General features: G+C 30.2%; 6 protein-coding genes across 6 annotated transcripts; 4 read left to right on the plus strand and 2 right to left on the minus strand.

The window, feature by feature from the left end:
• Positions 1–7,056: 7,056 nt before the first annotated feature.
• On the plus strand, positions 7,057–7,647 carry LOC124946308. The gene has a single exon (XM_047486871.1). It carries the CDS (start codon positions 7,057–7,059, stop codon positions 7,645–7,647), a length of 591 nt encoding a protein of 196 aa, XP_047342827.1.
• A 3,916-nt stretch (positions 7,648–11,563) lies between these two features.
• On the minus strand, positions 11,564–17,502 carry LOC124945287 (ubiquitin carboxyl-terminal hydrolase 15-like). Its single transcript, XM_047485688.1, has 13 exons — positions 17,229–17,502; positions 16,582–16,925; positions 16,115–16,499; positions 15,064–15,304; positions 14,859–14,989; positions 14,686–14,774; positions 14,420–14,505; positions 14,180–14,342; positions 13,466–13,747; positions 13,295–13,379; positions 12,999–13,211; positions 12,656–12,717; positions 11,564–12,340 (listed from the first exon to the last, which is right to left on the minus strand). The coding sequence occupies exons 2-13, from the start codon at positions 16,866–16,868 to the stop codon at positions 11,830–11,832; spliced, it is 2,535 nt and encodes an 844-aa protein (XP_047341644.1). The 5' UTR covers positions 16,869–16,925; positions 17,229–17,502; the 3' UTR covers positions 11,564–11,829.
• Positions 17,503–36,895: 19,393 nt separating this feature from the next.
• LOC124910574 (cationic amino acid transporter 8, vacuolar-like) lies at positions 36,896–38,876 on the minus strand. Its single transcript, XM_047451245.1, has one exon. The coding sequence runs from the start codon at positions 38,802–38,804 to the stop codon at positions 37,032–37,034; it is 1,773 nt and encodes a 590-aa protein (XP_047307201.1). The 5' UTR covers positions 38,805–38,876; the 3' UTR covers positions 36,896–37,031.
• Positions 38,877–40,025: 1,149 nt separating this feature from the next.
• Positions 40,026–40,816, plus strand: LOC124944520 (CRIB domain-containing protein RIC10-like). Its single transcript, XM_047484787.1, has 4 exons — positions 40,026–40,083; positions 40,176–40,273; positions 40,364–40,472; positions 40,580–40,816. Exons 1-4 carry the CDS (start codon positions 40,026–40,028, stop codon positions 40,807–40,809), a joined length of 495 nt encoding a protein of 164 aa, XP_047340743.1. The 3' UTR covers positions 40,810–40,816.
• Positions 40,817–45,888: 5,072 nt separating this feature from the next.
• Positions 45,889–47,756, plus strand: LOC124945700 (cationic amino acid transporter 8, vacuolar-like). Its single transcript, XM_047486179.1, has one exon. It carries the CDS (start codon positions 45,951–45,953, stop codon positions 47,718–47,720), a length of 1,770 nt encoding a protein of 589 aa, XP_047342135.1. The 5' UTR covers positions 45,889–45,950; the 3' UTR covers positions 47,721–47,756.
• A 19,356-nt stretch (positions 47,757–67,112) lies between these two features.
• On the plus strand, positions 67,113–68,551 carry LOC124910190 (gibberellin 2-beta-dioxygenase 1-like). The gene is made up of 3 exons (XM_047450802.1): positions 67,113–67,608; positions 67,688–68,027; positions 68,111–68,551. Exons 1-3 carry the CDS (start codon positions 67,199–67,201, stop codon positions 68,360–68,362), a joined length of 1,002 nt encoding a protein of 333 aa, XP_047306758.1. The 5' UTR covers positions 67,113–67,198; the 3' UTR covers positions 68,363–68,551.
• Positions 68,552–72,089: the final 3,538 nt, after the last annotated feature.

The raw sequence follows: 72,089 nt of genomic DNA on the forward strand, positions 1-72,089 counted from the left end.
TATATATTTTGTTAGATTTATTGGACTAATATATATAAATAATGTGTTTGGGCTATTGTCTCTTCAGAACCCAATTGATAAAGTGATCCACTAAAGTATTTTGGTTATTGGGCTAAGTCATGTTTGGTTATTAGTATGGTACGATTTATTATGTGTAGAAACCGTCAATTTATTTATTATTTATGATGGTTAAATAATAAATAAATAAATAAATATAAAAGGGTTGTGGTTCCCCGATTCACAAGTAGCCAGTTTTCATTTTCTCATTAACCTCCATCGTAAGAGAGAAGAAGGGAGAAAACCGCTTGTAGAATTGGAAGAGCAAACCCAAACTCAAAGATCTTCATCATGAATTCGGGTACGCTTCCGCTTGTTTAATCAACTTATGGACATAGAGAAATTTATGTATTATGATTGTGATTCATCCATGTTAGATATTATCGATCTATAAGATTATAGATTAAAACATGAAAGAAAAGAAATCTAATATGTATTTGTTTAGAATCATGAATTTAGGACTAAAGAAAATTCCTACAATTGGTATCAGAGCCAATCTCTATGTTAGTTTGTTGATATTAAGATTTTTTTTTTTTATGATATCATATTATGATTAAATCATGAATTAAGATATCTAGTAAAGATGATTTGAAGAAGAATGATTTTTAGGGTTATCGTAGTAAAGATGATTTGAAGAAGAATGATTTTTTGGGTTTGCGATTCTGGTTATTATTATTTTCTGTAAATCTTTAATTTATTATTTAAATAATAAATTAAAGATTCAAAAATTTAATTATTTATTTAATAAATAAAGATTTTATTATAAATAAATCATATATATAAATAAAGAATTATATATATATATTTTTAAAAGAATTATATTTAAAATATATATACGGGTTATATACCTTTTTCATAATAATATTAAGACAATAATTAAGAATTTAAGGAATTAAGAATTTAATTAATAAATTCAATTCGGCTTTTGAGATTTAAGGAGTTTATTATTCTAACTAATCAATTGAAACAACATATTACCAAAGTAATTTATCTTGTGAATGTTGATTCGGTATATAGATTTTAAATGATAAATACGTCTGTAATTCATGCGGATATTATATCGGTCCAAAGATAGATTAATATTGTCGGGCCGAATTACAGAAGTACTTGTGATGATGAATATGTGACGATTATTCGGTTCCATGTGAACAATAATTCAATCCAAAGATAGAATCATTGTTTGACAGGATTTATTGTCAGTATTTGATCATTGCACAAAATATCACTTACAAGTTAATATTTCTGTCCAAAGACTAAATATTAATGTTGTGCTAGATATTTTTTTTTTTGTTGATGGAAAAATCTCAATGTGAATTTATTAATCAAGATGAGAAAAAATGTGTTCATAGTATTTTTTGTTTAATTTCAGTTAATGCTTCTGCATCTACAATATCTGTCAATGTCAATTCTATTCCTATACTGAATGGAAATAACTTTAAGGATTGGAAGGATAATGTTTTGATTATCCTCGGGTGTTTGGATCTAGACCTTGCGCTTAGGATTGATCGACCCATTATTACGGATCAAGGTTCCCTTGTTGAAAAACAGGACCTTGAAAAATGGGAAAGATCAAATCGCATGTGTCTAATGATCATTAAGCGAGGAATTCCAGAAACGTTTAGGGGTGATATCTCTGAAGTCACTAATGCTAAGGAATTCATTGAGGAAATTGAGAAACGTTTTGCAAAAAACGATAAGGCTGAAACAAACACGCTTCTTGCGAGTTTGACCTCAATGAAGTATAAGGGAAAAGGAAACATAAGGGAGTACATAATGGAAATGTCTCACCTTACTTCAAAACTAAAAGCACTAAAGTTAGAGCTTTCTGATGAATTGCTCGTGCATTTGGTTTTGATCTCTCTTCATGCACAATTTAATCAGTTTAAGGTCAGTTATAACTGTCAGAAGGAGAAATGGACTCTTAATGAGTTAATTTCATATTGTGTGCAAGAAGAAGAGAGATTGAAGCAAGATCGGACTGAAAGTGCTCATTTGGCTTCAGGAAGTAATTTCAGAGATAAAAAGAATAAAAGGAAGAACCCTAAAGAAGTTGCAGCTGGTCCCGTGCAAAAGAAACAACAAACTAAAGAAAATGAGGAATTTAGTTGTTTCTTTTGTCGGCAATCCACACACTTGAAGAGGGACTGCACTAAATATCACGCATGGCGTGCAAAGAAAGGTGAATCTCTTACTTTAGTTTGCTCTGAGGTTAATTTAACTTCAGTACCGAGTCACACTTGGTGGGTAGATTCTGGTGCTACTACTCACATTAGTGTTTCTATGCAGGGTTGCCTGAGCTGCCGAAAGCCAAGTGATGATGAAAGATTCATTTTTGTGGGCAATGGCAAATCAGTTGAAGTTGAGGCTATTGGGAATTTTAGATTATTATTAAGAACTGGTTTTTATTTGGATTTGAAAGACACTTTTGTTGTACCGTCTTTTAGACGGAATTTGGTTTCTATTTCCGTTTTGGACAAATTTGGCTATTATTGTTCATTTGGAAATGGTCAGTTTAGTCTTTCTTTAAATTCAAATATTATTGCAAATGGTTCTTTGTCAGTTTATGATAATCTATATTTACTTGATACAATTGCCTCATATAATGAAACTTTTCATACAAGTAATCGCGGTACTAAAAGAAAATTAACAACTGAAAATTCTGCATCAATTTGGCACAAGCGTTTAGGTCATATATCTAAACACAGAATTGAAAGGCTTGTAAATGATGGAATTCTTGATTCTCTTGATTTTTCCAATTTTGAGGTTTGTATTGGATGTATTAAGGGAAAGCAAACAAACGTAAGGAAATTGGGTGCCAACAGAACTACAGACGTCTTAGAACTCATTCATACTGATATTTGTGGGCCATTCCCTACGGCTTCTTGGAATGGTCAACGATATTTTATTTTGTTCATAGATAATTATTCAAGATATGGCTACCTTTATCTCATTAGTGAGAAGTCCCAAGCACTGGACGTGTTTAAGGCATACAAAGCTGAAGTAGAAAATTAGCTTGGTAAAAGAATTAAAGCTATCAGATCTGACTGTGGTGGTGAATACTATGGTCGATATGATGGATCAGGAGAACAACGTCCAGGACCATTTGCTAAATTCCTAGAGGAATGTGGAATTGTACCTCAATACACTATGCCAGGTTCTCCTCGCATGAATGGTGTATCTAAGAGACGAAACAGAACTCTTAAAGATATGGTAAGAAGCATGATTTCTCATTCTACTTTACCGGAATCTCTCTGGGGAGAAGCAATAAAGAATGCAGCATATATTCTCAATAGAGTTCCAACTAAAGCAACAACTAAAACTCCTTATGAGCTTTGGACCGGTAAAAAGCCAGTCCTAAAGCATTTTTATATTTGGGGATGTCCAGCAGAAGTAAGGCCTTATAAGCCTCATGAAAAGAAATTGGACTCCAAAACAGTTAGTTGTTACTTTATTGGATATTCTGAGAAATCAAGGGGTTATAAGTTTTTTTGTTCCCACGAACAGAACTATTTTTGAGACGGGAAATACAGTGTTCTTTGAGGATATTGAGTTTGAGGGGAGAAATACTAAGGAATTTGTATTTGAAGAGGAATTTGTTCAAATTCCTATAATTGCTACTGATGATAATCATGAATTTATTTATGATATTAATCAAGAAGCAATTCCAGAACTTCAAGACAATAATACAAATCTTCCCATTGAAAATGAGGTAAACATTCCTGAAGAACAAACTCAACAACCTCAAGAACAAATGCCATTACGGAGATCCACGAGAGAAAGAAGAAATGCTATTTCGGATGACTATATTGTATTTCTCCAAGAACATGAGGATAGCGTTGAAATGATGGAATATGATCCTATCAACTTACATCAAGCAATGCATAGTTCTAATTCTCATAAATGGATTATTGCCATGAATGAAGAAATTAAGTCTATGGAAGACAATAACGTTTGGGATCTAGTCTCATTACTTGAAGGTGCGAAACCTATTGGTTGTAAATAGATATTTAAAACCAAAAAGGATTCAAAGGGTGATGTAGAAAGATATAAGGCACGTCTTGTTGCAAAGGGTTTCACTTAGAGGGAAGGTATTGATTTTACAGAAACATTTTCCCCTGTTTCGACAAAGGACTCTTTTAGGACGATCATGGCATTAGTGGCGCATTTTGATCTTGAGTTACACCAAATGGATGTTAAGACTGCGTTTCTAAATGGAAACATTGATGAAACAATTTTTATGAACCAACCAGAAAATTTTGTGGTGGGAGATCCAAACAAAATGGTTTGTAAACTAAAGAAATCCATATATGGTCTCAAGCAAGCTTCTCGTCAATGGTATCACAAATTTCATGAAATTATTATCTCGTTTGGTTTTGAGAGTAATTTAATTGATGATTGTGTATACCACAAATTTAGTGGGAGCAGACATATTTTTCTGATTTTATATGTTGATGATATATTGCTCGCTAGCAATGATACAGGCTTACTGCATGAAACTAAAAGATTTCTTTCAACTAAGTTTGAAATGAAAGATCTTGGTGATGCCTCTTTTGTATTAGGAATTCAGATACATCGAGATCGTTCTCGAGGTATACTTGGATTGTCACAAAAGAGTTACATTGAAAATGTACTAAAGAGATATGGCATGCAGGATTGTAAATCAGGAAACACCCCCGTTGTTAAAGGAGACAAATTTTGTCTTCAACAATGTCCTAAGAATGATCTTGAAGTTAAAGAAATGCAGAGAATTCCTTATGCATCTGCAGTAGGAAGTTTGATGTATGCACAAGTCTGTACTCGACCAGATTTGGCATACATTGTCGGAATGTTAGGCAGATATCTGAGTAACCCTGGTATGGATCACTGGGTAGCAGTCAAGCGGGTTATGCGTTATTTGAAAAGAACTAAAGACTACATGCTCACATATAAGAAATCGGACCAACTGGAGATCGTTGGATATTCAGATTCGGATTTTGCTGGATGCCAAAACAGTCGGAGATCCACTTCAGGTTATATCTTCATGCTTGCTGGAGGAGCAATCTCATGGAAAAGTGTTAAACAAACACTCATTGCTTCTTCCACTATGGCCGCTGAATTTATAGCATGTCATGAGACATCCAATCATGGAATGTGGCTGCGAAATTTTGTCACTGGGCTAAAGATTGTGAAAGGAATTGAAAGACCACTAAAGTTATTCTGTGACAATAAATCAGCAGTCATGTATTCGAACAACAATAGGAGTTCAACTAAGTCAAAGCACATTGACATCAAGTTCCTAGTTGTTAAAGAAAGAGTTCGGAGTGGTCATTTATATATAGAACATATTGGTACAAACTCTATGATTGCGGATCCGCTAACTAAGGGATTACCACCCAAGGTCTTTTTGGAGCATACTGCTCAAATGGGTGTTATGTTATTTGAAGATATTCAGATTTAGTGGGAGTTTGTTTCTATATATATGTATGTTATAAAGACTTATTGATTACTGCAGTTTATGGATAATAAAGAATTTTGTTACACTCTGTTTATAGAAAATTTTGATCTCATTAGGGACCAATTAGAAGTTGACATGATGGATCACACTGGATGTCATTTCTATGCTACACATCCGTACTATGATCTATGTCATTTAATTATATTGATATTCGTGATCATTGATGGGTTGAATTACGAACTAATGTAATTAAACCGCTTTGGTTCAATGTTGATATGATTAATGGACGAGATTGATTTGGAGTGACTTTAAATTATGATAGCCACATTATTTGCGCATAAAGATGAACACATGTAATTATATATATTGTCCTAGTGGGAGATTGTTAGATTTATTGGACTAATATATATAAATAATGTGTTTGGGCTATTGTCTATTCAGAACCCAATTGATAAAGTGATCCACTAAAGTATTTTGGTTATTGGGCTAAGTCATGTTTGGTTATTAGTATGGTACGATTTATTATGTGTAGAAACCGTCAATTTATTTATTATTTATGATGGTTAAATAATAAATAAATAAATAAATATAAAAGGGTTGTGGTTCCCCGATTCACAAGTAGCCAGTTTTCATTTTCTCATTAACCTCCATCGTAAGAGAGAAGAAGGGAGAAAACCGCTTGTAGAATTGGAAGAGCAAACCCAAACTCAAAGATCTTCATCATGAATTCAGGTACGATTCCGCTTGTTTAATCAACTTATGGACATAGAGAAATTTATGTATTAGGATTGTGATTCATCCATGTTAGATATTATCGATCTATAAGATTATAGATTAAAGCCTGAAAGAAAAGAAATCTAATATGTATTTGTTTAGAATCATGAATTTAGGACTAAAGAAAATTTCCTACATATATGCCAAAAGGAGTAACATTTTATATGAATCATAAATTTAATAAATTAAAATTATTTATTTCATAAACTTTTATTTTGTTCCATTTTCAGATAAAAAGTTTTATTTATTTCAATTATATTTTTTATATTAAATACAAATAAGTCACTCTTATTGTGAATTTGATATCTACTCAGTCAATCGATTAGAAAGTACGATATAGAAAAAACAAAGAACAGAGAGAAATCAGATTTTGGATTAATGATTATCGCATGTCTCCAAACCACTAGTTTTTATACAGGACTCATAATAAAAGTATACTTATATTATATAAGACTTTATAAACTAGATATGGTTGAAATTTCCTTGAAACTGCCTTAATTTTTTCTTATTTTTATCATTTTAGTTTTAGTTTGTGGTGTATTAGGTGATTTCTAAGAGAATTTATAGAAGATCATGTTCATGTATTTCCCTATTTTTTCGCTCCACTATCTAGTCATTTAGTTGTATTTAAATGATTTCAGCTTAATTAAAAATTATTATGTTTTCCTTTCATCTCTTCTTCTACTCTAAAATGTATTCTTAGTTCAAAATAACCAACAAATTGATATCATTGCTATCTTCTTGAGGGACCTGTGAGTAAGAGAAACCCACCACGACATCTATCTTTTTCCATGGATTCAGATATTCCATTTGCATCATTAGCACCACTTGTGTTCATTAGTAACAATTACCATGTCTCGGCTGCCCGAATGGAGGCTTATCTGGAGATAAATGATCTTTGGGAAGCTATTGAGGAGGAGTATGTAGTGCCAGAATTACAAGTTAACCAAACATTAGCACAAATAAAGAATCGCAAGGAGAAAAAGACAAGGAAGTCGAAGGTAAGGGCTACTCTAATTGTTGATGTGTCAACTGTGATTTTCATCAGGATAATGACCATAAAGTCAACATTTAAGTTCTGGAATTTTCTCAAAGAAGAGTATGAAGGAAATGAAAAGATTAAGGGGATACAAGTACTTAATTCAATTAGGAAATTCGAAATGGTGAAGATGAAAGATTCAGAAATCGTCAAGGAGTACTCTAACATATTACTCACAATTGTCAACAAGGTAAGATTGCTTGGCATTGAATTTCCTAATTCCAGATTGGTTCAAAAGGTGTTTGTAACTGTTTCTAAAAGGTTTGAAGCTATCATTTCCTCATTAGAGAACACTAAAGATCTGTCAAAAGTTAGTCTTGTAGAAATCTTGAGAGCCTTCTAGGCTCAAGAACATAGAAGATTGATGAGGAATGAAAGGTTTATAGAAGGAGCATTTCCAGCAAAATTGCAATCAAGCCAAAGTGAAAAATGGAAGAAGAACTGGAAAAGCAAATAAAGAAAGTCCATGTTCAAATTCTCGCATAAGTAGAGATTTTAAACCAGATTTTCCTCTTATAAGTATTGTGAGAAGAAAGGTCATGCACCTTTTAGATGTTGGAGAAGGCCACATGTGCAGTGTGAGAAGTGTAATATGATGGGCATCACCAAAAAATTTGCAAAAATAATCTGCATCAGAAAGATGTGACTCAAGTGAACTTTCAGCAAAGAAATGTGGCTCAAGTTGCAGATCAGGAAGAGTAACTCTTTGTAGCAACTTGTTTTACAACAAATAGCTCAAGTAATAATTGACTTGTAGACAATTGCACCAACCACATTTGATTGAGGACTCTTCAAGGAACTAGACACGTCATTCAACTCCAAAGTTAAAATGGGCAATAGAGATTACATTGCAGTCAAGGGAAAAGGGAATGTGGCAGTAAACAGTTCCTCAAGTACTAAGTTGATTAAAGATTTATTATTTGTGTCTGAAATATTTCAAAATTTATTAAGTGTTGATCAGTTACTCGAAAGAGGTTTAAAGGTGATCTTTTCATTAATTGTTAGATATTTTCATTTATTTGAAAACCATTCATTAAATCATTTTATTTTTGTCAATTTCTTCCCCCTCTTCCTTGGAAGATAAGGACACCATATCACTTTGTATAGGACTTTCTTTGTGTGTTCTGTTTTCTCCTTAAAAGGAATAATTGTTTTATGAAATATGATCTCTTTATGTTACTATTTCGCCCGAATCAATTTGATATAGTATGTACCTTTTTTATTTGAAGGATGTCCAACAAATATGTATTAGTCTTTTGTGGTATTGTGTTAGCCATATAAACATCCAAAACCTTTAGAGTGTATTATAATCTATATTTAAACCATTCAGCATAAAAATGTGTGTTTTCTAGACAAGAATTTGTGTTCGCATTCGATTGATTAAGAAAGTATCATACCAGATCTCATTCCTATACTATGATACAAAATTATAAATATTAACTTTATTATATTTCAATCAAATAGGAATAGCATAAAGTTTATACAAGAAACCAATATTTACAGAAGAAAAATAAAAAACAAGGAATTAAACCAATCATTCAAGCAATAGATATTCATAGAATCCGGGAAGATCCAATTTATACAAGCTTCACCACCACCACTAAACACGCTGGTTACCTGCATTCATATCAGCTCCTTCACCACCACCTGCATAACCGACACCAGTTTGGCCAAAAGAACTTGTCCCGTTTCCATTTACAGGTTCATTTTCCTTAGATCTGGCTATACATACACGGATAATAACATACAAAACAATTAAACTATTGACGAAGACAATAGCTGAGACAATCAACCTTAACTCTACCATGTCTTTCAGTTTGTTATGACATACATTATCCTATAACAACAACATTTATACTAACAAGAAACAGGTGTCGAGACAATTCATAGAAGAAACAGTAAACCATGGAAATGTCAGCCTAAGAAGATAAGAAAGCCTAGCTCTTCTCAAATTAATCATAAGATGAAATCAACAAAACATTGTTTTTTCAAATAATTTGTTAAATTAAGGATTCTTGAGACAATTGACAAGGCTATCTTTGAAAAAATCATTTGTCAATGAAAAACAGACTATTTAGAAAGTCAATCAATAAGGCAGATTCAACATTAAACCTATGAAACAATCTAGTATGAAGACTCCAAATAGTTATTGACCCAACCCCCACTTCAACTTATAGTAAGACTATGTCACTTGATATACCATAGTTAGTTTTTACTATGAACATTTTTCATCCAATCAACTTAATAAACCCACAAATCTCCAATTTGAGCTTGACATAATAACCCAATTGAACTTAAACACCAACAAATCAAATGATATACCAACCAAAATGTTTGAATAAGCTTTCAATATGGTGCTTTCTCAAAAGTAAGCAGACAGACAGATTCTTAACACTTAGTTGTACAATGCTCTATCAAAGATTTTTAACTATGGCAATAAAGGTTGCTTGATCTCATAATTCTCAAATTTTTCAGCTGAAAGGACAAATCTTTAAACAAGCTTTGATTCAAAATGCATGAATGATTGTACATATCAGAAGTTAGACCCTGAAAAGATTGGATTTTGAAACATTGTATGAGTAAAGGAGATAAGGAATCAGACATAAAACGAAAGTATAGTCAATTGGGCATATCCTAGAATGATCGGCACAGCAAAATAAACAAGTTGCCGCGCCTAGAAAACATCTGGATACGCAAACCATCGTAAGTACCTGTTAAAATCATCATCTTCCTTCCTTCCTTATATAAAATCAAACTAAAAAGATTCTCTCAGTTTTATAAAGAATTCCAAAAGGGTTTAAAACTTAACGAAGTCGAAAGTAGAACAATTGAAAAATGAAGCAAAGAAAGAAAGAACTCGGATGAGTAAGGAAGACATCAAATCCAGCAGCATTGAGAGACACCAACGGCTAGAAAACCGGGTATCAATCGACAAAAGGATCTGTCAAAAGATTGTATCTTCATTGTTCGATTCAAAACAGTTTGATGGATTATTCGTAAAGTGAGAAAGAGATCAAGGCGGCGTAGACATATATGATCCATCTTCCCGCTTATAGAAACCCTTTGATTCACAGTTTGGAAGGATGTTTTATACAAAATGAAAATTTATGGGCTCATGAGCCCAAAACAAAACTTATCAGGCCCAAATGTTTTATTAACCAATAAAATAAAAACCTGATTTCAGTTTGAGCTACAGTTTGTATTGGCTAGATTAGTTTAAAAAATATATTATTTTTATTATTTATATATATAATTAAATTTATAAATTAATTATATTTTAAAATTATATTTAAATATTAAATTAATTATAAAATAATAATGAGTAAATAACATTATAACAAAAATTATATTTATAAAATTAATTATATTAATTTATTTATTTGAATAAATAAATTTATTTGTTTTTTAATGTAAAATTGTATAAAATTGTAAAATCAAAAATATTTATAAACTCGTAAAATATTAAAATCCTATCATCGTAAATTTAAAATCGTAAAATTTATTTATCTAAACGATTATCTTGTCTAAATAATATGATATGTTAACTGTGAAGTCATTCTTACGTGTCTCGAATAAAAATATCAAATTATTATTAATTTATTTATATAAAATTTAAATATTAAAAAAATTTAATAATTTAACCTAAATATAATCCACTTTTAATTGAAAATTTTATATTTATTAACCTTTATCAAATAAGCTTTTATGTTTTTTAAACATTTTATGAGCTATTTCCCTAAGCTAGGTTTATGTCATATTTCACAAAGAAATGTAGTTGTTATAATACATATACATTTCTTTTATACTAAAACTAAAATTAGAAGGGATGAAGACACTTAGCATAATGTATTTGAGGAAATAGACATTTTATCCTACTTAGTTAAAAATATCTAAAACTTTATTTGTGTTTATCTCCGATTAAATTGTTAGTGACCAAAGCTGATGTATGAACTTTGAGTCAATAGTGATTATTGAAATAAAGTTAGGAAAAAGATACATATTTTTCACTTCAACTCATATTATTGTATTGTAGTTAGGGAATAAAGTTAAGAGTTTGAAAAAGTTTTAAAAAAAATATGAAAAGCTAGCAAAAAAAAATAAAATCAAAAATTTTGATCCAAATAAAACTTGTTTTTGGTATTTTTGAAATTCAAAGTAAAATATCTATTTTTAAAACACAATATAATCTGAAAAACTAATAATATTTAGATATTCAAAAGACAAAAATACCTCTTCAACTTAAAGAAATAAAAAAAATTAAAAAAAAAATGAATTCTTCTTCTTTTCTGCATGATTGGTTCTCAAACCTTACAAAACCACAAAATTCGAAGCCAAGAGTTACTAAGATATGTAAATCAAAAACTTCGATTTCCTCCTGTTACAAAATGAACGATTATCGCACCTTACAATCCCCATTCAACCGTATTTGAAAACCAAAATTGGTAGGAAGATGCACGTTCCTAACCGGGGATAAGTTTTTCGCTTCGAAATTATCTATTCAAAAACTAGTAAATGGTTCAATTTACTACCAATAGCTACTAGTTTGGTTGTAATAATATACACTTGAACAATAGTTGCTATCCGAGGATGGTAAACTTCCCTCGAACGTGTTTTCTCCTCCTTGCAAATAAGACGAACTCACCATCCTGTCATGGGCGAATCTCGTCAGGGGTTTCGAACCAGAAAACATGCTACATTTGATCGTTCTATTCGATGAATATTCTGGCCCGTATAAGTTTTCAAATATTGAAGAGTATGACGAATCAGTGCTGAAAGAATCTCGATTGCTTTCTGTAGTGATTGATGATTCGTCGGAACTTGTGAACATGGACCAATCGCTGGAAGAAGTTGCGTCTGACAATTCCATGCTTAATGGATTGCCATTGGTGAAATTGGTTTCGGGTTGATGATTTTCGTTTTTGCTTGTTGACGATGGCTTCACATTTTTCGATGAAAAGTGCTTTATGAATCCTGAACTTTGATGACGGTTGTGTTTATCTTTATCGGTAAAAGACTTTGTTGGGCGAGGACATGACCTGGAAATGGTATGCATACATATTTTTATGTTAAAATTGAACAAATTTTATAAGTTTTGGGGATTGTTTTGAATATAACCTTACTAATTGCCTAAAATATCAAATTTGTTTTCGAATTTTAGGAAGTTATTAGTGACCAAATATCAAATATCATAGATTAAAAAAAAAACATTTATGTGTAAGCTTATTTCCAAAATAGGATTCTTTTATTCTAATTGATATATTAGGCAGTTAGTAAAGTTTATTTTTATCTAAAATTTGGATGCATATCAATTTTCATGTTAATAATCTATTTGTAAAAACTACATGCTTTACCTTTTGTAGAACAAGATATATGCTCCTTCAGACATCACTTGACTCGATTGTACTGACTGGACCTGTCATTAAATCACGACGAATGTCATTCAGATTCCCGAGATATGGCGATAAAACCAAATTGTACCCACAAATTAGGATTTAGCAAATGGCACATTTGAAAACACTTTCTTGGATTTTGATTTGGATCTAGATGAGAAATCGTGAATAAATTTCTCAGTTTGTGTCAATTTTCAAATGTGATGTACATTACAAAAAGAAATCCAGACCGATAAGTGTTTGCAAATGGCCCAATATGATTTAGCAAACATGAACAATTACTACATAGAAGAAATGGACAGACCTCAGTATCGTCGACTCTGAACCAATTGCCAAGCAGATCTTTCACATAAGAAACGTAATGCCCAGAAAAAGAAGCATTCAAAGTATCAACATGCACAATTACGCCATAAAGCGAGTAGAGAGGAGGAGAGTCTTCTTCCCCAGTCATGTATGGGATCATGTCCAGCATATCAGGAAAAGTTATCCATTTGTTTATTTTACCATAGCTTCCCTCCTGCCAATGGAGAAAAACAATCAAACTAAACAAAATATCGATAAAAAAAAGAAAAATAAACTGCAGAGAAACATTAATACTACCTGAAATCTCTTTAGCACAATTGTGAGAATGTTCGGTGCCTCGTGTATCTTCAACTGCTTCCTTGCCCGAACATAAGCAGAACACCTTTTCAGAGAAAAAAAAATATAAACTATTTCAATTGAAACAGTGGAAACCAAAAAGATACATAACAAAATCTGATGTAAACATACTTTCCACATCTATACATGTTATCTCCATCGAGTTCTTCTGGAGTCGTAAATTGGGTCAAGGCATCCTCTAGTGACTCGACCCAACCGTAAATTTCCAACGTGAGGTCCATGATATTCTCGTACCGTTCTGATTCGTGAAAACATCTCAAGCATTTAACCTTTGATTTAAGACGACCACCGAAAGCATATTGTATGAAGGTTGTTTCTTGCAATTTAGGGTCAACTGCATCCTCTCCTCCCACACCCTCCAAACAGATTGATTGCATTGAGGTAACAAGAAACCTGAATATGAAAAAATCATTCATTTTCTGTTTCGATTCTATTATAAATGCGGCCTACACCTAGAAAATGTTTAATTTTTTCAAGTATACAAAGAAGTCGTTTGATTTCAGTTATTTTGGATTATTTGAAGATTATAATCATAATCTAGAGTGCGTATTTTACCCTTACGAAGCAAATATTTAAGTTCAACTCACAATAAGAACGCTTTTATTGATGCGAGTACCATGGCTGCTGGCTTCCTCCAAGAAATAAAGTTAATAAACTATGAATTAAAAACATATTGATTATATTATAAATTTAGAGTTTTTATTAGTGTTATCTACTGTAACTACCGGGGTAAACCACCCCAAATGGGAAATTCGGATAGGGAATCATCGAGCCATAGTGGATTTCGACGTATAATTTTATTTTTCTTGGAAATATATAACATACCTTAAAAATTCATGAGCATCTTCTTGACTTCCATTTCCAATCTGAGAGTTACTACTCTGCATCTGGGAGAGAATTCTGCTAGGAGATAAAGGACCCCTACTTTCTCTTGACATTGTTACATGTTCTTCGAGTTCACACATAAGGCACCAATTTCTCACACGGCCTGAAAAAGAAGAGAATTGAATGAACTGCAAGATTTTGTTTTAGCAGTTTATAGCAATTGTATCTATAAAGTCTCACAGTATCTGGAATGTGCTCTCTCAAGTAAATAGACAGTCAGAGGCTTTGTGCTCGTCAGACATTGCAATACAGCATTCGCATAACAACTGAAAACGCATTACAATGAGTTGCCAATAAGATTTATGTCAGAACCTGTATTCGCCAAAGATTTTTTTTTTAACTTGTAAATCTTTATAAATTCCACACACAAAATTCTGATAGGTTGATTCAATGATAAATGGATTCGGGTTATAAAATGGAAAAAAGAGAATTACTGCTAATGGTACCTGTTCCCACAGTTTACGAGTCCTCTAGGTGATAGATCAATGATCTCATACTGAAAAAACTTCACAAATTCTTCATAAGGGAAAAGCATCTGAAATAAAATACAAGTTTAGAATAAATCAGCTTTACCTTGGAGGCTAAATACAAAGAGATAGTTTTTTTTTTTCAAACGTACCTTTAGTTTCTTATTCTTTTCACAAGAAACTTCTCGTGATTCTTGTTTGTTTAGCTTTGATGATTTCCTCATACCAATCATCTTCATGATTCCCATGGTTGAACCTCTAACCGTCTCCTTTTGCCTGACTTCTGCAAGAGAGTTTGCACAATAAGGATATATGATCAATAACAAAAAAATATAAGAATAATTTCAGTTTTCATACTTGGATCGTTTGAATCGTGTCTTTTTACATCCATTTCAGATACGTGTGTCTTTGTTCCTAAAGAACAAGATGAACTTTTGGCTTTGTTGCTTCTCTTTGTTATGTTTTCTGCAGGTTCATCATTGATGTTAAGACTTTCAAGATGAATTTCTTGCCTGGTTGTACTAAACACTCCATGTTCATGACCAAAATCGCTAGAGATATCAACCCCAGGTGCCCCATGATTTCCTTTTTGACTCAACTACATCAAGAAGAGAGTGATTAATTCAAATGAAGACCTACAAAAATTATTCAACCAAAACTATCTTTCGGAAACAACTCATTTTCTTTTGTTTTGACGATTTTTTTCCCTGGCAGAGCATAGTGCTTTCAGTAAAATTACCACCGCTATGATCCCCTAACTTCAGTGCTTTCAGTGAAAATCAAACTTGAGACCAAAGATCACAATTGAGCGAATAAGTCATTTGCTATTTTTTTCTATACTTTTTTAATTGATGAAACTTTGGGATAGCTGAATCAAAGACAAATATGTAAAGTAGATAACAACACATTAAAATAAAGCATTATGCAATGGAACCATCATAGTATTTTTTTAATTCTTACAATATGAAGGATGGTGATTTGATGATTTATCAATATGGGTCTAATCAGTTCTATTATTTTTGTTCTTCGAAGAAAGTTTAAGGGTCAATGTTATTGTAGAGCGTATGCAATACACAAAAGATGCCAAAACGTTTGTTCAATTAAAAAGTGAAAAATCGTTGTTTCCTTTATCTAATGAACTATGATCCCACCAAGCCACACTTGTTTTACCAAACGAAGAAAAATCTCTTACAACTACAACTCTGTTGATTCCTTAGTGATATCTATATGCAACCAAAACAATTGGACAAATCCTACTCTCCTAATGGCTCACTTTTCATCTTTATTTGAATTCACTTGGACACAATCTAAAAGAGGTAATTGAAAAATTGATCTATTTTCCCATTTCTTTTAAAATATTTTATAAATACATTTTCATTGAATCATCAAATAAACAGCTTATAAATACCTCGTCTGATGTTGTATCACTAAAGACCCTGTTCTTGGCTGTTTCTTCAGAAGAGTCTAATATAACTCCATCTTCCCCTCTAAGCTTAGATCTTCGAGAACCCCGTTTGTCTTTCGACCTTCTTTCCATGGTAGGGATCTTTGATGTTTCAGAAAACCCTGCCTCAGTAGATGTAACAGAGCCACTAGATTGATGTATCCTATCATTAGAAGAAAAGGGAATTTCATTCATCTGATTCTTATTGCCAACTAAAAACGATTGTGGATTCAAATTTCCATTTTCAAGAACTTCATTTGATGTCGAAACATCCAAAGACTTCTTGCCTAGTTGCACACACTCGTCCTTATGGACTTGTCGCCAATGAATTATCTGGCACTTCCCCGAGCTGCACACCGTAATATTGATGAATTAAAATTATCAACTATACGAAATCTAACATAAAAGGCGTTTCGAAATAAAATCAATACCAGTATCGGACAGATCTGCACTGTGAACAACGAGTTGTAGCTGGAGCTGAACACTTAGCGCATAAATGACCGATATTCTTTGGAGATGGCAACACAGGAATGACATCAGAAGCAGTCATAGCTTCTGCTTTAGACGCTTCTTCAGCAGCCAACAAAGCTAAATGATCTATCATCTCTTTCTTCATTGAAGTCTCACTCCATTTTCCTAGTAATATGTACGCAAATAGAGGAAACAAAACGAAAAACAGTAAAAGAATGGGTATATCATATTCCCTTGGCTCAAGCATGTTATGGCCAGTAGACTCATGACCAGATCTTCCCAAATATGTTTACAAAATCCTTTCCTGCATAGCATCAGTTATGAAGTAGCTAATTAGGGTTCTGAATGATACTCAACGCAGCCAAACTAGATTGAATCAGAAACCTAGAATGCAAAAAAATGGTTCCCTAACCACTGTTTTAGGTCAAAGTTACTGGATTTCAACCTCATGGAATCACAATTATGATGAAAACATAACAAAAAGAAAAGTAAACATGAGTTTCAAACAGATAGACCCTAATGAGTTGAAAGGTTTCTGCAAACTGGAAGAACAGATACAACAAAAAGAAACTGTTGGATGAATGAAGTGGGTAGCTTTCAATTGTACCTTTTTTGTTCTTGAGATGAAGGAAACCAAGATTTGTCTTCCTTGTCCCTAAAATAACCCTATAATCACAATAGCTTCTTCTTCTTCTTCCTCTTCTTTAACGGAGATAGTAAGAACACAGTACAACATTTGCTCGTCTTCTTCTCACTTCACACTAGTCTGAAATCAATCTCAGGCTTCTCCAATGTATCCCCATCTGATTTTCACCACGTGGGTGTCCCCCATTGGTTAGCAGTCGGAAACAGTCGGTGGGGGCCTACAATCAAGTGGGGACAAAGATGAAAGTTTTAAAGCTATGATTGAATAATCAGATCCATGGCGATCTATGGAGAATATATTTATTAGAGGGGAACTCGAAGAAGACGATTGCTCCAAAAAGCTTAGAGACGTTAATTAATACATCTCTATAGTTTGATTCTTTAAAAAAACATCTCATAATGTTCGGTTTTTATATTTTTTTAACAAAAGTTAACTTATAATGTCAAATGTTAAATAAAATTTTAATTAATTAAAAATATGAATAATATATATATTTTTTTAAATTATACCGAAACAAGTTCTAAACTATTTGAGTTCGAGTAACTCGTCCCAATCCAAATATATATTAGTCGAGCTCGAGCTCTAACATAAGAGTTTTGAGACGAACTCGAACCCGAATATATGTCAAACGAACAGAGAATTTGAGTATGAAATTATTCGGTTTTGATCTACTCGTTTACAATAGATAGTTTTTTTAAAAATTATTTAGTTCTCGGGCTACCTATTGGGCTAAAATTAGGGGATCCAGTTATGTTCATACCCTTTTCATGATTACTATCTTTAAATTAATACATTTCTATTGAAAAAGTTTATAATACATTCTTATATCTCTTCATATTATAATTTTAATTTCATATATTTATTAGAATTTTTTATGTTATTTAATGAAATAAACGTATATAATGGATTTATTATATATACATTAAATTTGTTAAGTTAAAAACAAAATATATATATATATATATATATATATATATATTAAAGAGACCAACACTACAAGTTCCATTAAGCATAGAGGCAACAATATCAACTAATTAAGATATTGGTGTCCACCCCCCTCAAGAACAACCTAAAAAAGGCCCTAAGTATTTATTGGAGCCTATACAAATTTTTTTAATACTTTAAAAAATGATATAAAAATGTATAATAAATTAATATAAAATTAATAAAAGTAGCATAAGTTAGTTTTTTAGTTATCCTTTATTAGCATAGTGATTATAGTTTTAATGATCAAATTATAGAAAAACATATTTTTATTTTTTAAAAGGCCCTCTAAGGTTTGGGCTTATGCGCTTATGCTTACGCATAGGTTGCATTATCTTTGGACCGGGGCCGGATTGATAATCTCTCAATAACAACTGAATTTTGACGATTACAATGCTTATCTATTTGTTGGGCCTTTGGGTCCAGCCCAATCAGACATTTAATTAAACAAGCAAAACTTAAGAATGTTACTCATTTTATCACTTCTAGAGAGTGAGAACATTCTGCAAAGAATAGAAGAAACAGAGAAAAAGAAACACAGGAAGAACAAGAGAAAGAGGCAATAAATCTCTTACATTTTCTTTCACCTTCAGGTTCCAATTTCTTGTCTTATATCTAGACTAGCTTGAGTCTAAATTAAATTGGTTTTCTCTGTTTGTATACCTCAACTTTGGGTTTAAAGTTGAGAAGAACATTTGTATCCGTTTCTTCTTTATAATGAAATTTTCGGTTGGCCCCGTGATTTTTTACCCTCCAGGTTGAGAGAGTTTTTCACGTAAATCTGGTGTTATTTTGTTCTGTGCTTGATCTCCTGTTTTAGATTTGGATAACCTGTGCATTTACCCATCTCACATCGTTTGATTACAATATAAAAGTATTCTTCGTTTCAAAATTCTCAACAAAGGTATTCGAGCTGTTATGTTTATTTTTTGAATAGTGCTTTTGTAGGTTGAGATGGAAGGCAATAGCACAATGATCAGGTTGACAAATAATAACTGACAGATTTGGAAATCCAAAATAGAGGATATTTTTTACTATAAAGACTTGTATGAGCCAGTTGAAGGAGATAATGCGAAGCCAAAAGATATGTCTGACGGTGATTGGACAAAATTGAATCGGAAAGTAGTTGACACAATCAGACAATGACTTGATGATAGCGTGTACCACCATGTAGCAAGTGAGAAGAGTGCACATGAGTTGTGGAAGAAACTAGAGTCATTGTATGAGCAGAAAACAGTAGGTAACAAAGCGTTTCTAATTCGAAAGTTAGTAAATCTGAAATTCAGAGAAGGTGCAGGTGTTGCTGAGTATTTAAATGAGTTCCAGAGCTTGATTAATTAATTGTCAGTGATGGAGATAACATTAGAAGATGATTTGCAAGCCTTATTGCTCTTAGTATCATTGCCCAACAGTTGGGGAGACATTGGTTGTGACAGTTAGTAATGCAACTCCAAATGGTGTTGTTACTATGAGTATAGTTACTAGTAGCTTGTTCAATGAGGAGACAAAAAGGAAGTCAATTAATACAAATAGTGCACAAACCCTTATCACAGAGAACAGGGGAAGAGCTGAATATCGACAACAATCAAGAGGCCATAACAAGTCCAGAGGAAGATCAAAATCTAAGGGAAGACAATGTTATCACTGTGGTAAAGAAGGTCACATGAAGAAAAATTGTAGAGCCTGGAAAAGACTACAGAATGAAGACAAAAATCAGAAGAAAGATGATGAAAACAGAAATACCACATCACAATAACTGCAGATGATGTAGTGATTCTTTCTTATGAAAAAGAACAATATCTACATGTAGAAGGTCACCAAGGAGTTAAGTGGATAGTTAATACATGTGATTGCTATCATTATACACCAAATAGAGAGTTCTTCACGACTTACCAGGCTGGAGATCTTGGTACATTAAAAATGGGTAATACTAGTCACTCGAGTATTGTGGGTATTGGTGATATTTTTTTACATATAGAGTTGGGATATCAGTTAACACTGAAAGATGTGCGACATATTCCTGATATGCGTCTAAACTTGATATCAGGTGATGCATTGAACAAAGATGGATTCAAGCATTACATTGGTAGTGGAGAATGGAAGTTAAACAAAGAATCAATGATTGTAGAAAAAGGGAAGTCATGGTACTCCTTATACCAAACCCATGTAAAGATACTCAAGAATGGGTTGAATGTAGTACAAGCTGAAACTCTCTAAATCTGTGGCATCAACGTCTCGGCCACATGAGTGAGAAAGGGTTACGAATTCTAGTGAGGAAACTTCACATCCCCTCAACCAAAGATGAGGTTTTGGATCTATGCGACTACTGCCCATTTGGTAAGCAACATAGAGTCTCTTTTAGTCAAACATCAGAAATGAAACATAATGTGTTGTACTTGGTTTATTCTGATGTGTGTGGTCCTTTTGAGGAGGAGTCATTGGGTGACAATCGATACTTTCTAACATTTATTGATGTTGCATCTAGAAAGGTGTTGGTTTATTTCATGAGAACGAAAGACCATGTATTTAATTACTTTCAAGAGTTCCATGTCATGGTAGAAAGAAAGACATACAATAAGCTGAAATATCTTCGCTCTGATAACGGGGGAGAGTATACCTCCAAGGAGTTTAAAGAATATTGTGTAAAATATGAAATTCGACATGAGAAAACAGTGTCTGGAACTCCACAATACAATGGTTTGGCTGAGAGAATGAATCACACCATTATAGAAAAGGTGAGATGCATGCTGAAGATGACAAAGTTGCCAAAACAATTTTGGGCAGAAGCAGTTCGCACAACTTGTTATCTCATAAACAGGTCACCCTCCGTTCCTTTGAAGTTTGAAATACCAGAAAGAGTATGGTCTAAGAAGAATATTTCATACTCGCATCTAAGGGTGTTTGGATGCAAAGCATATGTGCATATTTCAAATGAGCAAAGATACAAGTTGGATGATAAATTAATTTCATGTATTTTCCTTGGATATGGAAACGAGGAATTTGGGTACAGATTATGGGACCCAAAAAAGATATAGAGATGTTGTATTCTTCTAGGGTTAAAATAGGATAAATATAGAAATCAACGAGAAGTTAGAGAGAGTTGATGAGTCTATAAAACTCATATCAATTCTTTCACATGTACAGTCAACAATAACTAATGAAGATAAATATAATGAAGAGGTCATTTAGGAAACCTCTTACATGAATAATAGTAATGATGATGAGACTATTTATGATGTTTCTGAGCAGGGGGAGAAACATCATCAATAGAATCCAGAAGAGCCCCCATTAAGAAGGTCTGAAAGAGAGAACCAACCTTATAAAAGGTACTCTTCTTCATATTATATTCTATTGACAGAAGAAGGAGAGCCAACATGTTTTCAGGAGGCACAAGTTCATAAAGACAAAGCTAAGTGACAAAATTCAATGAAAGATGAGAAGAAATCATTGCAAGAAATGGGAACATATGAGCTGGTGGAACTTCTTAAGGGCCGAAAGACATTGAGAAACAAATGGGTGTTCAAGATAAAGAGAGATGAAAATAAAGAAATTATGAAGTACAAAACTCGACTTGTTGTAAAGGGTTTTGGACAGAAATAGGGCATCGACTTTGAGGAGATTTTCTCACCAGTGGTAAAGATGACTTCCATTCGTATAATATTAGGTCTAGTAGCTAACTTAGACCTTGAGCTTGAGCAACTTGATGTAAAAACTGCATTTCTTCATGATAACTTGGAAGAAGAGATCTATATGGTACAACAAGTGGGATTTGAAGTGCAAGAAAAGGAGAACATGATTTGAAAATTGAAAAAGAGTCTATACAGTTTGAAACAAGCTCCGCGACAGTGGTACAAGAAATTTGACTCTTTTATGATGAGTCATGGGTACTAGAGAACCAAGGCAGATCCATGTGTTTATTTCAAAAGATTTTCTAATGGAATGTTTCTAATTCTTTTACTTTATGTTGATGATATGTTCATTGTAGGATATGATGCTCAGATAATAGTCATGTTGAAGAAGGAGATATCCAAGACATTTGACATGAAGGACATGGGTCAAGCACGTCAAATATTGGGAATGAGGATTACTCGTGATAAAAAGGATGAGAAACTTTGGTTTTCACAAGAGAAGTTCATTAAAAGGGTGCTTCAAAGATTCAACATGCAAGGAGCAAAGGAAGTAAGTTGTCCACTTCCTAGCCATTTTAAATCGAGCAAGAAGATGTGTCCATCAACATAGAAAGAAAATGATGAAATGTCAAGTGTTTCATACTCCTCAACTGTAGGGAGTTTGATGTATGCAATGATTTTCATTAGGCCAGATATAGCGCATTCAGACGGTGTGGTAAGTAGGTCCTCTCTAATCCAAGAAAACAACATTGGGAAACAGTGAAGTGGATTCTTAGATATCTAAGAGGCACTTCTAATTTGTGTTTGAGTTTTGAATTTGGTGAAACTGTGTTAGAAGTTTACACAAATGCTGATATGGATGAAGATCTAGATCACAGAAAATCTACTTCGAGTTATGTGTTTACTTTTGCAGGGGGAGTCGTGTCATGGAAATCCAAGTTGCAGAAATGTCTAGCTTTGTCAACAACAGAAGAAGAATACATTACAACAACTGAAGCTGGTAATGAGTTATTGTGGATGATTAGATTTCTCCTAGAGCTTGGTATGCAATAAGAAGATGCAATTGTTTTATGTGATAGCCAGAGTGCCATAGATTTGAGCAATAATGCTACATATCATTCTAGAACTAAGAATATTGATGTGATGTTTCATTGGTTAAGAGATGTAATAGAAAACCAACAGATGAAGCTGAAGAAAATCCACACGGATAAAAACCCGTCAGACATGTTTACAAAGATTGTTCCAAAAGACAAGCTCGAGCTTTGTTGTCAGCTTGTCGGCATGAATACCAAGTGACGACTTGAAGATCGGTGTGCCTCTCTCCGTGGGCTGGAGGGGAAGATTGTTGGGCCTTTGGGTCCAGCCCAATCAGACATTTAATTAAACAAGAAAAACTTAAGAATGCTGCTCATTCTATCACTGCTAGAGAGTGAGAACATTCTGCAAAGAAGAGAAGAAACAGAGAAGAAGAAACAGAGGAAGAAGAAGAGAAGGAGGTAGTAGATCTCTTACATTTTCACCTTTAGGTTCCAATTTCTTGTCTTATATCTAGACTAGCTTGAGTCTACATGAATTTGGTTTTCTCTGTTTGTATACCTCAACTTTGGGTTTAAAGTAGAGAAGAACATTTGTATCCGTTTCTTGTTTATAGTGAAATTTGTCGGTTGGTCCCATGGTTTTTTTACCCTCCAGGTTGAGAGAGTTTTCCACGTAAATCTGGTGTTGTTTTGTTGTGTGCTTGATCTCCTGTTTTAGATTTGAATAACCTGTGCATTTACCCATCTCACATCGCTTGATTACAATATAAAAGTATTCTTCGTTTCAAAATTCTCAAACACTATTAAACAATAGTTGAGCAAGTCTTCAAATTTTTAAAAGTGAAACTAAACCAAATTTCTGTATGGAATCAAAAGTTGCATATGAGTAAAACTAGTAATGAATTGTCATATTTAATTCCTATAAACGAATAACAATAAGTATAAGGAAAAGATGTGTATGCAATACAATTTGAGAAGAGTCTATTAGAAATCTCATTTTCTCAAAAATAGAGAAAATATGTTCTTATAGAATTTATACACAAACCATGTAAGATGAAAGATCTTACCAACTGGTATATTATAAGGGCATGGTTGGTAAGTGGTTTTTGTACTCAAGAATGGGAAAGGGAATGAAATGAGATGTTTGGTTTGTGGTTTTGATTCCAGGATATTGATTTGATTCTCGAATACTCAGGAATCATCCAATCCTCTCTATATTGGGAGGAATGAATCTCATTCCGGAGCGATACACATTCTCTCCATTATCTCCACTCTCTTATTTTCTCTCTCATAATTATAATTATAATTTTAATATCATATATATTTTATAATTATATTATACGTTATTTTATAATTAATATAATAATAAATTTTTATTTATTTATGAATAAACAATTTCAATTATTTAAATAATATTAAGGAATTATTTAAAATAAAATTTTAGTGATAATTACAATAACTAATAATAATATAATTAATTTTAAATATTATATATTAATAATAAAATTATAATAAATTAATTAAAATATAAAAATATAAAACTAAAAATAAAATAACAATTTTATATAAAAAATATTAAAAAAATAAATATGAAATAATTTAATAAAAAATATTATTAAAAAAATTATACCATGTTATAATATATTATTAAATAAAATATTATATTTAATTTAAAATATATAATATTTGAAAGACTTTTTCTTATATTATTTATAATTAATAGATAATTATTTATTTATAATTAGTAAAAAATTGAAACATTCAACATTTTTTTTTGTTATAAATATTTTTATTTTTATTTTGAAAAATATTAGATGTTTATATTTTATTAAATTATGTCACTTAAATATTTTATATATTTTAAACAATTATGTTACAAAAATAATAATATTTTATATTTTTAATTTAATAAAATAAAATTAAAATTAATCATAATTTTAATAACAAAATTATATTTATAACTTTTTTCTCTTATAAATCCAAACGTTATCAATGGGAATGAGAATGATTAAAACTCTTAACCAAACACTACACTTCTATCAATCATATCCATTCTCATTCCACACATCTATCAATCCCAATCCTATTCTCATTCCTTTATTTGAACCAAGCACCCCTAAATGCTGAGAGCTGGCAACATATTTTTAGACAACACAATAATGATTAATGGATTTCAATATATACAGTTAAGCTTAATTTCTTGAGCAAACACTAATACATCCCACAAATATGTGATGTACTTAATATATATTTTTTGTTTTTTTGAAGTAGACCCAATGTTAATTTTTTTTTACATTATGTGGATACCTAAAAAAAAATCTTAGACACTAAAACATTTATGGTCACGGGGATTTTATTATAATTTGCTTACAGAATAGTATTTATGTCCCATTCTAATCTTACCTGATTCTGCACTAATAAACAAAATTAAATATATAATATCATTAATATATTTATTTATTCTTCCTATTTTAAAAGAGTTTTAACTTTATTCTTTTATAATAATATAAAATTTTAATATATTACAATAATATATATAATATATATAATATTAAAAACACTCGTTTATATAATTTTATAAAAATAATTCTTTTTAAAGAATAGGGCCGAAAAATCTCAGAAACTTAATTATATAGGATGATATTAAAACAAAATCCCCATCAATTAACGGAGGCGGGATAGCAAACAAAATCCATCATAATGTCCTTGTTATCACGTAATAACAACATATCATTATCTAATCATATTTATGATCTCTTAAATTTAAAGATTCTGAATCGTTGTTACAAAATCAAAAGTTTACTATTAAAGATTATGAATCTCAACATCTTTATTTATATTTGGAGATTTGTAATAAATTAAAATATATGTTTAGAAAAGAGTCCATTAAAGTTTGTGATGAGCAAGTAAAATAAAGGGGAAATTTGACGAAATAACCTTAAAGATTGAGTTATTTGAGTTGGTGGTAAATTATAAATTTAATTGCATTCGTGGTCATTTTATTTTTTTTTGACGAAATTGCCCTTGTAGCGAAACGCTAAGGGACTTAGCGTTTCGCTAAGTGGATTAGGTTTAGTATAAATACTCTAATTTTTCCATTTCCTTCATTTTCTTTCTCTCTCTTCCCTCTCTTCTCTTGTTCTTTCTTTGACGGCGGCGACGGAGGCGGCGGAGTTTACATGATCTTGATTTCAAACTCTAACCTAAATCGATTTATGTCTTTATTTACACGATCTTCATTTCAAACTCTAACCCTTAACTTATTTTGCATGCAGGTGAAGGATTCTAAGGATTTGAAGGTCGAAGAAAAAGGGAGAAGAAGATCTTTATTTCAAACCTTAACCTAATTCGATTTATGTTAATGTTTCCATTATCTTATCTTCATTTCAAACTCTTCGATTTAACCTGTTCTTATTTGGTTCATATTGGTTCCGTTTCAGGGAAGATTCGTTAAGTACTTATCGTTTCGCTAAGTGCTTATCGTTTCGCTAAGTGCTTATCGTTTCGCTAAGTGCTTATCGTTTCGCTAAGTGCTTATCGTTTCGCTAAGTGCTTACCGTTTCGCTAAGTGTTTACCGTTTCGCTAAGTGCAGACTGATAAGAAGTCAAAGATGATGAGTGATAATTATAATCCATTTTTTGAAGATCATCACTCCCATGAGTACAGATACTAAGCTTTGCGACTTATTGTTACCTTTATGATGAAGACTCTTTGTTTAGATCGGGATGGATGAAATGATGTATTATTATTATTAGTTATGTGTGTGTGAATGCTACTTAAGATTAAGATGATAACGATGTTTTGCTGTTTGTTGCAGCAAATACAGTTCATGTTCTTTCTTTTTATAAGGTTGCTAGAGACAACTAAACTAAACTTGACTATGTAGATATAATTGTTTTAACTTGTGTGCTTCTTGTGGCATTAATATATAATGTTCCTTTTTTCAATACTTTTGACATTCATCATCTTTTTATTTTGATTGTTTTTATATATGATTAAAAACAAATTCTAGAATTTACTCTTAAAAAGTATATTAGTTATTGTAAGACGTGAGAAAATAGACTATAAGGGAAATGATATAGAGAACGAATTGGGGAAACGAAATAGGGAGCGAAGCCACCTGGCATGCCACGGAGGAAAGAGAAAAAAATTACATCTCCTCTCTAGCAAACCCTCAAATCATTTCCCGCTCATCAAACAAAACCCTCTTTATTCTTCTTCTTCCATTTTCTTCACCCTCGGCACGCTGTTTATCATCTTCTCCTTCCATTCTTTAGATTCGTCTTCATCCGCGCCGTCTAGCTTCTTCTCCTTACATTCTTTAGATTCGTCTTCATCCTCGTCGTTTAACTTCTTACTGTTCTTGCGTCTTCATCCTCATCGTCCTTCTGTTCTTTAGTTTCGTCTTCATCCTCGTCGTCTTCTCCTTGCGTTTTGTTTAGATTCGTCTTCGTCATTGTCTGACTGCCCGATTAGCTTCTTCTTCTAATGGTATATCTTCTCTGCCATCATAGCTTACTTTTTTCTTCGTTTTATTATTCTTCTGTTTGTTTCTTGGATTCACGTTTTTCTGTTGTTATGTGATTGTTATGTGTAGGAACCAATATAGCTAGAACTTGTATAAAATTGTTAATATTTTTGTTATTTTCAAGAACCTGTATAAAACTGTTAATATTTTTGTTGGCTTGTGTTGTCCTCTGTTTTATTCTATGTTGTCCCGTGTCTTAAACTATGATGTCCCGTGTCTTAAACTATGTTGTCCCGTGTAAATATTGAAGTTGTTCTAAATGTTAATATTCTGATGTCATTTGTGTTATTGTAATATGTTGTTCTGTGTTTTAAACTATATTTTTATTCGTTTTAATGCGTTTTATCCAATATGTCTTCCTGCATTTTATTAAATATGTTGTCATGTATTACTGTAATATGTTGTTCATGTGTTGTCATGTATTCTTTGTGCCGATTTCTTTTTTTTGTCTTATGTAGCCCTATGGATGAACCATCATCACCATGTACCGAAGACAAAATTCCCAATGTTGGGATGTCGTTCATTTCTGAAAATAACCTATCAACAATTGGGGACATAAATAGGTATATCTTTTTGTTGTTTATGTAGTTAGACTGTTAATATTCTGTTATTTTTAAAAACCTGTGTAAAACTGTTAATATTTTTGTTGGCTTGTGTTGTCCTCTGTTTTGTTTTATGTTGTCCCGTGTCTTATACTATGATGTCCCGTGTCCTAAACTATGATGTCCTGTATTTTTATACGTTGTTGTCATGTGTTGTAAATATTTAAGTTACTCGAAATGTTAATATTCTATTGTCATTTGTATTATTGTAATATGTTGTTTCGTGTTTTAAACTATATTTTTTTTCGTTTTAATGCGTTTTATCCAATATGTCTACCTGCATTTTATTAAATATGTTGTCATGTATTACTGCAATATGTTGTTCATGTGTTGTTATGTATTCTTTGTGCTGATTTCTCTTTTTTGTCTTATGTAGCCCTATGGATGAACCATCATCACCATGTACCGAAGACAAAATTCCCAATGTTGGGATGTCGTTCATTTCTGAAAATAACTTATCAACAATTGGTTATTTTCCAAGTTAATTGTTCTGCTTTAGATGAAGTGATGAAAGATATGAAAGAAAAGTTCAAGATATCTTCAAATTGTACGACGGATTCCAAACCAACCAAAAAAGTTATCCACTCGCTCGTCAAGGTAAGAACTCGAGGGCGACCACCCACAAAACGGAAACAGTCTGCCATTGAGAAAACAATGAAGAAACCAGTTCCTAGAAATAAGGTTAGTGTCAACAATTATTTCGTCCTATGTCCAATACCATGTTGTCCCGTGTATTACATCATGTTGTCCCATGTATTACACTATGTTGTCCTATGTATTACACTATCGTGTCCTATGTATTACATTATCTTGTCCTATTTTTTACACTATGTTTTAATACTCCGTTTGTTATTTTTGTTTTAGGATACTACCGCAACAAGTAATCCTTCTCTAATATCAACGCAAGAGAAATGGAATCAACACTTCACCGCCCATCTAGTCTCGACTCAACTATCATTTACTTCATTGTTGTCGGGTCAATTACATCATGTATCTGATTATATGTTTCCCAAAGATAATTCATGTGGGGACAACATCATAAGATAACTTTGTTTAATAATATGTTTCCCAAAGATAACATTGTTTTGGATTTACTTTCTTGAATTTGATGAATTCATCATCAGTTGAGTAGTGGATGTCTATGTTTCTTATTTTGAAATGAAATGATATACTTCCCATAATAAGGCCATGTATATTTTATAGATACTGTGGGATACAAAATGGAACTCTTTTTATGCAGGAATTGATGGAATTGAATGAAACATGATGATGCAAAGACTGTATTCATTCTTTCTTTCTTTCTTACTTTATTTTTTGTTTCTTTTAGCAAAATATGTCCAGAATCATCATGTATGTATTCATTCACCATTTAACTACTACTTTTAATCATAATAATAATAAAACTAAACTCCGGTAGGACTCTTGCTGCCTCTGTCCATGCCTGGCTCAAAGAGCACAATAACGACAACAACTAGGATCATCAACTTTGACAAACCATTCTTAAGAGATCAGCTAACAATACTATTCAATTATAAATATAAACCATTACATTGAATTGAATTAAGCACACAGATAGATAATATAATAATAGTTTTGGATTGAAGAGAAAGATGGTGATCAGCTAACAATACTATTCAAAAGTAAATGTTTTAATTATACTAACATAAAACCATTACATTACTGTTTCGGATAATTTGGTTTTGTACAACTTTCTGGTCTTGTATTTTAAGTTCATCCGATAAATGTTAGAATCGGATTGTAGAATCCTCGATAGGTATTGGATTCATAGACAATGAATATTTTTGCTCGCATTTGGGTAGGTCCTTAATGGAAAAGTTTCTGGGCTCCTTTTAACCCGAATCGTATTTCTTCTCGCAGGTTGTATTATTTTTGCTGGAGTTGTGGTCTTGCATTTAGAAGCAGCCTTCGCAAACACTATTAAGGGGTCAGAGTGAGTAACCCTCATGTTATTCCTGTTATATACCACCCCACTAAATCTTCTGCAAAATAATAAAGAAGACATTAGTACTGTAATCAACATAGGACAACATAACTAAAAACACATGACAACATAACTAAAAACATATGACAACATAATTAAAAACACATGACAACATAGTCTAACACACAGGACAACATAGTCTAACACACAGGACAACATAGTCTAACACATAGGACAACATAGTCTAACACACAAGACAACACAATATTAACAATTTAAGCTTAATATTTATTAACTGTCTTTCTTCCTGTCTTATTTCATAACAGCTGCTTTAATCATAACTCTATTATCTTCTCCATTTCCTAATACCACTCACCTAAATTTCAAAGATTTAATCATATACCTCTACTTCATAAACAAAGAGTTAATCATTTCCTAATACCTCTGCTTCATAAAATGATATAGATATATCGACAGTTAATCATATACCATAAAATAAAGAACTGATTCAATGAAGATTAAACAAGAGGAGACAGTTAACGCTGCAATAGATCCACAATGAACAGGGGACACAGTAAATGAAATAGTGCAACAATGATAACTTACCTTTCAGCTCTATCTGAAGTTAACACTGCATCTCTATCTGGCTTTTTCCTTTTACCTAAAGTGTTTTTGTTCTTCTCTGTCATTGTTTGAGCGGATTCCATTTGAGCGGAGCGGATATTTAGGGTTAGAGTTTGAGCGGATATTTAGGGTTAGAGTTTGAGCGGATACTTAGGCTAGGGTTTAAACGGATTTGAGAGTGAGTTTGAGCGGAAATGGTAGTGAGTTTACCGGAGATAGAATGAAGATCGAAGAGAAGGTTGTTAATCAGAAATGAGAGTGATTTTTAACGGAGGAGATAGATTGAAGATTGATCAGAAATCGGAGTGAGTTTTTGAAGAGAGGGTTGTTTAGAGAATTTTGAGCGTTTTCAGATTGAAGAAAGAGAATGGTTGAGAGGAAATGAGAGGAGTTTGAATTGAGGGGGTATTATCCTACGTGGAAAAAGAAAATAAAATTAATTAAAATTTAACCTACCTGGCATGTCAGGTGGCTTCGCTCCCACATTCGTTCCACCACATTCGCTTCTTGTATCATCCCTCTATATCCTCTAAATATTAAACTTAATAAGGTAAATGTATATATATATATATATATATATATTTTTGTTAAACTTTGGAATTTGTAACAATGGTTGAGATTTAAAATAGTTGAATTTAAGATATCATAAATCTAGATAATGTTGTTATCACTTGACAATTATGAATGACAATGAGACATGGGATGGGAGGAATATGTTTAGTTTTGGCGAATTCTCGTAGAGAACTATTCAATCATATTTTTTATTAACAATAATTTTTAATATAAATAAAATTTTAATATTATTGTAAACCTGAGAAATTGACTTACCCTATTTTTAAATAATATTATTATTTTTAATAATATTAAAATAATATTTTGATTTTTATATTCAAAATAACTCAAAAAAGAATTAAATCCTAATTCAGTGTTAATTATTAGGATAATTAAACCCTAATTAAGAAAATTATTCAAAATTCTAAAAATAATTTGGAGATAAAATATTGTATTTATTTTACTCAAATTAGGCTAAAAAAGAGGTTAAAATTATTTAATTGTGATTTAATCATGAATTATGTTTAATTTATGACTTAAAACAATTAAATAAAATAACCCCAAATTCCCAAAAATACAAAAAATAAATAAAATATGATAATAACTTTTATTATGATTCTAAAAATAATTTTTTTTTGTGAAGAAAAACGTTTAAATTAAAGATATTAACATCAATTTTTAATAATTCTTTAAATAAAAATAAAATCTAATAATCCAGTGTGCCAGAAGTTATTTTTAATCTTTGTAACAGGATTATGGACCATTAGATGAGCGCACTCCCACGTAGCCGAATGTAGCAGAGTCACGCGTGCGCGCCCACACTCGATCAATTAATGGGACGGAATAACGCCATTAGTCAAACGAGCTGACCGTAGACGGAACTCTAACGGAACCCAACATCCCGTCACCCAAAACGACGTTTTTTCTCTCGTCATCTCCGATCGAACACAGGGTCGCCGAATTTGCGATCGTTGTTGACGCATTTATTCTAGAAGCTTTAGCTTCCTCCATAGGCCAACAAATCCGCTGATTTTTTCAGCCACGTGCTCCCCTCGTCATCGCTTCCATGGATAAGGCTGTCAACGAACTAAATAAAACTTAAGGGATAAGTTCGTCGGAGGGTAATTTCGACATGAATTACCCCTCCTCAACCGACCTTCCCCTGGTATAAATACCCCCCTATGGTTTGTAGACCAAATCATCGAAGAACATCAAACAATTACACAAGATAACGATCTAAAAGAAGATTTTAAGAATCCATCCAAAATTGGTTTTTGTCAAAACCTCCTCCGGTGACTCTTGCTTCGATCTAGGCTTCTGGATAGCTTCCAAGACCCCCCAAGAGTGTTCTCCAAATGTTGGTATCAATCCAGGAGCTCTATATTTTATTTTGTAATTGAAAATTTGAATTTCTTCAAATTTTCCTACTTTGATCGGTTTGATCTTGTTCTTAAGCTTGATTATGGAATTTCTTTATTTAAAATCATTCTATATATCATATATGAACTTTCTGTTGAAAGAAATCAGATCAAATTGCTTTAATTCAAAAAATTTAGAAATTTGAGCTTAAAATTGATTTTTTTTTTTTAAATTCTATGTTCTTGGTTTTTATCGGTATTTTTTCGATCCAAATAGTTGCTATACATTCTTGTTGACATGGATTGGTGGTGATAAACCTTGGGCCGCACTCGGTGACTACAATGCAACTAGAAATGAAGCCGATCGTAGTCCAGAATCTGAAATCACTCAAGATATGATCGATTTCAATAACTGCATCAGAGATATGGGATGCATTGAGCCTACTAATTCTGGGAACTCTTCACCTGGTCTTCTACGCGAGGGAATGAGCACATCAGGTAGGAGCAGGAATGCCTAATCAACGAGAAATGGATCAACCAATTTCAAAGAAGTCAACTTCATGTTCTAAACCCAGGAATCTCTGACCATTGTCCAATAAAACTGTTTTGGAGAAGGAGGAAAGGTTCAAGAGGCCCTTCAAATTCTTCAACTTCTAGATAGAAAATTACAAATTCAAGGATATTCTTGAAAGTGTCTGGTCTGAGCAAATCACGGGATCTAGTATGTACAGGGTTTTTGAGAAACTAAAGCTCCTGAAGAATCATCTCTAAATATTCGACAAGAAAAAGTTCAACAATATCTCCAACAGAATTCTAGTTGCAAGAGAGAAACTAGATGAGGTATAGAAAATGTTTTTAAATGGGGATAGTGGATGAACAACTCAACGAGGATGAGATGGATTCACTTGAAAACTTCAGGAAGCTGAGTCTCCTTAAAAAGAACTTTATTAGACAAAATTCAAAACAAAACTAGCTCTCACTGGGTGATAAAAATACGGCTTTTTCTACAGAAAATGCAAGGCCAGAAATATGAGAAACAATGTGTATATGATGAATAACGACGAAAGTGAATATGTTTAGGGTCAAAAGGGTGTGCAAGATTTGGCTATTGAGTTCTATAAGAAGCTAATGAGTACTAAAAAGAAACATCAAAGTCACCTGAATACTCTGTATCAGATAATTGATAGGAAAATCTTAGTTGAAGATAGTCGCGAGTTAATAAAGGTGGTCACGAGAATTGAGGTTAAAGAGACTCTGTTTAGTATTGATGGGAATAAGAGTCCGGGTCCAGATGGGTTCAACGCACAGTTCTTCAAGGATAATTGGTGGTTGTGGGTAATGATGTTAATGGGGTTCTAGAGTTTTTCAAGAACAGAAAGATGCTAAAGCAATGTGTTAGGATCTAGGTCGCCGCTGGAGGACCGGGGTTGGACCGTTCAGCAGTTATCACTCAAAAGGTGGTGATTAATCCGGTTAGAGATTAACACCGGGGTTTCAATACTACACAAACTGTCACAAACCCTTGAACTAGGTTCAAGCGCAGAAGAGGTTTGTTTCAGGTTGAAGCAGCACACTAGTATGATAGGCAGGGCCGGTTTTGGATGATGAAGGTTTGAAGATTGATGGGTCGGTTTTTATAACCTACTGATTCGGTTTGAATAGGGTCAAGTAAGTTAGGACGGTGTAGGTAAGTTAGTACGGGTCGGTTAGAAAATGGAACCGGCAGAAAGTAAATAACAAGACAGATTTTATGGATGTTCGGAGATAAAGCTCCTACTTCACCCCATCCTCTCGAAACCGCGAGAAGGATATTCACTAAGGAATACAAGTACAATCCAATCGAGACTTATTTCCTACTCGATAATACCCTTACAATTTACACCGAGACTGTAAAATACACACTTCCACTTCAACTTCAGCCCTTAGGCTTTTTCTTAGAGATAGAATACAATCTTATCACTTGTGAATTAAATGCTCGCTGTATCACTTATGTCTTACTGTGTGTGTCTCATTTACTCTTCTTCAACTGCTCCTTTTATAGGTGAAATATGCCAACGGTCATATTTCACTTTCTTGAATCTGATTGGCTGAGCAGAGGTTCAGTGATTCAGACTCTGCGGTCATCTGTTCAGACCTAGCGGTCAACTCTACAGACTTTGCAGTCTGTTCTTCCGGTGTGTAAGATAAACCTGCTAGGTTTGTCTTTTACTCAATGTGGTAACTGTTGGTTAGACAGTTGTCTGTACTTGGAAGATTGCCTTTGATTTATCCTGAAAGTGGAAAGATCCTGTAGGACTGTCTTCTGCAGCCTGTAGACTTTCCTCAGACTTGTATGGATATGGAAATGTTCAGTCTGTTCCTTTGGTATCATCTTCAACAGATACCCGAATTGTCTTCTTATACTAGTCGGTCATTTTGGCTTTTCACCGGATGGCTTCCGGTCTTTTGGTTTAACCGGGCAGCTTCCGGTCATTCCTTTGCCTTGTGGCTAATCGGCTGTCTGGTGTTTCCGGTTTTTAGCTTTGGCCGATCCTTTCTTTGTGCGGTCATGTTCCGAATGTTCCTGGTCAGTTTTATTGTCTTGATCGGTTAATCTTTTTAGCCGGTTCATTTGTTTGACCGGTCCGGTTACTTGTTCCTGCAAGGAAGGTTTATGTGTTAAGTTCTGTGAACCGGTCTAATTTTATCTAACACAATGGAACACGGTTGTCCTGAACTTGATCCCCAAAACTACGGTGCCCGAAAAAGTACAAGATTTCAGACCAATTTCCTGTGCAATGTGGTTTATAAAATAATTTCAAAAATAATTTCTAAACGTTTTAAAAAAGTCATAGGAAAAATTATAAGTCTTAATTAGTCTGCATTCATTCCCAGTAGAACAATTTCCCATAATATTTTTCTCATGCAAAGCCTTCTCAAAGGCTACGGGAAAAAGAAAATATCCCCGAGAGTGACTTTCAAAATAGACATCAAGAAAGCTTTTAACTCTGTTAGATGGGAAGCCATTCAAGACATTCTAGTTATTTATGATTTTCCTATGATTTTTATTGATTGGATTATACAATGCGTTTCTTCATTCTATTTTGTTGTTAACGTCAATAGAGTTCACGGAGGCTACTTCAAGGGTGAAAACAGAGTAAGACAAGGGTATCCCATCTCTTCTTACCTTTTCATAGCTATTATGACGATCTTTGAGAGCATCTTCGCGATGTTCTGAAAGAGTCGTCCATACATCTTTCACCCGTTCTGTGAGATAGAGGAGGTAACTCATTTATGCTTTGCCGACGATTTGTTCATTTTTGCGCACACTGACGTTGGCTCCATTAAAACTATTAGGGTTGCACTAATATTTTTTCTGAGGTTACAGGTCTTACTATTAACGAAAGCAAAAGTGTGGTATTTTATGGAGGAGTGAACGACGAAACAAAGTAGGACATCTTCAACATCATGGGCATTGAGGAAGACAGCTTTCCCGTAAGGTACGTAGGGATTTTGTTAACCGCAAAACAGATTCAGATCTCACACTGCAAACTGTTGATTGAAAAGGTAAAAATCACGATTTCTAACTGGGTAGCGAAGAAACTTTTTTATGCAGGGAGGATTGAGCTTATCAAGAGTGTAGTCATGTGCATAAATGGATAATAGGCGCAACAAATGGTCATTCCGAAGAAGGTAATGAAGGAACTCGATACGTTAATGCAAAATTTCATCTGGGGCAGTGGCGGAAGAGGAGGAAAGAAAGTCAAATGTACCGCTCTCTACAAACCAAAGGAGGAGGGAGACACCAGACTCAAGAACTGTGTCGAGTAGAACAAGGCTCAAACCTACAAGCATATGTGGGTATTGGAATGCAACTAGGAATCATTATGGATCAAATGGGTACACATAAAGTTTATGAAATAAGAAACCAGTATCTGGACTTGCATAATCAACAAAGGTATGGGCTGGTTACTCAAGAAAATTCTTAAACTGAGAAACGATATAACAGCTCTCTACGACATTCGGCTAGGGGACAAGAAATGCACTCTATTCTGGCACGACCCCTAATTCGAAACCAGCCTATCATTCACGAGGAGGAGTTCAAGAATATCCGCATCAAAATGTACTGTGTAGTGGCGAAAATCAAAGATATCAAAGACGGGAATTGGGACTCAGTCCTAAGAAAAGTTCTAGAAGGGCAGAGGATACTGGATCACATAACCAGCATACAACGTCACGACATCATTATAGGACACATTATTAAATTTGTCTTTTATATTTAAAATTATATTATTTTAGTTAATTAAATTTGTGACTTTCTTAATTAGAAGAATACATGTTATATAGATAATTTATAAGAAAGAGTGATCAAAATTATATATATATATGACCAAGATAAACTAGCTCTTAATATTATTAATTTCAAATTCAAATATCATTTGGCTATCAAATTAAAGTAGGAAAGATTGAATCTTATTTTACAATTCTTGAATAATTCATGTACAACCACCACCAACATAATAAAGCTTTAGAAACCGTCCTTCGACAATTGAAGTTTATCCCCGTGGTCGTGTGCAAGATCATAAGTTGCATGAAGACCGACAAACAAATAATAAACAACCATCGCAGCACTGCAAACAAAAAACCTAATAAAAGCAACCTTACCAAGCGAACCAATCAAAAACAAATTCATCCCAATTGAAATCGAAGGCAGCCAAGGAACCAAAGGAACACCCCAAACCTTTGGTTCTCTCGATTTACGAATCATCGACATCCCCAAAGTACCCATAAACCAAATCGACCCAAATATCGAATACCCAATCCAACCTCTTTTATTCAAATTCCAAAGAACTGTTATCCCAACCGAAGAACCAATCACAACCAACAAACAAACCATAAACTTCGAAAATTCAACCTTTCCCGTAACATCCTTAGCATAATATCTCCTCACAAGCAAAGCAACCGCAACCATCATGAATATAAAGAGTGTGCTGACCGAGAAAACACTCGACAAAACATCCAAACTAGTAAACAAAGCGATTATGCAACTTAGGATTGTAACTAACAAGGAAGCATAGATTGGCGTCCCTGTTTTTGGGTGGACCAATGCGAACCACGGTGGGATCATATGGGCTCGAGCGATTTGAGTAGTGTATCGAGCCTGGCCCATGGAACCTACTAACATACTTGTCGTCATTCCTTTAAGAGCACAAATGCTAACCAAATACTTAGCCCATTTCATACCAATTCTATCGAATGCAATTGAATAAGCAGCATTAACATCTATTTCAGTGTACTTAACCATCATTGTTAATGCTAAAGACATTAGACAGTAAACGACAGTTATTATGGTCATTGAGCTAAGCAAACCTATTGGGATATCTCTTGACGGTTTCTTCGTCTCTTCCGCCATGTTTGCTACCATATCGAAACCTGTATAAGACCAGTAAACAACGGCTGCTGCTTCGAAAACTCCTTCTGCTCCAAAGGGGAAGAATGGGTTTAGATTTGAGGGGTTTGCGTGGATGAATCCAACTATGATTATAAAGATTATGACAGCAGCGGTGATCATGGAACTGACCCAATTCAGCAACGATGTGTGTTTGGTTCCTGTCATAGCGATTATGTTTGCGATTGCTAAAACTGAAACGGCAAGTGGGTCTAAGAGATTAAAACCTTCTGCGAACGAATCGATTTTAAAACGGAAGAAATCTGTGTTTGAAGTGAAGATACTAGCGCAGTAGGATGACCATGAACGACCTAGGCCGGCGGCGCCAACGACTGCTTCAAGAAGGATGTTTCCGGCGGCGATGAATGCTACGAAATCGCCTAATTCTACACGGAGATAGGAGAATGAGCCGCCGGCGATGGGGATCTCGACTGCGAATTCGGTGTAGCAGAAGACGGATAGAAGGGCGGATAAGCCGGAGGCGGCGTAGGAGATTGTAATGGAGGGTCCGGCGGTATTGTGAGCTTCTTGACCGGTGATAACGAAAATGCCTGATCCGACTACTGAACCGAATGCAAGCCAGAGTAAATCCCACCAAGTGAGGCAACGATGCATCTCGTTTTCGCTTGTTTTTTTAAGATCTACGAGTTCGGTGGAATCGGATGATCGGGCGGAGAAACGGTCTTTGAGACGGCGACATGTTTGGGAAAGGGCGGAACGGTAAGAAGGGAAATCTTGGAATGATGATTCAGGGAAGAAATCGAGCTTACTGAAACGCCAATAGGATCGTGTGGATTGTTCTTCTTCCATGGTGGGTCTGATTAGTCTCTCAGTATCGTCTCTAGTATGCATAGAAGAGAATTGAAGAACTTGAAGAAGAAGAAGTTCGTTGAATGTAGACGAAGGGAAGGGGAGTATGATTTCAGTAAAACTTATCTTCTAGTCAGAGATGAGATAGCGGATTTTTTTATATTTTTTTTAACTAAAGGTTAGAAAAAATAAACTCACAAACCTATTTATAATTCTTTACATTAAATATTAAACATTAAGAAAAACTTTAAAATTATTAGACTTTATTTGGGAAATTTGACGAAATGACCTTAAAGATTGGGTTATTTGATCCGTTGGTAAATTATAATTTTTATTGCGTTCGTGGTCTTTTTATTTTTTTTTTGACGAAATTGCCCTTGTAGCGAAACGCTAAGGGACTTAGCGTTTCGCTAAGTGGTAATGTGTGAAATGTCCAGATTACCCTTACTATTTAATATATCCTAGCCTATTTTTTTCATTTCTTTTTTTCTCCTTCTCTCTCTTCCCGCTCTTCTCCTCCTTCTCTCTAAATTGGGCGGCGGCAATCGGCGGCGATCGGCGGCGACGGCGAAATCCACGACGATGAGCTCCACGACGAGCACAAGCACGGTTCCACTTTGTACGTTTATCCTGTGATTTTTTAAGTTTATTATTGATGTTTGATTTATACATCTTCGAATCTGTTGTTTAGGGTTTACTTTCTGTTTCGCTAAGTGCATAGCGTTTCGCTAAGTGCTTAGCGTTTCGCTAAGTGTTTAGCATTTCGCTAAGTGCTTAGCGTTTCTTTCTTTCTCTTGTTTGGTGTATTGAAGAAGATTAGCTTAGTTAAATTTGTCATGAGGAAGAAGATAAAGATGGATTAATGTCGTAATGAAGGGATTAGTTGCAGAAGAAGAAGTAGGAACAATTATTGCTTCTCTTGGTCTTTAGAATCAAAGGTAGTATCTTTTTCTAGCTAGGCTAATGTTTGTTTTTTATTCCATGATTGGATGAATCATTCATGAATATATACCAAGCTCCTTCTGCGGGCAAGTTATCGTTGCAAGAAGCATCATTTCTCCTGCAATTTTACAACTTTTTGTGGCTATTATTCATGGACATTGTTTATGTTATTGGGTTTGATTCTTAACTTTTGATGAGAAAAAGGGGTTAAAATATGTTCTGTTTTTGACAGGCAGGCCGAAGAACCTTCTTTTGTGAAGGAATTAGGGACTGATTGCTCTTTTGTCCTGAGGATTGGAGCTTTCAGTCCGTATCATATCAATGGCAACCAAAATCAAAAGGATTCGTAAAGGATTTAAATTTATATCACAAATCTTTGGTAATTCCTGCATGCAAATTGCAAACCCTCTTTTCTTTTTTTTTCTCCCTTTTATCATAAGTCACAATAATGATCAAGAATCCTTCTTGCAGTTGTGAAGGATCGTGAGTTGGATATTGGGTATCCAACAGACGTGAAACATGTGTCACATATTGGCTGGGATGGATCCACTAGTAATGCTCCCGGTTGGGTATGTTCTAATTCTTTCTCAATTTGTGTAAATTCAACTTCAATTATTGTCCTTTAATTTGATGATGATATGATGATGATGATGATATAGATGAACGAATTCAAGACATCGTCTGATTTCTCGACAACCTCCATAGGCAACATTCATGAGCTAAGAGGCGGTTCCAGTTCCATAATCTCGTCAACATGGGCGTCTCAAGGTTTGAAAAAACAAATAATTCTAGTTTGATTGATGACTTGATTTAAAGAACATATTTGATTTTGAATCCATATTTGTTTTCTTTCTCTTTTCTGGTGGGATATATAGATTTTGAATCCATGCACAGTCAACTAGTAGCTGATATATTCATAGACACGCCACCAATGGATATGCCAGATATTCCTAAGAAGCAAAAACGGAAGAAATCGAAGTCAAGTTCCTCATCGTCGACGTCTACATCCGCATCTTCGTCAAGATCGTCTCGAGCAACTGCAAAATTGAAGGCTAAATTCGTCGATGAAACTGGCAGACAAGAAAACAGAGATGTTGTGTTATAAAAGAAGATACCATGCATCCCTTTTAACTAAACCTTAATATTTTGACCAACAGATGAAGTGTTTGCAAGAACAAGGATTGAAGAAAATTGTCAATGTTTTATATATTGTTGTAAATGCTCTAATGTTTTCGGTTGCACAGAGCTTTGATCATCATTTGTCTCCATTAAAATTGAAAATAAACATTTAAGCCTTCCTCCATCAAAATTTCAGCACGCGTTTCGCTAAGTGCTTAGCATTTCGCTAAGTGCTTAGCGTTTCGCTAAGTGCTTAGCATTTCGAAATGGATATATTGAACCCTATTTATTATTATTATTATTATTATTATTATTATTATGCATTGTTAAGCTATCTGAGATTTTCTCATCTTTTGAAGATTATACATAATACAAAGGATATGTTAAGCATTTTCAACTAATAAGTACTTCACTAATAAACTAATAAAGATTATTTGTTTATTTGTATCAATTACTGTAAATAAGTACTTCACTAATAAAGATTATTTGTTTATTTGTATCAATTACTGTAAATAAGTACTTCACTAATAAACTATAAATACCTTTATAGGGTACCTCTTGAGTTTGATTATACTAGTCTCGAGGTACTTTTAGTATATTTCTTCACGGGTAATGATACTTGTATCAAAACCGACCCGATAGTAGGAATAAGGTGTCACGAAGAGTACCTCTTGAATCTTAAAGAGATCGCGACGACTAAATCCCCATCATAAAATCACAGTTAATATAGTGATATATTTGTGGTTTGTTTTGGATATTTATAGTCTAGAGGGATGATACAAGAAGCGAATGTGGGGGAACGAATGTGGGAGCGAAGCCACCTGACATGCCAGGTAGGTTAAATTTTAATTAATTTTATTTTCTTTTTCCACGTAGGATAATACCCCCTCAATTCAAACTCCTCTCATTTCCTCTCAACCATTCTCTTTCTTCAATCTGAAAACGCTCAAAATTCTCTAAACAACCCTCTCTTCAAAAACTCACTCCGATTTCTGATCAATCTTCAATCTATCTCCTCCGTTAAAAATCACTCTCATTTCTGATTAACAACCTTCTCTTCGATCTTCATTCTATCTCCGGTAAACTCACTACCATTTCCGCTCAAACTCACTCTCAAATCCGTTTAAACCCTAGCCTAAGTATCCGCTCAAACTCTAACCCTAAATATCCGCTCAAACTCTAACCCTAAATATCCGCTCCGCTCAAATGGAATCCGCTCAAACAATGACAGAGAAGAACAAAAACACTTTAGGTAAAAGGAAAAAGCCAGATAGAGATGCAGTGTTAACTTCAGATAGAGCTGAAAGGTAAGTTATCATTGTTGCACTATTTCATTTACTGTGTCCCCTGTTCATTGTGGATCTATTGCAGCGTTAACTGTCTCCTCTTGTTTAATCTTCATTGAATCAGTTCTTTATTTTATGGTATATGATTAACTGTCGATATATCTATATCATTTTATGAAGCAGAGGTATTAGGAAATGATTAACTCTTTGTTTATGAAGTAGAGGTATATGATTAAATCTTTGAAATTTAGGTGAGTGGTATTAGGAAATGGAGAAGATAATAGAGTTATGATTAAAGCAGCTGTTATGAAATAAGACAGGAAGAAAGACAGTTAATAAATATTAAGCTTAAATTGTTAATATTGTGTTGTCTTGTGTGTTAGACTATGTTGTCCTATGTGTTAGACTATGTTGTCCTGTGTGTTAGACTATGTTGTCCTGTGTGTTAGACTATGTTGTCATGTGTTTTTAATTATGTTGTCATATGTTTTTAGTTATGTTGTCATGTGTTTTTAGTTATGTTGTCCTATGTTGATTACAGTACTAATGTCTTCTTTATTATTTTGCAGAAGATTTAGTGGGGTGGTATATAACAGGAATAACATGAGGGTTACTCACTCTGACCCCTTAATAGTGTTTGCGAAGGCTGCTTCTAAATGCAAGACCACAACTCCAGCAAAAACAATACAACCTGCGAGAAGAAATACGATTCGGGTTAAAAGGAGCCCAGAAACTTTTCCATTAAGGACCTACCCAAATGCGAGCAAAAATATTCATTGTCTATGAATCCAATACCTATCGAGGATTCTACAATCCGATTCTAACATTTATCGGATGAACTTAAAATACAAGACCAGAAAGTTGTACAAAACCAAATTATCCGAAACAGTAATGTAATGGTTTTATGTTAGTATAATTAAAACATTTACTTTTTGAATAGTATTGTTAGCTGATCACCATCTTTCTCTTCAATCCAAAACTATTATTATATTATCTATCTGTGTGCTTAATTCAATTCAATGTAATGGTTTATATTTATAATTGAATAGTATTGTTAGCTGATCTCTTAAGAATGGTTTGTCAAAGTTGATGATCCTAGTTGTTGTCGTTATTGTGCTCTTTGAGCCAGGCATGGACAGAGGCAGCAAGAGTCCTACCGGAGTTTAGTTTTATTATTATTATGATTAAAAGTAGTAGTTAAATGGTGAATGAATACATACATGATGATTCTGGACATATTTTGCTAAAAGAAACAAAAAATAAAGTAAGAAAGAAAGAAAGAATGAATACAGTCTTTGCATCATCATGTTTCATTCAATTCCATCAATTCCTGCATAAAAAGAGTTCCATTTTGTATCCCACAGTATCTATAAAATATACATGGCCTTATTATGGGAAGTATATCATTTCATTTCAAAATAAGAAACATAGACATCCACTACTCAACTGATGATGAATTCATCAAATTCAAGAAAGTAAATCCAAAACAATGTTATCTTTGGGAAACATATTATTAAACAAAGTTATCTTATGATGTTGTCCCCACATGAATTATCTTTGGGAAACATATAATCAGATACATGATGTAATTGACCCGACAACAATGAAGTAAATGATAGTTGAGTCGAGACTAGATGGGCGGTGAAGTGTTGATTCCATTTCTCTTGCGTTGATATTAGAGAAGGATTACTTGTTGCGGTAGTATCCTAAAACAAAAATAACAAACGGAGTATTAAAACATAGTGTAAAAAATAGGACAAGATAATGTAATACATAGGACACGATAGTGTAATACATAGGACAACATAGTGTAATACATGGGACAACATGATGTAATACACGGGACAACATGGTATTGGACATAGGACGAAATAATTGTTGACACTAACCTTATTTCTAGGAACTGGTTTCTTCATTGTTTTCTCAATGGCAGACTGTTTCCGTTTTGTGGGTGGTCGCCCTCGAGTTCTTACCTTGACGAGCGAGTGGATAACTTTTTTGGTTGGTTCGGAATCCGTCGTACAATTTGAAGATATCTTGAACTTTTCTTTCATATCTTTCATCACTTCATCTAAAGCAGAACAATTAACTTGGAAAATAACCAATTGTTGATAAGTTATTTTCAGAAATGAACGACATCCCAACATTGGGAATTTTGTCTTCGGTACATGGTGATGATGGTTCATCCATAGGGCTACATAAGACAAAAAAGAGAAATCAGCACAAAGAATACATAACAACACATGAACAACATATTGCAGTAATACATGACAACATATTTAATAAAATGCAGGTAGACATATTGGATAAAACGCATTAAAACGAAAAAAAATATAGTTTAAAACACGAAACAACATATTACAATAATACAAATGACAATAGAATATTAACATTTCGAGTAACTTAAATATTTACAACACATGACAACAACGTATAAAAATACAGGACATCATAGTTTAGGACACGGGACATCATAGTATAAGACACGGGACAACATAAAACAAAACAGAGGACAACACAAGCCAACAAAAATATTAACAGTTTTACACAGGTTTTTAAAAATAACAGAATATTAACAGTCTAACTACATAAACAACAAAAAGATATACCTATTTATGTCCCCAATTGTTGATAGGTTATTTTCAGAAATGAACGACATCCCAACATTGGGAATTTTGTCTTCGGTACATGGTGATGATGGTTCATCCATAGGGCTACATAAGACAAAAAAAAGAAATCGGCACAAAGAATACATGACAACACATGAACAACATATTACAGTAATACATGACAACATATTTAATAAAATGCAGGAAGACATATTGGATAAAACGCATTAAAACGAATAAAAATATAGTTTAAAACACAGAACAACATATTACAATAACACAAATGACATCAGAATATTAACATTTAGAACAACTTCAATATTTACACGGGACAACATAGTTTAAGACACGGGACATCATAGTTTAAGACACGGGACAACATAGAATAAAACAGAGGACAACACAAGCCAACAAAAATATTAACAGTTTTATACAGGTTCTTGAAAATAACAAAAATATTAACAATTTTATACAAGTTCTAGCTATATTGGTTCCTACACATAACAATCACATAACAACAGAAAAACGTGAATCCAAGAAACAAACAGAAGAATAATAAAACGAAGAAAAAATTAAGCTATGATGGCAGAGAAGATATACCATTAGAAGAAGAAGCTAATCGGGCAGTCAGACAATGACGAAGACGAATCTAAACAAAACGCAAGGAGAAGACGACGAGGATGAAGACGAAACTAAAGAACAGAAGGACGATGAGGATGAAGACGCAAGAACAGTAAGAAGTTAAACGACGAGGATGAAGACGAATCTAAAGAATGTAAGGAGAAGAAGCTAGACGGCGCGGATGAAGACGAATCTAAAGAATGGAAGGAGAAGATGATAAACAGCGTGCCGAGGGTGAAGAAAATGGAAGAAGAAGAATAAAGAGGGTTTTGTTTGATGAGCGGGAAATGATTTGAGGGTTTGCTAGAGAGGAGATGTAATTTTTTTCTCTTTCCTCCGTGGCATGCCAGGTGGCTTCGCTCCCTATTTCGTTTCCCCAATTCGTTCTCTATATCATTTCCCTAATATTTAATGTAAATAACTATAAATAGGTTAAGATAATATTTAATATTTAATGCATATTTGTTAGTTAATTTTTTCTAACTTTATTTGAAAAAGAATAATAATGTTTCTTCGTCTACATACTGAAATCATACTCCTTTACGTCTACATTCAACGAACTTGTTCTTCTTCAAATTCTTCAGATAGATTCTTCAATTCTCATCTATTCTATGCATACCAGAGACGACACTGAAAGACTAATCAGACCCACCATGGAAGAAGAACAATCCACACGATCCTATTGGCGTTTCAGTAAGCTCGATTTCTTCCCTGAATCATCATTTCAAGATTTCCCTTCTTACCGTTCCGCCCTTTCCCAAACATGTCGCCGTCTCAAAGACCGTTTCTCCGCCCGATCATCCGATTCCACCGAACTCATTGATCTTAAAAAATCAAGCGAAAACGAAATGCATCGTTGCCTCACTTGGTGGGATTTACTCTGGCTTGCATTCGGTGCAGTAGTCGGATCAGGCATTTTCGTAATCACCGGTCAAGAAACTCGCAATACCGCCGGACCCGCCATCACACTCTCCTACGCCGCCTCCGGCATATCCGCCCTTCTATCCGTCTTCTGCTACACTGAATTTGCAGTCGAGATCCCCATCGCCGGAGGCTCATTCTCCTATCTCCGTGTCGAATTAGGCGACTTCGTAGCATTCATCGCCGCCGGAAACATCCTTCTTGAAGCAGTCGTTGGCGCCGCCGGCCTAGGTCGTTCATGGTCATCCTACTGCGCTAGTATCTTCACTTCGAACACAGATTTCTTCCGTTTTAAAATCGATTCCTTCGCAGAAGGTTTTAATCTCTTAGACCCTCTCGCTGTTTCAGTTTTAGCAATCGCAAACACAATCGCTATGACAGGAACCAAACACACATCGTTACTGAATTGGGTCAGCTCGATGATCAACGCCGCTGTCATAATCTTCATAATCATAGTTGGATTCATCCACGCAAACCCCTCAAATCTAAACCCATTCTTCCCCTTTGGAGCAGAAGGAGTTTTCGAAGCAGCAGCCGTTGTTTACTGGTCTTATACAGGCTTCGATATGGTAGCAAACATGGCGGAAGAGACTAAGAACCCGTCAAGAGATATCCCAATAGGTTTGCTTAGCTCAATGACCATAATAACTGTCGTTTACTGTCTAATGTCTTTAGCATTAACAATGATGGTTAAGTACACTGAAATAGATGTTAACGCTGCTTATTCAATTGCATTTGATGGAATTGGTATGAAATGGGCAAAGTATTTGGTTAGCATTTGTGCTCTAAAAGGAATGACAACAAGTATGTTAGTAGGTTCCATGGGTCAGGCTCGATACATGACTCAAATCGCTCGAGCCCACATGATCCCACCGTGGTTCGCATTGGTTCACCCAAAAACTGGGACTCCAGTCTACGCTTCCTTGTTAGTTACAATCCTAAGTTGCGTAATGGCTTTGTTTACTAGTTTGGATGTTTTGTCGAGTGTTTTCTCGGTCAGCACGCTTTTTATATTCATGATGGTTGCGGTTGCATTGCTTGTGAGGAGATATTATGTTAAGGATGTTACGGGAAAGGTTGAATTTTCGAAGTTTTTGGTTTGTTTGTTGGTTGTGATTGGTTCTTCGGTTGGGATGATGGTTCTTTGGAGTTTGAATAAAAGAGGTTGGATTGGGTATTCGATTTTTGGGGCGATTTGGTTTATGGGTACTTTGGGGATGTCGATGATTCGTAAATCGAGAGAACCAAAAGTTTGGGGTGTTCCTTTGGTTCCTTGGCTGCCTTCGATTTCAATTGCGATGAATTTGTTTTTGATCGGTTCGCTTGGTAAGGTTGCGTTTATTAGGTTTATTATTTGCAGTGTTGTGATGGTTGTTTATTATTTGTTTATCGGTCTTCATGCAACTTATGATCTTGCACACGACCATGAGGATAAACTTCAATTGTCGAACTGTTTCTAAAGTTGTAGTGGTACATGAATTATTCAAGAATTGTAAAATGGCATTTGAATTTGAAATTAATAATACTAAGAGCTAGTTTATCTTTGTCTTTTGTTTTTATTTATAAAATTTTGATAACTCTTTTTTATAAATTATCTTTATAACATATGTATCCTTACTAATTTAATTAACTAAAATAATATTTTTTTTTATTAAATTTTAAGTATAAAAAATAATTTAATAATGGATCTAATTATTGTTTTATGAAGTTATAATTATTACAATTTTAGTTAAGATTTATCTAACTATCAAATAGTACTATTTTCTTATTCTAATTTATTATTATTTAAAAATTAATTTGTTACAAAGTTTTAAAAAATAATATTTACATACAGTAACTTATTTTAGTATCATATTAAAAAAAAAAAAATTAAACGAGTTTAAAAAATATATATATAAAAATAGAGAAATGATATATACACACTCCCATACAACACTTTTATAAAAGCACCTATATTTATATTTTTTTTAAAAATAAAATATAAAAAAGATAAAATATAAGAGAGAGAAAATTAAGTGAAAAATAAAATATAAAAGATATTTATATTTGGTAAGAAAAATATAATATAAGAAATATTTATATTTGGTAAGAAATATAAAATATAAGATAGAGAAAAATAGGTAAAAGAGAAAATATAAAAGAGAAAAAAATATTTTGTCTTTTTTACTAAATTAAGAACTAGTATAAAAATGTTACGTATAAAGTGTTATATATATCATTTCTCATAAAAAAAAAATATTTAATTAGTAAAATCTTGTCATTACCACTAAACAACTAATTTAATTATTATTATTTTATACATATTTAATAGGTAATAAATTATTATTATTATAATTTCTTTTGTTTTTTTAAATTCTTATTTAAATTGGTTTCTCACCCTAATAAAGTTGTCTAATTATTATTATGATTTACAAATAAAAATAACTTCCGCTTTAATGTTATATATATATATATATATATATATATATATATATATATATATATATATATATATATATATATATATATATATATATATATATATATATATATATATATATATATATATATTGACTGGGCTGGTCTGGACTGGGCTTAAGCCTCACAACCCTCAAGTGCATCTGTTTCTTTGATTAGATATCAAATTAATTTAAATATTTTGATTATTTTTATAACTCAGCAGATGATTGATATATAATATAATGGGTATCAATTAATTAAATGTGTTGTTTTGATAGTTTTTATTCCTGATTAATTAACATTCAAAATGAGATTTTAATGTAATTTAAGACCCCTAGCATTTTTCTAACTTTTCTCTAACAATTCAAACTTATCCTTACATTGAATTCTTGCAAAAAAAAATAAAAAAAATAATAAAATTTGAATTTTTAATTATTTAATTATAAATTATTTGTTTGAGTTCTTTACTATAACAATGTTACTTTGAATTTGGTGATGACAATTTAAGTATTTGTCAAATTTATTATTCTTGTTTTTTTTACTAAATCATATTATATATTCTATTGTATCTCCCTATATATATATCAACAAAGAGTTATAACACAAGTAGAAGACGATGAAATAATTAGTTATTCCTGTGATATAATAGAACATACAATATGATTTAGTAAAAAAAGTGTGAATTAAATATGAGAATACAACTTATTACATACAAAGAATAAATAAATAAAAAACATGGATAACCTTATCTTTTGTTTTTGTTTGGGGTTGTGTTTTTATGTCTTTTCCCCAATGTAATGACAGTTATTTAAAACAAGAACAAAAATATCATAAAAGAGAACTGGACTTAGTAATGTGGGTGGTCTTTACAGTCATGGAAGCACAAGTTCATCATCATCATCATGAACCTATAAGAAAGCTTTCAACATTATTATTTTGGTTGTTTTAAATAATTTTATCTTCTTATTGATCAATTGTACAAAATGGATTAAAACTTAATTTAAAAACAAATAGAGATATATGTTATGTATTTCGAATCAATCTAGACAGCTTGTATATATACAAAGAACTGTAAATATGTATACATAGAAAGGAAAGAACACTAATTTTCGATTTTACAAATTTACATCTTAAATAAGAAATGAGTAATTTGTGAAGCAATAATGTACGCTTTATAGTATATTAGTATTCAACTTATTTAAATAGTTAACGATTAATGTGTTTGACATGTTTTATCGCGACAAATGATTCGATTTTCAAATACGTTTGAGTCTATTTATTCGAGTAAGTTTTTGTTTTTAAATGGTGGGATAAGATGAAATGACATAATGGTTTGGCTTCCACACATGTTTCCTTGCTTCTTGGCTTTTTTTAAATGTCTTCATATTTTCCCTCCATTACTATTTGTTTACCCTACACATCATTCAAACATTATCTTTATTGTAAGAGATAATCTTAAAACTCCACGTCATTAAATATTTGGTATAATCTTAAAACACAAATTCAACCTTCAACTTTTACTTAGATATTTCAAGGGGGCTAAGATTGAGTTTCAATTAATATTTTTTTTTCCAATTTATAAAACTGACATCGTCCCTCGTAAATAGGTATATCACTTCAACTTAATATGTTTATAAGTAAAAATCGAATTCGAAAATTTTATTCTTTTAGTTTAGACTTTTGAAACTTGACGAGTCTAGATAAAACAAAAGTTATCTCCCTTATTTTAATTTTAGACGTTCTAAATAATGATAAATAAATAAAAATGAATTTTTTTAAAGTAAACCATTATATTTGAGTCTATTTTCTAAATTAATATAAATAAAGATGAAGAATTGGACTATACTTTAGCAATAATACTTTGGAATCAATGAAATTTACCTTTAGCCAAAAGCATGTCAACTTTACTTACATCTGATCATGTCAAATAAATTGACTATATCAAAATAATTGAGATGTAATTATCATTATCATTGATTTTTGTTTTATTTTTTAATATTTGTTTCGGTTCCTCAACTTATCTCACAATTTGAATTTTGTTTCTTTTAGAAAAATATTTTAATTTGTTTCTCGAAATCCATTTCTTAGTATTTTATAATTTATTCTTAAAAAAACAATACATTCAATTAACTTGTCTGAAAATTGCCTTTTTTATAAGTAATTTTTAGTATGGAATTGTTTTTAATAAGACCATGCTAATTTATTTTGAGAAATAAACCAATTTTAATTTGATAACTAAGAAAAATGTAATTACATTAGTTATATTTAATACTAATGAAAATTAAATCATTTATTTTTAAAATACAAATATAATTTGTTTCTTTAGTAAAACTATTGTTGCGAGTGAATTAATATATAACAATACTTGTGAATGACATAAACTTGTTTGAATTCTTTATTAAGTTAAGCACTTAATATTAGTCAATTTCTCAAAATTTTAAAAAACTAATAAAAAAAAGTAAAATTTTACTTTTTATTATCTGTATTCTTATTCTTCATCTTTCCTCTCATCCCACTCATCTTTACTTTTATTTTTCCATTCACTTGGAGTAGATTGAATGAGAAAGGAGATAAAGATTAAATTATGTATATAGGGATATAATGGGAATAGGGGTGTTTACAATGGATGACAAATGAAAGTGATAGATTTGATGTCGATTTTAGTCTATCATAGAATTATTGGACGAGTATGAATACCGAGTACGTAAGCGATTTAAAATATCAGACTTAAAAACGTGTTAGAAGACTATATACATATTATAGATGTTAAACATCTTACACGCACTTGAATCTAAGAGGTAATAGTTTTATACAAGTTTATCATTACGTAATTGTCATGAATCTCGAAGATAAGGTTTTGATGATAAAATAATATAATATATATATTTTGGTTTTAAAGAAAGTTTGTATGAGTTTAAGTGTGTTCTTTAAAACGAAGATTTAGATAAAGAGTTGAAGATAAGGTTTGTGAAATATATTTAACAAAATTTATAAAATAGTTTAAGTGATATGACATAACTTATAATAAATTATATTATAACTTATTTATGCATAATTTTTTTCTTGATTATATTATTTAAATAATAATAATAAAGTTTTCAAAATATCTAGATAATTGAAATTAATTATTGCCAATTTTCCATCCACCACGTTCTCATGGCCGTTATCAAAAGTCAAATATATTATTATTATAACTAACTTATTTAATTATTATTATATACATATTTATTTATTAAGTAAATATCTTCAAATAAATAAGTAATTTTCCATTCAATTTTAAGCCAATCCCATCACATAATCATGACAACAATCAATGGTTGGATTCGGGGTGGTCTTCCAAACAATAGCTCATGGGAATAAATTAGTATTAAGTTTTTTTATTAAATATTGAATGGGACATATATCAAATAATTCATAATTAAAAATAATAATAAAATAATTATAAGATATAATACTCTACCCTCAATTATTTTAACTTCTGAAATTTAAATTGTCAACAAATTTTGAATTATGTTTTTTTAAATAAAGAGCAGTCAATAAAAAATAATAATATAAATATTACACTGTTAATCCAAAACAAGTAAATATATTTAACCCCATAAGCAAATTCAAAAAATTCATTCCCCCACTAAATAAAATAAAATTAACAATTGATATTTTTATTTTATATACTTGTATGAAATATTAATTTTGTATCTACATTTTTTTCTATTGTAAGGTTTTTATATATTTTTTAATTAGTTGATATACATATTATTATTATTAGGTTAGGGAAACAAGTAAAAACTATAATACATATAGGTAATATAAAGTTATGTATATTTATTTTCTTCATGATTTTTAGTAAAAAAAACATTTTTTTTTTAATGATTTTACCTTTTTAACCAAACATTTATATTATATAGGGTGACAAAGAATTATGTTGATATTTTTTTTATAGATTTAAATTCGGTTATAATAGTTTGGTTAAACTAGTTTAAAATACTAAATACTACTTCGTTGTGTTTCGTTTCTTCTTTATAGTGCGACTAATCTTCTGTATTAAGCATATATCTCGCAAACATACTTAACCAATTAACTATGCGAGCGAAATTTATCGTCAAACAAGTTCGAACAAAAGACCAATTACTGAGAATATGTACGTCTTGATGCTGCTAAGTTTAAAATCAATCAATTCAATATTTTTCAAACCAAATTAAGTTGTTATCGATTGAATATTTAGAATAAATTTAAATTCTCAACCATAATATTATATACATAAAATTTAAATAAATATACAGGACATAAATGAATAAATAAATTAAAATATATTCAATAAATAAATATATATATTATTTAGTTTAATTTTGCGCGTACAACACGCGTACACGTTGACCAGATGAATGTAAGAAAGAAGTGGGGACTTCAATTTATTGTTTGAGATCAAATTTATTAGATTTGATAAATTAATTTTTAAAGATATTTATCATCAAATGATTATATTTATCACTTTTTATACACCACTACCTCTACTTAATTAACATCATCTTATTAGATCTCAATTCTTTAATATTTTAATCCCTACTACTAATTAAATATATATTTTAGGGTCTTCTTCAACCTTCTTTTTTTATATATTTTTATATAACATTTTCTCTTTAATTATTTGATAACATTCTTTTCACCTTCTTCTCTATAAGCTTATCTCCTAATTATAAAAAGAAAATTTTAAAGATTATGATTTACAAGATTATATGGGTTATTTTATAACATTGAAGTCATCTTAATCTTAGAGTTTGTTTGATATGGGTTATTTAGAGTTATTATAAAATTTATATATAAAATAATTTTAACCTATTTTTATATTAGATAAACTTGTATGTATATAAAATTATATGATAATTAAAAATTTCAAAATATTCTCATTAAGTTGATTGATAAATATAAATTAAAAAAAAAATCAAGTCTTAAAATTTAATAATAACTTTAAATATTCTTTAGATTTTATTTATATTATTAATATTTAAACTCTAGAAGATACTAATACACATTTTAAATAAAACAATTTAAATTATATTTAAATTTGGAATCTTAATTTTTAAGTTCAAATCCTAATTTTCATTTTAAGCTATTGTAATGTATTTATTTTTTTTATTAATGAAAATGATGATGAGGGAAATTGACACGGTTGACCGACAATGAAAGCTGCGAATAGAAAGAGGCCGCGTCATCATAAATGTGGACCTAAGCTGTCAATATCGGTCCATGTGTGAACACGCTATTGTTAGAGCGTTGGTGCTTCCCAATTTTGACACGTGTTCAATGCTTTATTTTCTTTATTCATTTAAAGTCAAATATTAAATCAATTTATTTTACAGCTCCCCTGAATCAAAAATGTAGTAGTAGTAGTAGATAAGGTGGTGGGACTCATCTTTACAATAATTTCTTTATTTACTTCTTAATAAATATATTATATTGAGATTAATTTTAATTCAAACAAACATTTCTAATACAATATTCAACTCTAATATCTCATTCTATTAAATAATAATAATAATAATTAATTTAATAAACATATATATTTTGATCTGAATTATTATTTTTTTTTTAAGATATTATAAACAGTAAAACAAATCAAAATAAGAAAAAACAATCCAAATCTTATAAAATGGAGAAATATTATTTTACATTCACCTCTATAAGATTTATCAAATAAATTAAAATTATATTCTTTAAAATATAAAATAAATCATCATGCTCATGTAAAATTATTATTCTTAGTGATATTATCTTGTTTTATAAATATATTTAGTATAAAATTGTAACTAGTCTCCTCAGTATAATAATTTTTTTATATCACTTCATTTTTAATTTCTCATTATATTCTTTATTAATATTATATATAAGTCATTATTATATAATATTAAATATATTTTATTTAGTTTTAATATTATTATTATATATAATTATTTTTAATATTTGTTTTTTAAATAGTTAAATATTTTGAATTTTATCAATTATAGATTTATATATTTTCTTATATTATAAATAATATTGTTTATTTTATATATTATTTTTATTTTAAGTTTATTTTATTATAATTATTAATAATATTTAAATTAAATAAATATAATTTATAATTTATATTATAATTAAATTATTTATATTTTAATTAAAATTACATTAATTATTAAATAATAACACTACAATAATTTATAATAATATGATTTCTAATATAAGTAAATATAAAAGAAAAATAATAATAATAATAATAATAATTTTAAATTCATATTTATACGACTTATACTACATTCTTATATTATATACCAAACACAAAATTATAAGCTTTACAATTTATATAATTTATTATAATTCATATGAAACATCAATAACATATACAACTTATATTATCCTATATTATTTATATCTCGATACAATTTATACTTCTAAACAACTTATATCTTATATAATTTATTCCATATATCAAACACTACAATTATATCTTATAAAAGTATATAAGTATAAATTGTAAATAAGTATAAATAATATAGGTTATTATTTTTTTTGTATGAATTATAGGAAATTGTATAAGTTTAATATGGTTTATAATTTTGTGTTTAGTATATATATAGTATAAGTTGTATAAATATGAATTTAAAATTAATATTATTATTATTATTAATTATATTTAATTATATTATAAATAATATTTTTAATATTATAAATTTGTAAGCATGAAAATTTGAACTACCCTATTTTACAAAAAAAAAAAATATATATTATTTAGAATAATATTAAAATAATATTTTGAATTTTTAAATTCAAAATAACCCAAAAAGAGATTAAAGGTTAAATTAGAGTTAATAATATGATAATTAAACACTAATTAGAGAAATTAAATAAGAATTCAAAAATAATTTGAGGTTAAATATTGTATTTATTTTACCCAAATTAAACACAATAAGGGGTTGAAATTATTTAATTATGATTTTAAACCTAAATTATGTATAATAATTTATGGTTTAAAACATTTAAATAAATACCTAAAAATTCCCAAAATACCCAAAAATAAAAATAAATTGTATTATGTTTCCAAAAATAATTTTTGTGAAATTTTTGGTGAAGAAAAACGCAAAAAAGAGATTAAAATTCGATTTCAAATAACCATTTTATAAAAAAATAAATGAAACCGATAATCAGGTGTACCCAAAAATGAGAAATTAAATTGCAACAGAATCTTGGGCCATCAGATCAACGTTGAATTTTCATCAAGCGCTTAGGAATCAGCCATACATGTCGGTTATAACTAAGCGGACGTGCACCCGGTCCATATAGGATCGACTAATGACCCGCTAACCGCGTTAACCAACACAGACGGAGCTCCAATGGAACGCCTAACGACGACGCGTTCATTAAATCAAAACGAAGTTGTTTTAGGCGTTTTCTTCGTCGATGTAGGGGATTCGCCAGAAACGCAATTGATCGTCGATGATCCTTCCAAAATCTTTAGCTCATCCCTCAACCATCCTTATCCTCGCCATCATTAGTCCTATACCTAGAATATCCACCTTACCCTAGAACTAGGCTGCCCAAGATAAGATCAAAGTTAAGATTAAGAACTTCGGTGATCATATTGAAGTTGAATTCAACCTCCTCATCCGACCTAGATTAGTATAAATAGTCTCTAGGTCATTCTCTTTCAAGCCATAAAATAATTATCACATATTACATCCTAAATAAAAGATTCAAAGATTCCGGCCAAATTGATTTTTGTAAAAACCATCTTCGGCGATCAAAGCTTTAATCTAGGCTTCTAGAAAGCTTCTAATATATCATTAGAGTGTTCTCCAACTGTTTGTAAGTATCCAAAACATTTGTAATTTGATTTATTAAAAATTAGATTTTTCTAAGTTTGATCGGTTTGATCTATTCCAATCTTCAATTATGTAATTTATTTGTTTAGAATCATTCCCTATATATTATATGAACTTTTTATTGAAATAGTTTTGATCAAATCAGTCTTAAAAGAAAAAAAAATGAATTGAAATTATGGATTTTTTTTTGTAATTAATGTTCTTTAACTTTAAGCTTGAATTTTTTTTTTATTCAAATAGTTTCTAAACATTTTTATAAACATGTTAGGATGATTTTCATATCATTAAAACAACATCCCAGTCATGTTTGATCAAACTGAAATAAAAAATATTTAAATTTTATTTTCAAAAGTTGTTACAGAGCTTGAATGATGTTCTTGTTTTGATTGTGTTAGACTATATTCATCATTTCAAAGCTAATGAAATAAAAAATCAGACCTTGAAATGACCTAATTAATAAGATCCCAAATTTTGACCTATAAACGATTTTGAGAAATTGATCTTTATAGAGACCGATTGATCGTGATTAGGGTTAGGGCTTTTATTCTCTAAAATCATATGAATAGATTGCAAGTTATAATTCATTATTTCATGATTTGTATCAAAAGTTATAGCACCTACAATTCTTGACCAATTCAAAAACACTCGGTACCTGACGACCGTGCCCTATAGAACCGGGACCGAGAAATAAGACCGAAAATCTTCGGTCCGGACCGAGACCAAAGACCGATGTTCTTGAGTTAGGACCGACACTTAAGACCAGTGTTCTTGAGTTTGAACCGAGACTTAAGACTGGTGTTCTTGAGCAAGGACCAAGGAATCTGACCGAGGTTTCTTACCTCGAACCGAGAGGTCGACCTGGGACCGAGCCTCCGAGATCCTCGACCGAGAAACCTAGACCTGAGACCGAGCCTCCCAAACCTAAAACCGAACAACCTGAGTTCATGACCGAGCTTCCTGAACCTTTGGACCGAGCACTCCGGTCCCGCGACTCAACAGTCCGAGTTCGAGACCGACCCTCTCGAACCCAGGACCAAACCCTCCGGATCCATGGACCCATGCTCCCGAGCCTAGATCAGACAAATCAAACTCAGACCCTAGGATTCCGGTCTAAGGCCTATTTGGTTCCACTTTTCAAAATCCAAAATTATTTTTGTAATTTTGGAACCCTAATCCATTTTAAAATAATCTCAAAAGGTCAGAAAATGATATTTAAATATTTTCGGGATATTTCCTAAACAAAGATTTTGGCTAAGGCCTCATTTGGAATTTATTTTTAAACTCTATTATTTTTATGATATTTTTCAGGGTTTTTACTTAGTTATATCAATGCAATTGTATGTACGCCCTTTTAAATAATTTTGTACAATTATTTACGTAATCTAAACATATTCTTGTTTGGGACCCCGAACTATTAATTAAAAGAAATAAATGTTATAAATAAATCTCATAGCTAAACTTTGTTTTAATAAAATAAAATGATGGACGTGGAGGACATATCGCGAATGTCATTTCCGGAGCGTAACCAAAAACGAACCCCTTATAGGGACTATGGTATAAAGTACGTTTATACACGTATCTTTTACTGATTTTTCTAAAATCATTTGACGACTCTGTTTTCAAATAAATAATATTTTAAATTAGTTATGTTTAATTAATTTAAACCGGGTTTTAACGAAATTATTATTTGGTCCCCAGATTATTAAAATTTAAATAAAATTAATTATTTTACATAATTAATTTTAAAAGCTCTCAAGTATTCTCAAAATCTTTTAAAACAAAGTTTTCTTTTGAAAGATGTCTAGCATGCAAACCAAGGTTGAAACGTATCGAACCTCGAGTCACTCCGCGATCCCCATATTTTCATGTGTCATTCAGACACGTGTTAAACTACGAAAGGGAATTCTTGGGGTTACAAAATTATTGTACTGTTATTATTTAATAATTGATATAATTTTAGTTAAAATCTAAAAAATTAATTATAATAAACAATAAATTATATATATAATTTAAATATTATTAATTGTAATAAAATAAACTTAAAATAAAACAATATATAAAATAAATAATATTATTTATAATAGAAGTAAATATAGTAAATAATAATTAATAAAATTATGGCTATAAAATAAATAAATATTTTGTAATTAAAATATTAAATTATTTAATATATATATTAAAAATGATTATATATAATAATAATATTAAAACTAAATAAAATATATTTAATAATATGTTATATATAATATAAATAAAATGTATAATAAGAAATTAAAAATTAAGTGATATAAGAATAATGTTATACCTAGTAAAACTATACTCTATAAATTATATAGAGGTATAAATTTATACCAATAATAAAATTGTAACAAATACTATATCAAAACACTATAGGTATATATATATTATACCAATAGTAATAGTATTATACATCTTTATACCACCAACCAAACACTTTTTAAGGTATAAATTAGTAATATTTGTTTACATTTTACAAAAAAATATTAAATTCTTTATTTTTTTAATCATATTTTTTCTATATTAACATTATTAGTTTATAATTTAATGTTTCTTTAAATTTTAATTATTAAACTTTAAATATTTTTTAATTTGAGTATTTATTATTTTTTTAGAAAATTAAATTATTTATTTAAAAATTAAATTTATTTATCTTTAAAAGGAAGGTTAATGTTTGTTTTATAATTAGTAGTATAAATAACAATATTATTTATAATTATTTATCTCTCATATTAAACAATTATTAGTTTAATGATTTTAAAAAATATTATCTTTCATATTTTAACTAAATTATGAAATTATTATTATTATTTATTTTAAAATAATTTATTTTTTTAGTATCTCTAGTAAAAAAAATAAAAATAAAAGGCTTAAGCAAATATATTTTTTTTCATTAATTTATTTGTGATTTTATTATTATATATTTATTAATATTAATTATTGATAAATATTTATTTAATTATAAGAATTTAAATATAAGAAATCATATATATATATATATATAAATATATATATATATAGAAATATATATATATATATATATATATATATATATATATATATATATAGAAATTAAATAATCATATAGCATTATTATTTATTTTTAAAAATATTTATATAATAATTAAATATATTTTTATTAATTTAAATATAATTAATAATAAAATTTAAATAAAATAAATATTAAAATATTTTATTATTTTTACTATTTTCTTATATTATCAATCAAACACAAAATTATAAAATATATATAAATTATACATCTTCTTATATTAACCAAACACTAATAATATATATAATTTATACATTTTAATACCTTATACAATTTATGAATTCTTTCTATTTATACTTTTATAACAAAGTAAAGTAAGTTAATAACACATATCAAAGGCAGCATAATTATCAATGAATGATCTCAAGCAAAATGATTTGTAAGCATATAAATTTTATCCTAAATTTATAATTTCTTTTAATTAAATGCATCTTTGTTATTTATGTTTGTCTATATTATATTTCGTGGATCAAAATTTTGAAAAAAAACTCATTCACTATTCAAATAGATTATTTTTTTAGAAATTTAGATTAATACGCCTGACATGACAGACTTATATATTTAATTATCATCCCAATTAATTTTTTGTGTACTATTTGATTAGAGAAAAATTGTCCAACTTTCAATTATGATAGTCGTTCGATTAGTATTATTCATGTTAATCGTTATTTTAGAGAACATATAAGATTGATAACATATTGAGTAATATTTTATTTATTTTTATTTTTAGGTTATGATTAATCGGATTTTGATATTTTTAATATACATTTTAATATATATATATATATATATAACTTGAAATAATATTCTCATTCTTAATAAATATATATATTTATATATAAATAATTGTCAAATTAAGTATAATGTCTAGAAAGATTATTAGACAGGTCATTATTACAATAAATAAATAAAAAGATGTTAGAAAATATTGGGAAAAAAAATTACAAACCCTTAAGCCTAACTTAGTATCGTGCTATCAAACTTCACCTATTAATTCTCTTATAAAGTTTGACAGTAATTTAGATTGAATGAATTTTTTTTTAGAGTTTTGAATCAAATATCTTAAAATTAATAAATAAGTTTTTAAATAAGTTTTAATGGGAGGTCATACTAACCTTAAAAAAAGTATTTATTTTTATCCTATAATATATTTATTTATCTTGTTTGGTTTAAAATTAAAATTTATTTAACAAAATATTACTAACCGTGAGTGAGTAATTAATTTAATTTAAATATAAATATAAATATAAATATAAAATAATGATAATGTATATTAGTTATATTATATGTCCGATCAATCGACATGTCTAACCGAAATGATTGTATACAATTAATAATAAAAATAATAATAATAATAATAATGTATCATGTCCATAAAATAAAATTCATGTTATGTTATTGTGACAGTTATCTGTTGTCGGTAGTATTGTAAAAAAAATATTATATAAGTTATCAGATCATCATTAATTTAAGCATATTAGTTCCAGACGTTAAATTAATTATTTCAGAAATTAATATTATTTTTTATTAATATACTTTTATAAAATAAAATACTTCTACAATTAACATAAAACAATGCATATATATATTTTAAAAGCTTTTAGTCATTTTACAGGTTTATTAAGTACACCATTATATATAGACTCAATTACTGAAAAAGGAGAACATCTTTTATTTGCTAGAATTAGTATTAAGGTGCATTCTCGAAACATATTGTCAGATAAAATGATAGTAGTTGACAGGAAAGAAAAATATAATGTTAGGGTAATCACTTATGAATAGATGTCACACAGGTGTTCATTCTGCAATAATTTTCAACATGTCAATACGAATGTGCTCAAAACTAAGGAGGAATAGCGGAAAATACTGAAAAGCTAAGGAGAAAAACAAGAAAATCAAACAAAGGTGTCTAACATTAAAGAGAAAAATGTAAAGAAAGAGCAAGAAGTTGAAGTCAATGAGAACTCCGAAAAGGAAGAAATCAATGTGATTGAAGGAAAGAGGGTAAAAGAGACTCTGATTAAGAAGATGATAAAGGTTGTAATAAAACAGAGATTGAGATAAAAGAAGGAAGTTGATTCTTAAATAAGTCAAGTTGTAGTAGAGGAAGAAGATACTCAGACTAATCAAGTTGAAAGAAATGATAACAAGGCTGATGCAGATGATACGAAAGTTGATGCGGAAGAAAATAAATGCAAGAATCCTAAAATTTAAGTGAAGAACAACAAAGAATAACCTTGAAGTCCTGAAAAAGAACAATTTCTATTAGATAACACGAGTTCGTACAAAAAAAAAAGATTACACAATGAGAATAAGCAAGTCTCGTCTTCTTCTTCAATTAAATCTCCTTGCATCGCAAAAGGAAAGGAGAAAGAGAAAGAGAAGAGAAAGAAGGTCTTATGACGCAACAAATTTATATGAAAATAAACACACTGATTGGGGTAGTCAAGATCTATTTTTTGATTGTATTTTTTTCATTTGTAATCTCCGTTTGTTTTTGCGAATGATATTAATTAGATTTTTTTAGGGTCTTTTGATTGTAGTTTTTTAATCATATCTAAGGTTTGTCTAATTTAAATTTTTTATCTTTCAACTTTTGAGATTTTTAATGAGATGACATTAACTATTTTCTATAATAAAAAAAAAACACACTCAAAATGTCTTCCTATTGATTGAAAAGATAGCTCAAGTGAAGAGTTGTGCTTTATTCTTTTGTTTGATTTTTATTGACAGTTTAAAATGAGAGTTACGATAATGTGGATTAATCATACTCATTTTCTAAATTTTCAAAGAAAAAAATATTAAAATTTTGAGATTAATCCATAGAAGGGTCTTAGTTAGGGCTTGTTCGGATTGTGGTTATTTGAATAATCTAGAGAGAGAAAAAAGTAATGATTGATGATGATTTTGAGAAGGTGATGATTATATTTGGTAAATGACTTAAAGGGTATTGATATATATAAATAAAATAAAAAATAATAATTTAAAATAGAGGGTATTTTAGTATTTTGGTTAATGAAATGAGTGATGTGATTGGTGAAAAGTGATTGATTGAAAAATTAATTTGGTATAGATTAAATAAAAAATCTTTGAAGAACAAGGCCTTAGAGTAGAGGCTCGATTCGAATCCTCACCAAGGACAAGGACAAATACTTGAAATTCTTTTGAATATATTTATCATAAACTAACGAGCATACTCTAAAGAATATCCCAAAGACTTCTATATAGGATAGTGAATGAACAAATGATATAATGCCATTGATGTGACTAAAACAATTCATACTCTCCTTTCATATACTTTTTTTTTTAAAATGTTATGAATTCAAAACATATTAATTGAAGAAAAATATTGAACTATTTCTTTGGTTCACTCAATTTAATCTTTGAAATTGATAATTTTTTTTTATCAAAAATAATAAACTTGTGTTTTGAAATAGGCTATCAATAGATTCAATACTCATATTATCATTTTTTTTAAATAAAATTTATTCCCTCAGTTATTGAAGATATTTTTTAATATATTATAAATGAATGTGTTTTTAAAAAAAAATATTACTTAAAACTTATATATCACATTTTTTAAATCATTTCATTACTTAATTTATCAATTAAAATATCTAAATATTTTTATTTTACTTTTATATCATTTATATTTTAAATATAAAAATTCAACCCAATAAAAAAAAAATAACTTACATTCTCACTGAACAATATTTAAAAAAAAAACAATAAAATCCTCAAATAATGAAAACAACCGTACATCAATGATACAATGAATAGATAAAAAAAACAAAAATAAATAAAAAAAAGGAATCTTCCTTCCTCCCTACAAGGTTCATCAATCTCTCTCTAAAACTGAAAGTAGTATCGATTCATGGTTGTGGATTGTGGACCCACCGATAAGATGGGTCGGCCATACGTAATAATAAGTCAAGAATATTTGTATATATTTTAATCAAATTTATCATCTATATACTTTTATCTGTGTTTTATTTATTTTTAAATAAAAATTTATTCTCTAATATTTTTTTTTTTCATTTTTCAAACTTCATAAGTTATAGGATTTTTTTTTTTATTTTGAAAAATAAATAGTTTAAGTTAAATATATTAAGTAAGTTAAATATCATCTTAATATTTTTCATTTATTATATTATTCAGTTAATTAATTAAAATATTTTATATTTTATTTTATTTAAATATAAAAATACCTTTAAAATATCTTTATAATTTTTTTTATCACATTTTTAAAATTATTTCCATTATTATATTTTTATCTATTCAAGTTATTCAAATAATTGTTATCCTTTATATATTGAACTAAAATATAAATATATATATATATATGATTAATTATTCAACTACGGGGAAGATAGGGCTGGTCCCTCTATAAGTTAAACTTTTCAATTTTATAAAGTTATTTTTAAGTCAATTTTGTATCAAAATGAATATAGACCTCAAATTATATCTATATTAATATATAATAAAAATATTTTAATTAATAAATTAAATTAAATAATTACAGAAAAATAATAAATTATTTAAATAATTAAAAAAAATCAACTAATTAAAAATAAGTAATATATGTACGTAGGTCTTTTTGATTTTGAATTTTTAGAGATTTTTTTTTTTAATTTTGTTTACAAAATTAAGTTAGTTGAAATTTGCTAAGGATAAATTATTAGAATATTTATTTAGTATTTAAAATTAATAAAAAATAAAATAATGACATTTCAATATTTTAATAGATGAATTCATGATTGGATAGATAAAATAATATTAATATAATAAAAAGAAAGTTAAAAAAAAAAACTCAAGATCAAAGTGCCTTAAATGGATCATGTACACCTAGCTAGGTTAACTTGTTTGATCTTTAGTTTTTATTTTATTTTATATAAGTTTTGGGTAAAATATTTATTTGATTTATTTTTATTTTAAATTTAATAATAATTTTATCTCCTAAATAGATGAAATAGAAAGATGAGAGTAAATATATTAAATAAAATTTTAGATGAATAAAATGAATAATTAAATAGATAAAGTGAAAAAAAAAATATTAAGTTAAAAAATAAATATCAAACCAGTTGGACTGAAGATTGGTTATATTAGAATTGAGTATTAAATATAAACATTGTAATAATAACAATTTCAAACATGTGACCATTGAATTATTTATTTATGGTTACGATTTGATTGATATATAATTAAAAATATAGATAAAGGACATTAAGGTGACAATTAATGGTAATTATCATAGAATCTAAATTGAGTAATCCTAGATTGAGTATGTTAAAGAAAATTGGATTATGGCAAATATATAATTAGGAAGAAAATTAAAGTCTTATTTGGTTGGTTATCATAATTATTAATTTTTTTAATTTTTCTCATCAATTATATAATTCAATTCATTAAAAAAAAATATTAAAATATTTTTTATTATATATTAATACATTTTAAGTAATTTTACTTAAAAAAAAATACTCATTTCTTTAAAATTAACCATCATCAACCATTTTTAAATAAACGAGTTTATTCGAATAAACCGAACCAAACAAGGTTAAGAAATTTGGTTGCAACTGGCAATATTGAGGGATGATGACGGGGCAATGAGTCAACCGTTACTATGAGAGTTAGCTATCCTTGTCAATCTAACTTCACTGTCTCTTATAATTTTATTTTTGTTATTATTTGAATAAATTAAAGACGTGTTCGGATTCCTATCATTTAAATAATCTTCTTGATGGGTAAGTTATTGAAAAGTATGTTATTTGAGATTATGTTAATATAAAGAGTTTAGTGTATTGATATATATTTTTTATTTGATGATTTAAATAATATGTTTAAGTTGAAATGAAAATCTATATTAACTTCACCACCCAAAAAAAAAACAAAAAAAAAAAAAAGTGGAAAAAGAAGGAAACCGTTAACTTCATTTTGGGTCCATGAAAACATGCTAAAATTAATAGGTACTTTCAATTATCTTTAATCAAAATGTTATCATGTTCATGTTTTGGGATTAAATAATCAATACATATTGTGACTTTAGGCATGGTTTGATGTGAATTATTAGACATTAATTTCAAATAAATTTATTATTAGTTGAACATAATATATATATATATATATATATTCTACTTTGGATGAGTTTGGTATTACTACATTAATTATATTAGTTGATACTTGTTTAAATATTTAACCTTATACCTCTAATCTAATGATCTATATATTATAATTTTAAAATAAGTATTAAACAAAAAAACAATTGCAAAAATACTATAATAATAATTATTTTATTAAATAAAATGTTAAAATTAAATTAGTATACATATAACATTTATTCATCCATCATGAATCAAATTAATTTGATTATTTGAATAAACAATATATGCTATCATAATATATTATTCATATTAAATCAAAACTATATATATATATATATATATTTTGGAAAACAGTTTAGTGTAGTTTTCTTAAAAAAAACTCAAAAGAGAAAAAAATTACAAAAATCTAAGATCAAATTTAGACCAATTCTAGATTTGACAATGAATATATATCAAAGGTTTTTTATTTGAATTATGTTTGTACAATGTTTGAGCGGTTCAAATCAATTTAATTGTCATAATATTTATATCTATATTATATTTTTACATAGTTAACTTAATTTTCAATAATTCTATATTAAATTAGAGCTAAATAGCTTACCACTTGAATTGTCAACTCAAGATGCATTGAAGTAAGATTATTTGAATTATGTAATATAGTTTCTTATAAAGTGTGACTAAAATTCGCTAGAGGATGTTTAAGTTTAAGTTTAAGTCTTTCGATAGTTATTAGAAATTTTGAATTGAGACGACTGATATGACATACCTAACCGTGTAAACATCTAAATTATTTTGTGGTGGACTAATGGACTAATAATAAGTCAAATATTCAATTATCGAAGTCGTCCGATTCGAATTATAATGTTATTATTATCATATTTGATGAGATTCGTTTAAATAAATCACTAAAATCGATCGGGGGAGTTAATTAACTTCTTTAAAATTTATGAACTGGATAATACGTTGAATTACATATATTTTTTTTCTTCTTATTTTCATGTTTTAGGGTTTTTTCTTATTCTCATTTGTTGTTATGTTTTATTTTTAAAATTAAATTAGTAAGTTAACTACCTGAATAAATTTTATTTTCATATATATATATATTTATATACTTGAACTAAAATGTTTTTATTTTTTAAAAAATTAGGTAAGATCTAGTTTACCTCATTGGTAACAAACTTTTCAAATATGAGCAACCCTTTTTAGAAAGATTGTACAGTAATAGTGATTCTCTCTATTGGCCCCATCAAATTTTCTCATTTACTTACTTTGATAGACCACCAACCAAACAACCCTTTAAGTTTCTCTTTTTTCTCTCCCATCTCTCTCCTCTCCCCCTCTATATTCTCTCCTATAAATAGCATAACCAAAGCTTGTAGAACTCCCAAACCAATTTGCTCATTTCTCCCTCCCCACTCCAGTTATTAAAACCATTCATCTTTAAACAAAATCTTTTCAATTTCTCAAATCCCCCATTCATGGTGGTCCTTTCCAAACCTGAAATCGAACATTTCTCAGTACCCATCATGTCCTGTTCCAATTCTTCTTCCTTTATCTCTTCCAATATTCCTTTAATAGATTTATCAAAACCAGATGCCACAACCCTCCTCGTTAAAGCATGTGAAGAGTTCGGATTCTTTAAGGTCGTTAACCATGGCGTCTCCCCTGACTTCATCTCAAACCTCGAATCACAGGCCGTCAAATTCTTCTCACTTCCTCTCTCCGAGAAACAAAAGGCAGGACCGCCCGACCCGTTCGGATACGGTAGTAAAATCATAGGATCGAACGGCGACGTGGGTTGGGTCGAATATGTTCTGTTAACGACCAACCCGGAGTTTAACTATAAGGGACTTGCGCCGGTGTTCGGAGAAAACATTGAGATTTTCCGGTGAGTTCTTTTTTTAGTGAGAGAAATTAAAAAACACAACAAAAATTTGTTCTTTTTTAGTAAAGATTTGATTTTTCAGGTCTGCCGTGACGGATTACATCTCGTCGGTGAAGAACATGGCTTGTTTGATTCTTGAATTGTTAGCTGATGGGTTGAAGATTCAAGAAAAGAATGTTTTCAGTAAGCTTTTAATGGATGAACAGAGTGACTCTGCTTTCAGACTAAATCATTATCCTCCATGTCAAGATGTTAATGGAAGAAGTTTAATTGGATTTGGAGAACACACTGATCCTCAAATCATCTCTGTTCTTAGATCAAACAACACTTCTGGTTTACAAATTTCACTTAAAGAAGGACATTGGATTTCAATCCCACCTGACCAGAATTCATTCTTTGTTAACATTGGTGATTCTTTCCAGGTACCCAATTGAAAAAAAGGAAAAAGAATTCATTTTTATGTAAGTTTAGCTAGATTAATGTTTTTTTTGAATTGATTTGATAGGTTATGACAAATGGGAGATTTAAGAGTGTGAAGCATAGAGTGGTTGCAGACAATAGAAAATCAAGGGTATCAATGATTTACTTTGGTGGACCACCTTTAAGTGAAAAGATAGCTCCATTGCCATCATTGATGAAAGGATCAGAAGATAGTTTATATAAGGAGTTTACTTGGTTTGAGTATAAAAAATCTGCTTATACTTCAAGGCTTTCAGATAATAGGCTTTGTCTCTTTGAGAAAATTGCAGCTTCATAACCAATCATCATCATCATCATCATTCTACTCACAATAAACCCTAGAAGAAGAAAAAACAAGTCACTTTCAAACTTTGCTCAAAATCTCAATAGTTTGTGAATTTGTTTTCTTTTCTTTTTTTTGTTTTGTTATACTTTGAATTGTAACTTTGATTTTGTCAATAATACTTGTGTTCGTTCATCTTTTAAAGTTTTAAAAGTCCTTTAGAACTACTCGAGATATTGACGATTAAAATTAGGAACAAGCATCAAATTTTATAAATTATCTAACAAATGGACAATCGGGCCTATTACAAATGCAATACCTATAATATTTAATAATAAAAAAAAAAGTAAGTTGAAAAAGTCATTTTTTCATGTAACATTTCTAATATTTTTTCAAGCATAGAGTGCATGGTGCATTGTTTCTCTTTCCACCACTCATATTTTGTATTCGTGTTTTATTTTATTTAGTTGGATCAGATTTATTGTCTTAAGTTTCTATAATCGAATAATATTATCAGTCTTTAATGATTCGTTTATTACGCATACATGCCAATTATTTCAGTGATATTTTCTCGAGTTTGTGTTTGTCTACCCTCTAGCATAAAAAAAGAAGAAGTTACCAAATCTGAAATTATTTTCTTATTTGTTCAATAAAGACTCATTGGAGCTAGTAGACTCTCCTCAATTATTTTTTTTACGAGTTTCTCATTATTTTAATTATATATAGATTGTTAGTTATTATTTAGTATAATTTTTTTTTCGGCGTTGTTTACCAAACACAGACAATCACAATTTTCACGTCGCTCATATTACTTGATAAAAAAATTTTGATACCGTTTGATTGGTTTGTTCGACTTGCTCTGTCTTCCACTCATCATTATGAAACTCAAATAAGTTTATCTTTAGGGTCATCCTAAATTTTTTAAATAAAATTGTTGGATCTATTTCATTTAAATTTTAATTTTTACAAACTTAGTTTACTATTTAACATTTAAATTATTATTTAATTATTTTGATTTTATAAATATTATTTTATATTATTTGTAAAAAAATAAATGAAAGAAGAGAGTATCAATAGGAGTCCAACCTAAAAAAAATTATTTTAAGGGGTGCAATAAATGAAGTTTAAAATAGAGATTACATATTTCAATACCTAATATCATGCCTAAATTAGGCACTTTTGGAAAACCCAGGTTTTTTAATACTAGTTATAAACTAGTTATTATGAGGGTACATAATATTATTTTGAGAGGATGTAGTTAAAAAAACCATGTAAAAAAAGATTAATACAATAGAAGTTATGACATGATTTGTTACATGTTATCTGATTATAATTTTAAAAAATCACAAAAATCAACTAGGCCTAGATATTATGAGTGTGATAATAATTGTGTAAAAGAACTATTAGAAACAATAATGATCAAATTCAATAATACAAATTTAAAGCATTCCATCAAGATTGAAGGCTATTAAGAACAAAATAAGAACATCCAACCAATCATTTATGAAAAAGTACAAGAAATAAATCTCATATTAATGCACATGAACTATATATAAGCTACCCCAAACAAAGTGAAGTAACAAAGTTTCCTAGTTTGATTAATATATAATTCCTATAATAGAGACTCATCAATTCTAATTTTTTAGACCAGTCAATTATTTCCACTCCAACACGATTATTCATACAACGCAATCATAATCATAATCGTTTTCAATTTCAATTTCAATAATAATAATAAAAAAAAAATGAATGAATGCCCTTGTGTTTGACATTGAAAACGGACTTTGTGAATATCTAATCATAGCCCGCGTTTGCGTTAGGGAATGCGACGTATCGTATACAATAAACGAAGAGAAAAAGAAAGAAAGATGCTCTTTTTCAGATACATGAATGTTGTTATGAGAGTTTCAATAAATCCCTTGTGTTTTTAAGTTCAAATTCTTGAGAAGTTGCTGTCATTGCCTTGTCACATTGAGGGACATTCCAGCTTAGATATTGGTCCAATCTACCCATCTTAGCTGTTCTTTCTTTTTCTCTTTCTTTTTCCTCTCCAAAGATTCTTTGTGCTTTCTAGAATACTAGGGTACACGGTAACGGTTCTCATTCATCAACCACTCACAATCCAACACGAAAATATTATAAACGAAATAAACCGGTAAGAAAGAGTTGTCGTAACCAATTAGGGGACCGATTTGAAACGTAGGACATGTTTTCTTCGGTTGTGGTTTGTCGCGACGATTTGAATTTATGGTAAAAATTGAAATTTGGGTTGTATTGAATTATTGTGACTATGGGTTAAAAGAAAATAAAATAAAAGAGACATAGGACAATAATAATATGTACTGAAGAGGCATGCAATGTTAGCTTTGATTTGGGCTTATTAACAACTGTATATTTATAGGCAATATTGGGACCATCTATTAAGTAAAATGGTCAGACAAAGCCCATCAATATTCATTAAGACTGTTATGGGTACTCTAATTGGAAAAGTACAGCCCATTTTCAGCTTTACTCCACAAATATTATTTTTAACCTTACTTGTTGAGTTTTCATGTAAGAATAAAGTAAAATGAATGCAATGAAATCAATTTATTACAATCAAATTATTGAAATGGGTAAGAAAAAACCGATTTAAAAATGGAAAATTACATACAAATCAATTTCATATAAATTTTTTTTTTTTTTTTTAAAGTTGCAAGTTTATCTTAATTTTATGGTTGAAAATTTTAACTATTAAGAGATAAGTATAAGTAACGACTATGTTTGTAATTGAATTATGCATATTTAGTTTTATATTTAAGCAACGTGCGATCGGTTCCTCCACTAAACTATTGACCAACTGAATTGTGGGTGTGACTTCACCTGAACGGTTTATGAACACCCGATGTTATGTTTGGAAGTTGTGTCATATTACGACCAAACATAAAAACTTCACTTCACTTGAGTAATCAATTTTCAAATCGATTTTATATCTCATGTTTTGCATTCTTGCATTATAAAAATCAAAACATTTTATTTTATTTATTTAAAAAAAATCAAAAAATCAAAAAAAAAATCTATAAATCACAATCAAACTTGAAATATGTGATTTAGATTCATCAAATTTTTTATATTTTGTTTTTCCTATTTATGTATTTTTATATATATAATTTTTCTCATTGCAACTCTATTAAACTTTAATTACAAAGGTTAGCTTACTTCAATTAATCCATTACAACACATTAAACATCTGTTGAAGAAATTAAATACTCATAATATATATTGAAGAATTGAGAATTTGTCACATATATATCTTCTTGAGTTTGAATAATATATAACAAAATATTTTTAAAGGAAATGAGTGTTATTGAGTTATGACTAAAAGTACCATATCTATACAAACGTTAATAATATATATTTATCTCATATATTCTATTTATAAACTTATTTATTATTTGTGAGACTTGAATTTTATTTGATAATTGTCCGAAATTAATTATTTTTGGAATCTAATAATACGACATTATTTTCAAAATTAATAATTTTATTTTTTTTCCTGTGAAATGAGCTAGTATATATTATTAGAAAAAAATTATAGGTTCGAGAATTTTTTAAAATATAAAATTAAGGAACGGAAAATGAGTTTGTATATTTGGGAGTGGACAAATTGAGCCTTATAAAATATTTTAATATTGTATAAATTTTAATGATATATGAAATAAATGGAGGTTGATGGTCCAATACTTTTTTTTATTATGGTTGA

Source organism: Impatiens glandulifera, chromosome 7, assembly GCF_907164915.1.
Source record: "Impatiens glandulifera chromosome 7, dImpGla2.1, whole genome shotgun sequence".
In the NCBI taxonomy this organism is placed as follows: Eukaryota; Viridiplantae; Streptophyta; class Magnoliopsida; order Ericales; family Balsaminaceae; genus Impatiens; species Impatiens glandulifera.

Bases quoted from the DNA above. Each gene is read 5' to 3' on its own strand.
- LOC124945287 (XM_047485688.1), bottom strand. From the start codon at position 16,868: ATGCTTGAGCCAAGGGAATATGATATACCCATTCTTTTACTGTTTTTC. The intron at 14,506-14,685 runs GTACCATTAGCA...ATGCGTTTTCAG, and splicing joins CTCGTAAACTGTGGGAACAG to TTGTTATGCGAATGCTGTAT. The intron at 13,748-14,179 runs GTATGTTATATA...TTTCATATTCAG, and splicing joins GATGCTCATGAATTTTTAAG to GTTTCTTGTTACCTCAATGC.
- LOC124910190 (XM_047450802.1), top strand. From the start codon at position 67,199: ATGGTGGTCCTTTCCAAACCTGAAATCGAACATTTCTCAGTACCCATC. The intron at 67,609-67,687 runs GTGAGTTCTTTT...TTGATTTTTCAG, and splicing joins GAAAACATTGAGATTTTCCG to GTCTGCCGTGACGGATTACA. The intron at 68,028-68,110 runs GTACCCAATTGA...TTGATTTGATAG, and splicing joins ACATTGGTGATTCTTTCCAG to GTTATGACAAATGGGAGATT.
- LOC124946308 (XM_047486871.1), top strand. From the start codon at position 7,057: ATGGATTCAGATATTCCATTTGCATCATTAGCACCACTTGTGTTCATT.
- LOC124910574 (XM_047451245.1), bottom strand. From the start codon at position 38,804: ATGCATACTAGAGACGATACTGAGAGACTAATCAGACCCACCATGGAA.
- LOC124945700 (XM_047486179.1), top strand. From the start codon at position 45,951: ATGCATACCAGAGACGACACTGAAAGACTAATCAGACCCACCATGGAA.
- LOC124944520 (XM_047484787.1), top strand. From the start codon at position 40,026: ATGGCAACCAAAATCAAAAGGATTCGTAAAGGATTTAAATTTATATCA. The intron at 40,274-40,363 runs GTATGTTCTAAT...ATGATGATATAG, and splicing joins CTAGTAATGCTCCCGGTTGG to ATGAACGAATTCAAGACATC. The intron at 40,473-40,579 runs GTTTGAAAAAAC...TGGGATATATAG, and splicing joins GTCAACATGGGCGTCTCAAG to ATTTTGAATCCATGCACAGT.